At 32.7% G+C, this 72089-nt stretch overlaps 3 protein-coding genes across 4 annotated transcripts; 1 reads left to right on the top strand and 2 right to left on the bottom strand.

The window, feature by feature from the left end:
* Positions 1-12381: 12381 nt before the first annotated feature.
* Positions 12382-48632, bottom strand: LOC130450816 (paired box protein Pax-1). 2 transcript variants are annotated; one of them, XM_056789458.1, is made up of 3 exons: positions 48394-48632; positions 15330-15580; positions 12382-15218 (listed from the first exon to the last, which is right to left on the bottom strand). In XM_056789458.1, exons 1-3 carry the CDS (start codon positions 48401-48403, stop codon positions 14619-14621), a joined length of 861 nt encoding a protein of 286 aa, XP_056645436.1. In that variant the 5' UTR covers positions 48404-48632; the 3' UTR covers positions 12382-14618. The 2 variants fall into 2 exon arrangements, with proteins under 2 accessions (XP_056645436.1, XP_056645434.1); XM_056789456.1 differs by lacking the exon at positions 48394-48632 and adding an exon at positions 47997-48036.
* A 9191-nt stretch (positions 48633-57823) lies between these two features.
* Positions 57824-67649, bottom strand: LOC130451288 (AP-2 complex subunit sigma). Its single transcript, XM_056790219.1, has 3 exons — positions 67520-67649; positions 67232-67381; positions 57824-67121 (listed from the first exon to the last, which is right to left on the bottom strand). The coding sequence occupies exons 1-3, from the start codon at positions 67520-67522 to the stop codon at positions 66846-66848; spliced, it is 429 nt and encodes a 142-aa protein (XP_056646197.1). The 5' UTR covers positions 67523-67649; the 3' UTR covers positions 57824-66845.
* A 292-nt stretch (positions 67650-67941) lies between these two features.
* On the top strand, positions 67942-70960 carry LOC130450725 (translin-associated protein X). The gene is made up of 4 exons (XM_056789308.1): positions 67942-68390; positions 68441-68657; positions 68710-69116; positions 70631-70960. Exons 1-4 carry the CDS (start codon positions 68375-68377, stop codon positions 70813-70815), a joined length of 825 nt encoding a protein of 274 aa, XP_056645286.1. The 5' UTR covers positions 67942-68374; the 3' UTR covers positions 70816-70960.
* Positions 70961-72089: the final 1129 nt, after the last annotated feature.

Here is a 72089-nt window from a genome sequence, read left to right as displayed (position 1 = left end):
ATTTCTAAAGTTGCTGGATCGACTTTTAGCTCATGGAAATCTAAAAATTCATTCATTAACGGGAATGAATCAAATTTATTTGCTTGGACCTTTTGATGCCATCTATCAATTTTTTAAATTGTAGAATTAACTTTTTCTTGAACGAAGAATCTATGTACATCTTCTCCTTGTAATGTCAAATTAAGAATGTTCAGTGAGCTAAAAATGTCAGCCAGATATGCCAGTGTTATCAGCCAAGTTTCATAATTGAGGCAATCACAGAGAAAATGTTTGGCCTTTTCTTTGCCATCGTGATCCAAATGAACTAAAAACAATCTAACTTCGTCTCGAAGCTCAAACAATCTGGATAGAACCTTTCCCCTCGACAACCAAAGCACTTCACAATGTAGAAGCAACTGTTTATGATCGCTTCCCATTTCATCATACATTACAGTTACAACCTCGAGTTTTTAGATTGTGCTTTGATTAAGTTCACAATTTTTACGGCGTCTTCAAGTGTGCTTTTGAGGTCTGGCTTCATTCCCTTGACCGCTAATGCCTCCCTATGAATGCTACAATGGGTCCATTCAACTAACGGAGCTACTTCCTTGACTTTAGCTACTAGTCCTGTATATTTTCCTGACATAGCACGAGCTCCATCGGTTGTAAGCCCGACACATTTGAACCAAAATTTATTCCATTCCATATTCGTGGATAAGACTATTCAATGAGTCAAAAATGTCTGTTGCACTGGTCTTTAGTGACTGGCAAAATAAGATTTCTTCTTCAATTGCTCCATTGAAATTAAAACTTACAAAACATAATAAATTAGAATTGTCAGCAATATTTGTACTTTCGTCCAATTGTAAAGAATAAAAATCACTTTCTTTCAAAGCAGATATTAAACTCTGCTTTACATTGATAGACATTGTACGTTTCACTGTAGTGTTTAATAGGGATATTTTACCTATCTGTTGACCTGCTTTTTCGTCAAGCAGAAGTGAGGAAATTATTTTTGCCCCAGGCAAAATAAGGTTTTCACCTGCTGTGTGAGGAGCGCCATTTTTTGCTATTAGCAATGACAGCTGGATAAGGCCATGGTAATTTTTTTATTACCTTGCCCCAACGACACATTCTCCATATTCGACCGAGTCGAAAATAGTTCTGTTTTCTTCTTTTGAAAATATATCATAGGTTTATTTGAGCATTCGGGATGTTTTGTTGAAATGTGCCTTTGAAGTTTTGAGGGCTTCAGACTTTCATTTGCCAAGGTTTCAAAACAAATTACACATTGAGGTAGAGGTTCTTCATCGGTACCAATGAACGTAAATCCATATTGGAGGTATTCAGAACAATATTTTCGAAAAATCTTTTTCACTTTTTTAACATTTGATGATGTTTGAGGCACTATAACGTCTTTACTAGCAGAAGGACGATTAACCTCACCTTCGTTAGTAGATTCCTGTTTTCTCTTAACATACGACCCAGATTTCAGCCAATTCTCCATCGTCGTAAATAGTCATAACACTACTTCACTACTTTTAAACCAAAACAAAGTTAGACAAATAAATTATCAAGCCACTGCCGAGTGTTCTTACTTGAGCAAATGCAGTTGCCAGACTGCGTGAGTGAACAGAAGAAATAACCGAGACGAGTGACAGAGCGAGGCCTGTGGTGGGAGAAAACCGGCCCGACGAAAATTTGTCGATTGCTGTTTTAATTCTTCAAAAAATTTCATATATTCACTCTCTTCACTTCTTCTTGCATATAAATCATTTATCCAATATTTAAAGTTCTCACTGTTCTCACATAACATAAATGTAGTGGCGTCCATTTTGGCAACTCCTACCGCTAACACGCATCTAAGATTACCGCTGTATTCGAAAACTCATGCGACTAAATTCCATCCGAGCACACACGAGTAAAAAAACGCACCAGCCCGCTTCCAATGTAACCACGGCCTTAACATTTAGTTTGAGATTGCTTCACAGTAGTTTAAAGTTTCGGATTTATAAGTTTTATTTTTCAGATCATTCGATAACATCATCGAATTTAATACTGCTTCGATTCTACTCTCCCATCGCGTTACAGATTGCTTTAATGTTAATTTTAATTTAGTTTTTACCATATCCCAACGCACAAAAAACGAGGAAAGGCTTTTAATAGATCCACATCAAAACGTTAAAAGATGAGCTCAATACTTTGAAGGAGTATTAAATGGACAAGACAAATGAACCTAAACAGGAAAAATATATGAGAGAGAAAGTAGAAAATGAGGATTTCGTAGAGGAACCAATTATAAAGATATCTTAGAAAATTTTAAAAACCATAAAAGAGAATGGGATTCCAGTAGATATTATCAATTATGGCGGAAAGATATACATAAAAAAAATGCAGATTCATCAGGAAAAATTGGAATGGAGAACAATTACCTCAAAGATGGAATAATTAAATAATATTTAAGAATGGAGAAAAAAGTAGATGTGGAAATTGAAGAGAAACATCACTTCTGAAAGTTTTGGCCAAAGTTGTGAGAAACAAACAAAGATACTGGGAGAATACCAAGAGGTAGAGGAACAACGGATCAAATAGTCAATAAGACGAATAAACGTAACGTAAACGTCACGCTTGTCCATAATAGATCAATGCACTGTGCTCATTATATTAGTTATTAAATCTCTGGAGAAATTATATTCGTTGTTTTCGCCATCTACACAGAGATGGCAATTACTGAAAGAGAAAACTGGAAAAAATTTAGAACGTTTATCGGATACTCGCTGGAATGCTCATTAGGAGTTAGTAAAATTTGTAAAAGAAAACATAGAGACAATTGTGAGTAGTTTGGAACATTTTCAAGAACCAACAACAGCAAATCTAGATACAAGATCAGGAGCAAGCCGGCTGTTTGTGATTTTACCTTTTTAACCTATATACAATTCTGGTTTTCTATACTGGAGGAAGTAAATTTAGTTCAATAATATTTGCAGTCTCCAAAATGACTCTTTATACAGGAATAACCAAACTAAACGCCTTGAATGAGTATTTAGTGACCGAACGAACCACGATTTTAGACAATGCTGCAACTTTTGACATAAAAAAATCAACATCGAGAAACGAGGAAGAAGGAAAATAAAAAGAACGATGCCGAATGAATCAGCTCATGATAATGGATTATCAATTCAAGAAGAAATACGTTGGCCAATGTATGAATGCATAGACCGATTTATTGTCGTCACGATACGGGGCCATGAAACAAAACAATAATATTTTCCAAATTATTGAAACAAAGTTTATGTTAGAAGCTTCAAATGACGCTCTGGCTGTAGTAGTTGACAATCTGATACAAATTTATGGTGAATTTGACAGGGAGCAAGATTTCCAAGAAATAAAAATGTAAAAGCCACCGATTCGAGTATCGACGTTGCTGCCAAATGGAGAGCCCAAGAAATCCTTACATTTATAATAAAATGGAACTTCAGTGAATCGTTATCCTGTATATCGCTTATACTTCAATACTTTTTGACCATTTGCATCTCGGTTACATCATGCGAGAGGAGTTTTTCGAAACTTAAACTGATTGAAAATTATCTTCGATCTAAAATTGGTCAAGAACGATTAGTTAATCTAGCCACAATTCAATATAATAAAGTGATAACAGTGGAGTTCATACACCTTATTTTCTTCTAATGAAACTTGATCATAATTTTCTAACTTTATCAGCAAAAATGTGTAGAAACATCCTGTTAACAAATATCTACTATTTCTTTTATATTTAATTGTATTCAGCATTTCTAGTTTTCTCATAAAACCTGAGAATATTTTTAATGTTATCAGCAGACATATGTAGATATACTGTTAATATAATAACTATCATTTTGTTACACTTTACTATATTCAGCATTTTTCCATTATTTAATGTTTGTTAATTCGTGTATACAGTTAGTCTTCATTCTATCACCTATTGTTGTAGTCTCGAGTTAATAAAGTTTTTTTAAAAAAGTAAATCTTTACTTTTAAAACAAACTGGCGCTGCCCGAACAGGATACTGTCTGTAGAAATACACCCCTTCAGTGCGGTAAAAGTCTACATTTTCTTTCAAGAAATTAAGACGGTATTCGAACTCAAAAAAAACTCCGATGAATTAAGTGACAGTGTGGTGAAGAAGCTGACTCCAACCCGATTATTCATTCAGCGAAGAAGATGGTTGTTCTGACAAGAAACGGCTCAAGTTCCTTCAGAGAATTCGAGACAAGGAAGAAGCTCGCAGATGATCCTCCAGTGTATCTTCCTGTAAGTCTTGTCTTTTATTTTCTAATTTATTGGCTAAAAATTATTTCCGAATTTCATAATATTCATACCATAATATAAGATTGATTCCAATTCTAAATATATACTTTAGTGTCAAATAATTTACATGTCAAAAGGTCGTGATCGATCCAGATTTCCATTGTCTATAAAACGAAATCAAACACTGATACCAAAATGTCAATTACAATCACTCAAATCGAATTAACTATGGCAAACAATATTGTCCCAACATATAATGGTGGTTCTAAATATTTAGCTTATTTCCTGAGACAGTCTAAAAAATACATAGATTTTTTAAAAACCCACAATAATAATTTATTCAACTCTCTTTTGTTGGAGCAAGTGAAATCTAAACTTTCAGGTCCAGCTAGAGACATAATTATTAATAGATCTTTTGATAATTGGCCCGATTTAAAATCAGATCTTTTCATTTGTTTTGGCGATCCTAGGTCCGAAGAAATATTAGCACACGATTTGAATACATCTATCCAATCACATTCCCAATCATTCTCCGAATTTCACGACGAGATCTCTCAAAAATTACAAGCCCTTAAAGAGCACCTAGCTATAAATTCTGATAGTCAGGAAGTTAGAGTATCCAAAGAAATTATGTATGCTAACAAAGCCCTTATGGTATTCAAAGCAGGTCTCTTAAATCCATACAGAGATCATCTACTTCATATATCAATTTCATTTCTTGAGCAAGCCCTGCAAAAGATCAGATAACGAAAGATCTCAAATCGAATTCGCCCACTTCCTCAGATCACAGAAAAACCAAAGAAATCGTCCACCATAAAAAAATACTTCTTATAATCAATCACCTAGACCACAACCATCATTCCATAATTCGTTTCAAAAGCCACAAATAACTCAAAACTCTGATAACAGACAATCTAATAGATATAATAACAATCAAAGATCGAATTATCAAAATAACTATCAAAGGCCAACTAATCAATCATATAACAGACGAACGCACCCCCCTAATAACCAAAATTTTATTCGCCAATCTCAACCTTCTACAAGTGATTACAAACCAACCTCGATGAGTATATCTACTGCAAATACCTTTAGACCCCAACATAATTCGTTTAGACAAACAGGACCTCCGAACATTATTTCCGAAGAATTATTCAATCTAGAAAACAATGACCAAAATTTTGAAAAATTTATCATCCGATAACAACTAAAACGAACAATTCGATGAAAACGAAAATTTTTAATTAGCAGCTTCAGAATTGACATAAATAATATTAATTCAGCTCCTAAACTTCCATTTATATATCTTCCACATTTAGACTTGAAAATACTGATTGATCCTGGTGCAAGCAATTCTATTATAAATCCAGAACCGGCTTATAAATTATTTTCTGATACCCTCTTTTGAAAGAATTCGGCATTAAATTCACATTCCATATATTTATATTACCTTGGTATGATAGATTCGATGCGTTAATAGGTACTGAAGACTTATTAGATAGATAAATTAAAAGCACTCATTAATTATGAAAATCATTCACTACAAATAAAATACCCTTCTATTTGGAGATTAATCCAAACCTATTCACCCCTTACTCTGAATCTTTAGATAAAAGAATTTTGAATAATCCTGTAAACATAGATAATGGACCGATAGTACTTCCAGAATTAAAATTAAACAACTTGATAATACCTGAATGTATAGCTCTAGACCAAAATGGTTATTGCAAAATACCTGTAGAACAAGATATCTCATTAAATAATATTTCCATGAACCTCTTCAAGTTCAACCTCTATCAAAATTTGATGAAACAAAGCCTAAACCATCTTATAATAATATTAAAATTTCTAAACTTCTTCGAACAGATCATCTGAATCCCGAAGAAAAAGATGCACTAATGTCTCTATGCAAAAAATTTAAAAACATATTTTATAACGAAAACTCAGACTTAACTTTCACTCATGCAGTTAAACATCATATTAGAACCGTCGACGACGTACCAATTTACCAAAAATCATATAGATACCCCTATCATTTAAAACAAGAAATTCAAAAACTCTTAGGCAATAAGATAATAAAACCAAGTTTATCCCCGTACAGTTTCCCTACATTTCTCGTCCCCAAACGAATGGATGCCAGTGGAAAGAAGAAATTTAGATTAGTGTTCGATTATCGAAAACTAAATGAAAAAACTATCGAAGACAAATACCCCCTTCCTCGTATCGATGAAATTATCTATAGTCTTGGTCGAAGCACTTATTTTCCACATTAGATTTAGCACAAGGTTTCCACCAAATCGAGATACACCCAGATTCGGCAGAAAAAACTGCATTTACAGTAGATAATGGCCATTACGAATATACTCGTATGCCATTCGGTCTAAAAAACGCTCCCGCCACTTTCCAACGTGTCATGGATACTATTCTTCCCCCCTTTCTCTATGAGTCTTGTTTCGTATACATGGCCAATATAGTAATTTTCTCTAAATCCCTTCAAGACCATATCATTCATATAAAACAAATATTTACCGAACTAGAAAAATATAATTTGAAGGTGCAAATAGACAAATCCGAATTCCTCAGAAAAGAAGTTGCCTGTTTAGTCCACGTCGTAACTCCTGATGGTATCAAACCTAACCCAACTAAAATCGAATCCATACAAAACTTCCCCGTGCCCAAAACCGAAAAACAAATAAAATCATTTCTTGGCATGCTCTCGTATTACCGTAAATTCAATCAAAATTTTGCAAAAATAACATATCCAATAAACAAGTACCTTGAAAAAGGAACTAAATTAGATCTAAATGACCCAGAAGTGCCTTCCAAAAATGTAAACAACTTCTTTGTAACACCCCCGTTTTAGCATACCCCGACTTCACAAAATCATTTACCTTGACGACAGACGCTTCAAATATCGCTATAGGAAGTGTACTTTCTTAAGATTCTAATCCAATTGCATTTTACACTCAATTACACTCAATTCAGCAGAAAGAAATTATGGCACCATCGAGAAAGAACTCTTAGCTATAATCGATAGTTGTAAACACTTTTGACCATACTTGTACTCCAAAAAATTCGTTATTGACACTGACCATAAGCCACTCATCTGGCTACATTCTTTTAAAGAACCCAATCAACGACTAATAAGATGGAAGTTGAAATTAGAAGAATTCAATTTCGAAATCAAATACAAGAAAGGTAAAGAAAATTACGTTGCCGACGCATTGTCTAGAATTGAAGTCAACGCTATCCATAAAAAACCTCTTAAACGCAATCCCAAAATAAATATAATAAGTGATATCATTATAATCCCCGCAAATCCAAAAACATACACCAAGGACTCCGAGCTAAATGTTGATATCGATGCTATTTCAATGCTTGCAAGAGCAAATTCCGACACAAATCTAGCTCTTAGCGGCGCTAACGAAATTTTAAGTAAAATATCTGAAGATAACAAAAGTACTGCTTCAGACGAAATTGTACATTCTGCTCCCAATTTTTGGTTTCCCAATCTCAGAGAAATCTTTAAATTCAGTCCATTTTCAAATAATCCTAAAATACAGAGATAAAAATGGTATCGATTATTCCAAACTATTTGGTAAGAACCGGTATATTCTTAGTTTTATAAAAGGATCTGATGATAATGTCTTAAGCCAAATGTTTTTAGAAATAATTGATCCAAAAAAGACATATTATATATATATATATATATATATATATATATATATATATATATATATATATATATATATATATACTGTTCTGACGATTCGCTATGATCTAAAATCTTAGAACAAAATGTGAAAATAATTGAAACAAATAACTTTCTCAAAGATTTAACTTGTTAAGATGAACAAATTCGATTAATTTCAGATTATCATTCAGAAACTCATAACGGTATTACTGAAACTATAAAGCACATACAATCCTTGTATTATTTCCCAAAAATTCAAGAATTAGTAACGAACCATATTAATCATTGCGAATTATGTCTCACCTTAAAAGACGATAGGAACCCTCAAAAAATACCATTTCCCGCCCTCGAATTTCTAAAAAACCTTCGAAAACCTTCACATAAACGTCGTATTCTGTATAGAAAATCAACAATTTTTAACAATACTCGATTTATTCTCCAGTTACCTCCAAGCATACGAAATTAATGATTAAATATTACTGATTTAGTTACAACTGCTATTCTTATATATAACCAATCCATTCACTCAGTAACAAATTTTACCCCATTTTCACTCCTATATGGACCATATGAAAATCTAAATCTATACAAAACAAATCATAAACAAATCTACCAAGATTACAACAAATATCGAAAAATAGAAATTATTCCATTTTTTAATGACCTTTATAAAAAACAACTTACAAAAAGAACAGAACAACTGGATAAAATTAATATAGAAAGAAAAGATGATATCCCCAAAACAGACATTGTTTATCTAGATATGGAGCCACGAAATAAAAGTAAACCAAAATATAAAAAAATGTTAGTAGATACAAATAGATCAAATGATAAAGTAGTTTCTCAAAAATCTAAAAAGATCAGCAAACACATGATTAAAAATACAAAATCTTTCCAGGTTAACCATGAAGATAGTCAGCCAGGCACTTCAAGTCAAAACAATTGAACCCCCAAGTTACATTTTAGATAATTTAGGATTAGGAAAATATAAGGTCAACTATCATAAGATTTATTTTAGTATAATTATCGAAGAAATCAAAAATTCTTTGGCAAAAATCTATCAAAGAGATGTTGAATTGCTTTCAGAAGATATAAACAAACTTAGAATGTATGCGCGACCCACTAATATAATCAAAAGAATAGAATAGAAATTCAAAAACCTACTAATAAACTAATTAAACGAAAATAAACTAATGACCGAAATTTCGAAGTTACATACGTTTGCAGGACCCAACGTTGGCAAACAAATTTAAGTAAAACTCAAATTTTTGCAGAAAACATACTCAAAGAATCGAATACTTTAAATAATAGACTTAACAACGAAATTGTTATCCATATTCAGTTAGAACAAATTAGGAACCTAAGAAACTATATTCAAATTTTACTTAGAACAATAACGTTCAGTAACCAAGAAACCCTAAATGTAGACTTAATTAAACAACAAGAATTAAAAGAAATCATTACGCTGCAATTTCGCCGAAGTAAAAAACGACTTTTCACTTCTCACATAATTACCTAATGGAAATACAATCATTTCTCGAAGAAAATAACAAGTTTAAGTGAAGACTGCAAACACAATTTTAAATCATTGAAACGTCATACTGAGAAACAGCAATTGTATTTATTGGCCTCAAAGAACCCACAGAAATTCATAACAAAATTAATATTAACAATTTACATTTGGAAGATCTAACCAAATTGCAACCACAATTTCATGAACCAAACTTGTTACCTATAGAAGTCCATCAAAGCCATCTAGGAATAACAGCAACAATAATTTTTATTTTAGTAGCCACACTATTTTTGTACTTGTATAAAAGAATTTTTAGAAAAAAACAAGAACGATACCAGGGTGAACCAAAGGAATTACCCCAATCCCTATTGAAGCCGAAGCCACGAGGACATACTTTCAACGAAGAGGGGTGGAGTCATATAGAGACAATTACATAATTCAATATAATAAAGTGATAATAGTGCAGTTCATACACCTTATTTTCTTATAATGAAACTTGACCATAATTTTCTAACTTTATCAGCAAAAATGTGTAGAAACATCCTGTTAACAAATATCTACTATTTTTTTTATATTCAATTGTATTCAACATTTCTAGTTTTCTCATAAAACCTGAGAATATTTTTAATGTTATCAGCAGACATTCAGCAGTTACTATATTCAGCATTTTTCCATTTATTTAATGTTTGTTAATTCATTGATACAGTTAGTCTTCATTCTATCACTTATTGTTGTAGTCATCGAGTTAATAAAGTTTTTTTTAAAAAAGTAAATCTTTACTTTTAAAATATAACTCGCTACAAAAAATACAAAAAACTATGTTTGATTTATTTTATCTAATTTTTTTTGTCGATCGATTCGTATTTTATTTTCTTAACCCATATCCATTCCATATTGTAGGTAAGTATATATCGATGGTTAAATTGCAAAATCTCGTAAGTAAATTTTTATCATTTATGGGTTTTTGATGTGAAAATTTCTTAAATAAATTATTCCTTTAAACTGCAAAATCTCGTAAGTTCATGAACAATTTTTAATACTTGTAGTGGCATCTTTCAAAAGCTTTTTAATATGAACAGCTTACAAGCATAACTTTTGTTGTACATCTCGTAGAACATCGTCATGATTCCTTAATTGTCAAATTTTATATGGGACTTTATCAGAATAAAACTACAGTACTTTTATTATAAACTTTATTGATTATTCAATTGTACTTAGATACAATGATATTTTTCATTTGTTTTGAAAATTATAAACAAGGTGACCAAATGAAAATAAACATAATTGTCAATTAGTTTGATGACACTAGGGGCACATTTATTACGCTGATTATTATTACAGAGATACGTAGTGGTAGAATTATATAGATCAGCCTCATACTGGGAAAAAATTCATTTTGGCAGTTGCCATATCCGCGTCACCAAATATCAAAAGTCTCAAAAATTCCTTCTTTTTCTCTCGTTTTATATGGCTAGTCAAGATAGTTTACGTATGACTAAAAGAAATAAATATCTTTTTTAGAAAAATATTTTATGTAAAAAACAAGTACACGATATAATGAATATTTATATATATATATATATATATATATATATATATATATATATATATATATATATATGGTGTATACTCATATTTTTACCTGGTTTTATCCAAGCATCTGAACGAAAAAACCTTAACCTTATCAATCTGAATCGGAATCATAAAATGAACCGTTTCAACCAATATTTACAATGAGTGGCTGGATCATTTCATCAGTAATTTTGTTTAACTTTCTTTAAGTTTTGAATTAATAAATAGGTTTTATTACTTTCTCTTATATAAAAATAGTCAATTTTTAAAGCCATTTCTATTTTAAAGGCCTGGAAAGTTATTAATTTTTTTGAAATTTTTGGTCCAACTTTGAGGCCCTATACGCCTCTGCTCTGTGTCGGTTATTATGCGAAACACCCTGTATAATAGACATGGAAAACATTAAAGCCAAAGGAAACGAGATATTTGCAAGTAACCGTTTGACTTTGAATATTTTGAGGACCCGAGATTTTATGGGGTACCTTTCAACTTTCGGATTCGATGCTTTCGAATCCTTATGTAGTTTTAAGAAATATTTTAAAAAAGCATTTTGAAGTTTTTATATGTCTTCCACGGTGGGGTTCGAGTAGTGCACGTGCATCGAGCGCACAGGCACATTAAGAAAACATTTCGTGCATCTAGCGCACACCACCTGTGTTGAATACGAAAGTTCGTTCGACGAGCGCACAAGAAAATTTGATCTGCCGAAGTGAGTCCTAGAGATGGGCAAACATTCGTACTTTTGAATAATTATTATCATTGAGACCAAACGAAAAACCATCAGCAACATCTAAGATTTTCCAAAATGAGCAAATGTTCAATTTCATATAAAATATTGAACAAAAATTGATAGAAAAAATCATTTTTTCTAAAAATGAGTGCATTTTTGGCTTAGGTTCGAAATAACTAAAAATTTCGTATTTTGAATTCTCCACAAAAAAGCCTTTTAATTTAAAAATAGTTAGATAGGGTTAAGTTAGGTTAAGTTAGGAGACTAGAGTATTAACTCTTTGTTAGTTTCTTATAATTTTTTGTTCTTTTATTTACGGTAATAAACATTTCAAACTAAATACAGGGATTAAAGATGCCGTCTTTATATATGCAAATGTGCGCTCTCCTATATAATCTGTGCGCTCGATGCACTCTCCTATATCATCTATGCGCTTGAACCACGGTACGCTCGATGCACGCATCCGTCTTCCACGAAAAGATTTTATATATAAAAATATTAACAGGTCCAAGCACTTGTGAAATATATCCTGTTAATTTTTCTACTTAATTCCAGTCTAGCCATCTTGTATGTAGCTAATAACTGTTAACATACAAATTTCAACAATTTCATATATTCAGTTTTTTACTTTCCAATCACCTCTACAAATCAACACACTCTACTTTGCTTAAAACTAATTAACCTTATTGTTTTGTACAAATAATTAAATAATAATTTAAAGCTTTTAAAGCAAACATTCAAATGAACAATAAATAAAATAGTTACCAACAGTTTTAAACTTTTTTGTTTAGTCCCTCAGACGCAGAATTGTTTCAAAAATGGGTAAATGGATTTCGAAAACCTGACGCGATGCACAACAAAATACACTGTGAGTAAAACTATAAATCGCTATACTTTTTATTTCTTTTATAAGACCATATATTAATAACACGTCAAATGTCACCTGTCAACTGACAAATATCTGAGGCTTCGAACTTTATAAAATAGCTTAACGATTGGAAATTTTTTGGACTAGTAGTCGACAGTACTTTTGGCATAAACAGTGTTGTCACAAGTTTGTTCTAATTAGAAGCGGAGCTGGTAACAAAAACGAGTAATTGAACAACTGAAGTTGCAAACGAAAATCAGTCGTCACTTCTTCTCCAAAGTATAAATCTCATTATTGAATATGTTAGACAATAGTACCAAAACAAAAGTTGCTATACCTACGTACCTAGAACTTTACATCACCAATACTCGAAGGTTTGTAAACAGGATCCTTGCAACCACAAAACATACCTAATTAGTTTTATCTTTGCATCAGTGGATTCCTCGATGGAAATTTCTTGGCGAGTGAGTTTTATTGAAAAATAGTCGGAACTAATGCGTTTCTAGTCACCACTGGGCGTACAAGAAAAGTTGACATTTCGAATTTTGCATTTTTGTATCACAAAACAGCCATCGAATTCTTGAGGAGGTATACATAAGTTATTTAGAAGCCTGTGGGTTTATAATGAAAAATGTTTATAACGAAAGTTTGAAACACTTTGGTGGAATTGCGAGATTACAGATGAGAGCGAAACAAAAAAAGTACAGCACGAAATGAAAGAAACTGAAGATGCAGAAATATACAAAAGGAGAATACACTTTTACAAGAAGGTCACGGTGAAAAAAATCTGGAAAACCCGCTAGTTCTTGCAAGATTTTCCCGAAAACATTTATTTAGTGTTTCCTTCACTAAGGTTCCTAACGAATTTTCACAATGAAAAACAACAATAATACATGTTTGGAAAGTTCAGATTTTGACATAATCACCATTCAGATCAATGCATTTTTGCATGTGGTCCACCGTATTCTTTATGCATGAGTCAGCTGTGAAATGCATCCCTCCCAAGAGTTTGTTTAATTCGGGGAAGAAACGGTAAACACTGGGGGATAAGTCTGGGGTGTGAGGGATAGTATTCCATTCGAATCTTTACATCCATCTATGAATTCTCTGCACAATTTGCGCACATGCTGCACACTCTACACTTTTCTCCATATACCTCACATGATTGGTTAGGAATGAATGTCCACCGGAGGAATGTTTTTTGCACACAAAAAACGAATTAATTGATGTGAGAATTAAATGGAAGCTACCAAAATGATAATGAAAATAGACGCTAGTTTCACCAAATCCTGCTTAACAGCGTTCTTAGTGTCCGCAGCTCCTTGGAAACCTTATTTGATGGACCACCCTCGTATTTCTTCGATATATTTTATATTTTTAGCAAATAATAAATAAAAATATATCTTTTTCTAGCTCGCTTTATGCCATGACAACATATTTACTGGTCTAGCGATCAGCCCCTGATGAATGTATAATTGCACGTTTATTTTCAACGATTGAAAATCACAGTTCACTGATTAAGCAGCTGAATAGAATGTAAACTTAATTAGGTGATAATTATACTTTTCTCATTATATTCTGTTGTGCTCAACAATTTCTCGCTGTTATCACCTCGTAGACAAGTCTTAACACTAGAAAGATCACTGTTCTTAGAAAAGAAATAAATATAATTGCACATAAAGTCCAACGCATATATAAGTTATAAATAATTGAATAAGAAAATATGATTATTGAATTGTTTTTTGAAATAAAGCTTGCTATTGCTGGGGATATTATTTGCAGTGTTCTAGATCCTTCTGTGCTGCATAAATACTTGTGATATTAGCTGTAGTTCATAAAATACGTAATACTGGTAGTCCACTTATCGTCCTTGCGATTTAGAAAAACCACTAAATTCTCTCGCTTTGTTTATTACACTCACTATCAGATTCATTTTAAAGTAGATCGTTTTAGAGCGAAACTCTGTATCTTAGATTCACATCTGCGATCCTGTTAGAGGAAGAGGTCCCATGCCGCTATTTATACCATTCACCATATGCATAGCAGCGGTATTTCCTGATTGAAAGTACATGTAATAATTATAGTTCTGGGAAAAATGATCGACGCCTGTTGGGGAAGCCCCAGATTGTAAAACATCAGGTAACGGTGGAGCGGGAGGATTGCCGTGAGAGCCTCTGTATCCAGCTGCTTGAACGCCTGCTAATAAATCAGGCAAAGGTGGGGCTTGTGTGTTTCCATGAGATCTTCTATAACTGGCTGCTTGAACTCCAGCTAGAATATCAGTAACTGAATGAGAACTTGGCCAACAATGAGAAGTACCATGCCTCTGGGAGGGTGGTGGAGATAGCTTTTGCTGCGGATATGTGTACGTTGGGTATATTGTGCTGTATGAGGGATGAGTATATGGTTGGGAGTGTACTAAACTTCCAATTTTATTTCTAAGTATCCTGCTGATTGAACTAACAGAAGGTACGTTATATTTGTCGCAAACGCCGTCTGAAAGGAGTCGGTCTCTGATTTCCCACGCGAATATTCCAGGGTCTTTTTGTTTCAATTTTTTTATGTATGCTACAACCTGCAACAGAAGTAAATAACATGTCAAATTTCAAAAGATGATCATGAAGTAATTTAACAAATACCGTACCAAATGTCAAGGATTGTATTATTTTTTCTTTTTTGCTCTTACCTTTGGTGTGGTTACCCGAGGTTTCGATCCACCTATCGCTCCGGGTAAAATAGAACCAGTTTCATGATACCTTGCTAAAATTTTCGAAACGCACCCGTGGGATACCCTAAGCTGCCTGGAAATGTCGCAAGGTCTTATTCCAACTTGAGACAATTCCACTATGCGCAGCCTCACTGCATTTGGAAGAGGTCTTCCATTCACAAAAACCCCACCTAGTTGATTAACCTCTCCGTACTGTTGAACTTGATTTTCTAAAACAATATATGGCAATGAAAATTTAGCAAACATGTTTTTTAGTTAATTAAATCAATCAATTAATCACAAAACTTACGGGTGACTAACAAACGTAATAAAGTCATTATTATAAATAATGTAGAATACAATAAGCTAATAGTATTAGTATTCGTCGACTATGACAAGGCGTTTGACTCAATAAACCATCATGAATTGTTTAAAGCTATTGGAAACTACCGTATAGACCACCACTACATTGCATACATATAAACAGAGCATTTCTAAATTCATGCGACAAAATTCAGGAGTTTTCTATAACTTATAAATTCTTTTCGGCTCTCCCCTTTCCGTTCACCCTTTAAAGGTGGTAACTAGAATTGAGTTTTTATAATTTTTTCTAAAATTCCAGTAATGCTAGAAACTTGAAATTTTGTCATATTTGTGCATTGGCAAAGGACTAACTAAGGGTATTTTTTCAATATTCCTGTTACATTATATGGGGGTGGAATTAGCAGCATCCCCTTTATTTCATATCAAAACTTTTTTTCGGATGAAGTTTTATGAAATAAAATTATAACTTGAAATCCTTGTTTTGTTCAGAAATATTAAAACCAATAGCTGCAAAGAAAAAAAATCACACCATCATATATAATTTTTTTAATAAATTGAGTAGAAAACAATGAAGATGTAAAATGTAATATGATTCACCCCCGTATGCAACAGGAATATTGAAAAAATACCCGTAGTTAGTCATTTGCGGTTGCACGATAATGACAGAATTTCAAGTTTCTAGCATTACTGGAATTTTAGAAAAAGATTATAAAAACTCAATTTTAGTCACCACTATTTAATGGTTATATCTCGGAAAGGGGTGGGCTGAAGAAATCTTGTTATAGGAGAGACCTACCTTAATAGCAGGCAATAGAAAAGGTCAAATTATATGCAAAAACAGATCGATCCGGGATCGAAAAGGGCGTCCGAAAATATGGCACAACTTAAAATACACGTTAGAAAGACCGAACTAGACAGTAAGGCAGTAAGGACATAAACGTGGTTGAAAGCTAAACCATTTGCATTTTGCCGACGATCTTGTACTGATCTCAGCTGCCTAGACAAGGTTAATAAAATGATCTCACTATCTCCAACTTTCCAAGAAGTATGCTTAAATATAACTATTGCCAAGACCAAATTTATGACAAATTTAGTCCCCAATCGTAACCTAATGTTAGAAAGAAACCAAATGGAATACGTAACATCCTACAAATATCTGGACATGAGATCCGAATGGAAAGAGATAATCAAACCTGCGAACTAAACAGAAAGATTTGAACTGCATTTGGCAAGCTGAGACATGTATTCAAGTCAGATATACCGACATGTATCAAACGAATCTTGTTCTCCTAATATTGACTAATGGCTCGGAAATACTAATATTGACACAAAAAACTGTAAATAAAATAGCTCAAAGAGTCATGGAGATATCCATGTTAGGAGTGACATTACGAGATAAAATACTAAACAAAGAACTGTATAGGAGAACAAGGTTACGAATGCAATTGGAAGAGTCGTACATTCAAAATGGAACTGGTCTGGCTATGTCGCAAAATTGACAGGTAATAGATGGACGGAGAGATAACTATAATGGCGTCCCAGGGATGAAGAATACAGAAATAGGGGATGACCACCGACACAATGGATGGATGATTAGAAAAGGATATCTTTCAACGGGATCCAATATGCCCAAGACAAAGCAAAATGGTCTAGGTTAAAAGGTTAAAATAGGCTTATGTTCAGCAGTGAACGAGACAGGCTGCTAAATGTAATTCAGTGGCATTTTTATTATGTGTTTGGTGTACAATGTGTTTCGAAAGTAATATTACTGAGTAATATTCCGATGTCTGTTACACAATGTTGTCTATAAGAAATAAATCAAGAAATCTGGCTCACCCCTTCATTATGAACCTTTTTAAAATCCGTATAAGTAAATTCGAACAGCAACACTAACTGTGATGGCAGTGAACCACAATGTCGAAATAAATTATTATCAACTTTCTTATCGTTATCAAGATACTGGTAACTTTAATCGATGACTCGATTCCGGGCGAAAAAGGTGCACATTCGAGAGATATGACCGATCCATTTTCAGCTCATGACTGAGTAACCGGGTGTACAAGTTCAACAAGAGCTCAGAGAAACGCGAGGAGAGGCTGTGAGTGGCGGGACAATGATGAAAAGACTTAAGGCAGCTAACCTTGTGTCAAAAAGGCCAGCTACTAGCCCCAACCTGCCGAGCAGCCCGTCTACGATTTACCAGAGAACACGTTAATTGGACTGACGACCTATGGGACTCCATTCTCTTCTCAGACGAAAGCAGAGTGTGCCTACATGTTAGCGATAAAAGAGGACGAGTTTATAGAAGAGAAAACTTCAGAAACGTTCGGGCTAGAAATCCTGCACCAGCCACAAAATCAGATCTTAAAACTCAGCTCACTGGAGAAAGGGTTAGCATCGAACAAGATCGATTGAAGAATCTTATTCGATCCATGAAAAAGCGATTGGAAACTGTTATTAGAGCCGAGGGAGGAAACACTAAATATTGATAGGTTAATCAAACAAATTATTATGTTGACGAATTGAAGCATGTATTTTCTTTACTGTTGACTAACGGATTTGAGATGCTAAAATCAGATAGAGAATAGATTTTGTACTAGAAACTTTTGATCGCAAACATCGACTTGTTTGCTCACGAGTGTATTTTCAATGGATTTATTCATTTATTGGAGGAAAGCTATTTGTGCAAATGGAATGGAAATGGAAATTTTAGCGAGTTACGTTGTGCAGTTTTGATTTATCGTAGGCACCCCGCATAAGGAAAAGTAGCCGTACAAAAGCTCTAACTATTAAAGGAGTACAATTAGGTAACAAACAGAAGAAACAGAAGGAAAATTCTCATCTGCATAGACATTAAACGAATGCCCTATTAGTATTTTTTATTGTTTACCTGGTCCGGTCTGTAGGCAGCTGCTAGTTGGCCGGAGGCGGAACAGTAGACACCTCCGGCGTTCAAATCCATTTAGTGAACAAATTTACTTTGTCAATATTGTCTTTTTTAACAGATTATTGGTTTAGGGCAAAAACGCGTATGTTCAGAGGCAGAAGAGGTTTATCAGTGAAACGTTTTCAGAGAAACAACATTATTAAATTTAGCTTACGAAATATTTATTAAGAATGATGCTTAAATATACTACAAGGGTATGTTGGAATTTAATCAAGATTTGACTGTTCAATCGAACGAGTAGTAAGAGCGGTTTGTGTTTTATTTTAATCCTTTTTAGCGATTCTAAAAATACTTTTCTATTAATCTCCAAAAGTACTCAGTCGATGGTTTATTTTACTTTATTTTTTCGGTAATTTGTTAAACGAAGGAACTCCTCGGTAGCCTTAATATTCGAGTCGGTCTGTCGCTTCGTTCCAGAACACTAACTAGTAAAAGTGATTATGTTCATTTCGGTACTCAGCTGTGCTCAGCGATGTCGTTTGCACGTATTAAAACCAAAGTCCTTTTATTTTTGTAGACCAGATATTTATGAGCCGCTCTTGGAATTTATTAATAGTAAACATTTATTTCATCTGCATTTACAAATAATGTAATTTATCGCTTGTGATGTCATAATTTGCAACTGGAAAATAATGTTCTACTTAAAATTAGAATTTAATTTAGTTTTAATGTTTTATTTAGGGGGTTATGGGTAATCAGTTTAGTAGGATACGTGTTATTAAAGGTTTTATGATAAATGAATCGATTACACACGATTTTTTGTTGGCTAGTACGAGGGGATACAAGGTACAAGAAAAGTACTAGTCTCATTAGAAAAATGATTTCATTTGCGCTGAAAGTATGAAAGTAATCACCACCTATATTCATACACTTTTGTAACCACTTGAAAACAATAAAAAAATTGATGCTTCATACACCTCATCCTACATCGTGAAGCATCGACTACGTAAATTTTTCGTTAGAAATCACGTAAGTTCGAATCAGGAAAATAGAGTGTATTGAGGGAAGGAACAAGCACTTGAAGGGTAGATAAAAACCTGAAGTATTACTAACTCATTATTAGTCTTAATCGAGTGTTTGTAAAGATAACGTATTTTTTCATGCAACGTCTCATAGGTAAGTTATTCAAAAATTGCTCATTTATTCATTTGTTCAAATTCAAAACCATGAAAGTTACTTCTTGTTCGAAGTTATGATATTTTCAATTATTTAATGCAATTCATGGTTAATAACGTGTGCTATACTTACTAAAACTCCTATAATAACAATTAGTATAATGCCGATCATTAAATTTTATCTTTACAAAAAGAAATAAGAGACGCCCCACTGAGAAATGGATCGTAAACAACTTGTCAAGGTCCTCATTATAATATTCAATTTTGAGAATCAGTGATTTATTTAAAAGTATAGATAAACAACAACTTTGCACAAAAAATTGATCCCTTGGAATTCCTAAATAAAATAGGTTACTAAATCAAATAATACTGAGAAAATATTGAACGTATATAGGGTATTATATATAATTCGAAATAGTTTTTCTGTAATTATCAGGTAGGTACTTTTAGTAGGGTTTCCGATTCACAGTCAGTATTTAGTTGTGAGCTGTGCAAGTGTGTGATGTATTGAAGGTCAATTTATTTTTAAATGAAAAGATTTGTGAATAATAAACCGTGGCTTGAAGATCAATCATGCATAAAGAGAAGGCAAACACTTGAAAAGAGAAGGCAACATCTATCAAAAGATGCTCAAAAAGTGAATTTAACCGTTTTTAACCGCATAATTCTCAAACTACACTCCATAAAATTGCAAAGCAATGAGACGAAAAAACCTCCACTCCAAAATGCGATCACATCAAACATAATACAAAATCTTCAAAATATTATTGAAGAATTGAAAAGGAAACATATCCTTAAGGTATGTTCGGTACGAACCCTAGAAAATTTTTTTACATGATCTTAGAAACGGTAAATAAAAGACAAACAGTAAAGTGGAATGATGTTATGAAGGAAGACAAATCTATTACTTGGATGAAACATGGTTTGTCAGCCGGGATATGATGGAGTGATCATTAAGTTAGAAGGATTTAAAGGATAGCTTTTCAGATTACCACGAGGATATTGAAGGTACCCTCTTCGAGTTATGGTTCAAAGAAAAATTTATATGCAATTTTATTGAAACGACAATTATGGATTCGTTATATAAATAACGAATGAGATCTAATATTGCTACATTCTCAGAAGAGTTAACAGTGTTTTTTTTTTGGTAGAAGGAAACTTTCCTATAAGGGGCCATCCATAAAGTACGTCACACGTTAATGGGGAGGGAGGGTATCACCGAAGTGTGACATCGTGTGACAAGGGGGTCAATAGTTTTGTGACGTCACATGTTAACATATAAAATACTAAAACGCAAAGTTTGGATGTGAATTGAAAATTTGAAAAATTTTATGAAACGTTGGACATAATGTTGATTTTATTAGATTATTATTTAATAAAAATAAGTAAAAAATGAAAATAGCTGTTTTCTCTCGATTATTTTTAAATACATACATAAATTTAAAAAATGTGTGACGTCACATCAGGAGGGGGGGGGGGGGTTATAAAAATGTGACAACCTGTGATAAGGACGGGGGGAGGGGTTCAGAAGTCCTAAAATTCGTGTGACGTACTTTATGGATGGCCCCTAAGTACACATTCCTATCAATATTGTGCTCCCGATACACAAACTTCTCAACAACTTGAGTGATTTAAAAAATTGATCGATTCCCTTAAAGGTTTTGGAGCTTTTTTTTGGGAATTGCATATATTTCAATACTTTACTCTACCAAAAAAAGTGAACTCTGTTTACAGCATTAAATTATAATGGGTTAACAAATTCATCTGAATAGATTCGAACCCATCTGCAGCTCATTACCGTTGAAGGCAACATACGGCCTAATTTGTAAAATAATCAAAGAAAAAAAGAGAAAAATAGCCAAATTTCAAAGAACTACACTTTGCATTTCCGACGTGGGTTAGGCCAGTTATAACGGCTTTCTCAAATTACATAAAGCTGAAAGCCGACTTTGGTTAGTAAAACTAACTTTCAAGTTTTATATTACACCATTTATTTTGAGGAAACAGTCAGGTTATTAATTTTTTTCACCGCATACTCTTTAGTTTGTAAAATATTATTCTGTAAAAAATAATAAACTTTTTTGGAAATCATTTGTGTACGACTGTAGAATAGCCACTACAACTTTGTTATGCATACTTTAAATTGCTCTTTGTATCTAAATTTGTATCTAAATATTTCCGATATTTCAAGACGCGCTCAAAACCTCAATATGCTATTGAAAAACTACACAAAACTTGATTTTGAGGTAGATAAGGGTTTGAGTTAGAGGTGATTTCTGAGAATAAAAAGGTTAATAAGTGAAAATTTATGGATGATATATATACATAATATCAAATTTTTTTGTATCTTTCCGAAATATTTAACTTCCAGCAAGTTTTTTCGAACAGACCAAATTTTTTTCAAAATTTTCGTGTAAAAAGCCTCTTTGTGAAAAATTTCGACATATTCAAGAAGTTTTTTTCCATTTTCAGACCAAAATATAAAATTTTGTTTCAAAACTTCAGATTTTACATTCCAAAGAATTTTTAAATAGAGTTTTCCGGAATATCCGGATAATATTAATCAATTTTCCCCTTATAATATTTTTTTAGGAAACTTTCATTAACATCAGAGTCAAAAAAATTTTTGATTCACAAACTTAAGTGTCAATATCGGAAATTTTATTTCAAAAGTTCAGATTTGACGTTATATAACTTGCTTCGTATAATCACGAAAAAGCTGTTGTTACGAGCATGTTAAACCTTTTTTCAAAATTTTGCCGTTTATAATTATAAAATGCTTTTTTTTTTTAAATTTATTTACATCCGTGGGGTCAATTTATAGGCACTGTCTTTTACGTACTTAATTTATTTGCACAATAGACTTAACTAACTTTCAATAATTAACTGATCGCTAAAAATTTTTTTATTTCGTTCTGTTCACTATGACTATTTATTATAAACTAACTAATCTGCACGAAATGAACTCGTTTATATATCCGAACGAAGTTCTCAAAAATTCTAGAAAATAAAGAAACGAAACAAATCAATTGATTCAAAAGAAACGATGCAAACAAATTACCTGCTATGATAAAACCTCATATGAAAAACAAATATCAAACGAATTTCGGGCATATCGAACGTAATCAAACGAGTCGCGCCTTAGCCTAATTTAGAATTCCACTAGAATCGGACAGGACCGGCTTCAGGGCCCATATCGCGGACTTGTTCGTAACATTATGTAGGAATATGTATTTCCGTCCAGAGTTTCTGAAAATTATATTAATTTTCAAAACAAATCAGTTTTCATGGATTTTTCTCAATTTTTCCGCTATAATATTTTTTAAAATGATCAACTGAAGCTTTTGTTTAGTGAAATTCCATCAGAGTCAGAGACAAAAAAAATTTCTATTAAAAAACCATACAAGAAGTTTTGTACCAAAAGTTGAAAAGTAATGCTTGATAATCACAATAAAGTTATTGTATTTTTTCTTTGATAGTACTAACGTTCCTCTTTAGATTTTCTTCATTGCAAAGTATTTATTCTACAGCTGCAAATATTATGATTTTCTATAGTATTATTTTCACCGAATGATTTACTACAAGTTTCACCCTGTATACTTCCTACAAATACAAATTTGAAGGAATTAAACATAAACAATCAATTAGATATAGGTTTTGTTCATTGGTAAATTATAAAAATTGTCGATATTTCATACGAGGAGGGTTCTAGAAGTACCTGGCCCAACAAAGGGAACACAAAAATTTTGGAAAAAAATATATTATTTTTCAACATAATCTCTTTCTACCGATGTTCAATAAGTTCGATAGTTCATGGGGCTAAATCTGGCGACTAGGTAGCATGAGGTAGCGATTCAAACTTTAATTCATGAATTTTGGTCATTTCTATAACGAATATGTGAGCTGGTGCATTTTCTTGATGAAACACCACTTTCTTCTTAGCCAGTTGTGGCAATTTTTGCTTGATTTCTTCGCTCAAACGTTGCAATAAGTTCGCATAATATTCGCCGTTGATAGTTTTTCCTTTTTCAAGATAGTCAATGAAAATTATCCCTTGCGTATTCCAAAAAAACGAAGCAATGACCTTGGCCTGCAGGTGGAACGGTCTTTGCCTTCTTTGGAGCCAGTTCTCCCTTTCAATTCCATCGTTTTGATTGTTCTTTTGTTTCGGGTGTGAAGTAATGAATCCACGTTTCATCCATGGTTATAAAACGCCGCTAAAATTCTGCTTTATTTCTGTGAAACAAAAACACTCGATGGAAACCTCTTGACGACACTATTTTTGTTCCATTTTGAACAAACGCGGCACTCATCTTGCGCACAGCTTTCTCATGTCCAAATTTTCAGTTAATTTGCAATGTATCGCACTTTTTCAAATGCATACTATGACTGCTAGCTCGCGCACTTTCAGTCGACTATCATCCAGTACTGATTTGTGGATTTTCTTCAATAATTCTGAAGTCGTCACCTCATTTGGTCCACTCCTTCGATGCTGGTCTTCCTATTTCGTACGGTCTCGTCTAAACTTTGCTACCCAATATTTTACTGTTAATAACGAAGAAACAGTCTCGCCCAAAGTAAAATCAAGTTCTGCTTTTATATTGGTTAAACAACGAAGCGTGTCCAAACTTGAAACATATGCTGTATAGAATGTGTACTATTACAGTGGTATTTTACTAGCGACTACCGCCATCTCTAGGTCAGGCCAGACATTTCTGGAACAATCCTCGTAATTGTGTTGTAGCACCAGCTGCTGCATCAGTAATTTTGTCATGTACATTTTAAACCTCGCTTTCACTGCTGCTTTCCACTATTTATTGTATCAATCACAAGCAAACACCATTCATACTTGAAAAAAACAATGATTAAGATGTCTAATTGAATTGAAAGTTCGTGATTTAGTAATGATGAACTGCATTTACCTAATACCTACCTTAATTTCCATAATAATACTTGTTACCACGTACATACAATGATAGGTCAGGTCAGGTACTTCTGGGTGCATCTTCGATAGTCTTAGAAATATTAAGGGTAATATACGAGCATGTCAAAAATTGTTCGTTTTTTGTCAAAAAACTGGAAAATGTGTCCATATAGTTAAGATATGTGCAAAATTATGTAGGATTATGTATTTTCGTTCAGATTTTCAAAAAATTATACCTATCAGTTTTCAAATTCAATTCAAATTGAAGTAAGTATTTTGAAAAATTCATATTTTTCTCCTATAATAATTTTTGTAATTGCTACTGCTACCGACATCTTTTTCGAGATCGAGGTGTCAAGGTCAAAGAAAAACGTTCAGAATTTTCAGAATCAAAAACAATTTTTTCCCATTTTCAAACCAAAGGGGTCGCTAGCTCACAAAAACCTACTGTATTTGACATAAATTTTTGCACTACGATTTTTCATAATAGATTTCACTCCAATTTTCACCCTGTATATGTCCTATAAATATGAAATTTCAAAAATCAAGTGTGTAGGCAGTTAATTAATGCATCTTTTGTTTATGGAAAGTCGTTGGAAGATGTTTCGTATCTCTCCTCAATTACTCAATATATTTCGGAAAATAAACGGTTGATTTTTTTAAATTCCATTATGATTTATGTTGAAGTTACAACAAGTCTAAAGATGACTTTCTCTACCATATTACACCATATTGAAGTTATCTGTTAGAAAGTACAATACTAATCATATCATTGATATCTAAACAAACAACTTGACAATCGGAAATTAAAAAAAGTGTATTAACCATGACTAAATATGTTATTTATTACATTTGTTTCGGCATTGTTTTATCGATACTTTCTCATAGCATAAAGGTGCAGAATAAAACGATCGTAAATCGTAATATATACGAGGCGAAACTGAAGCACGTTCGAAAATACATAAAAGTACAATAAACTAATATGGGAACAGTTCCGAAAAGCAGTAAACTTTTTAGAGGGTTCTTAAACTGATTATTTCAGAGATTCGGTTACAAATGATTACCTTATTTTGTGTTGGTAAGGTGAGACTTGATCATGAAATTTTAATGAAATTTTAAACAAAGGAATATTTGAGATTTCCTTTCCAGATGGTGAATTTTGGGTAAAAGCATAAAATACATTGTGTCGAAGATGGGACTACGATGATTTCTGTCATCAATTTTAGCCTCTTTCTCAAACAACTGCTGATATTTCAAACAGAACAAACCGACAAAACTAATTCATTTGATCTGTATTTTTAATTATGTCTTTAACATAGAATTTCAATAGAAGCTTTGATACTCTAGAGCTTCCCTGCGCTTCTCAAGCACTCATGTAAATGTTCTGGAACAAACTTAAACTACAATCTTCAGAGCATGAACTGCAGTCGAATTCGCTATCTCACAAGAATACGGCTTCTTCAAAATACACATTTTTTATGTACAAACCCAATCGGCAAAAAGGTTTTGCGCACGACCAAAGATTTTTTGAACCACTCTGATTGAAATGAAGGTACCGAATTTTAGTTCCAGCAATTACGTCCTGAATAAACGATCACTAGTAGATAAAAAATCTCCAAATCTACATCTGGTCAAAATGAGTACAATGTTTACACTACGACTACACTCACAATTAAACGCGTTTCGATAACCAAGTTATCATCTTCGGAGACTGAAGGTAAACTTAAACCTATTAACTCAACTTTCCTATTTATACTAAATTTTCCCACCAATGAGCCTTTTCCCGCGAAAATAATTCCAACAGAAAACCTCCTTGGTGGAAATCTTCATATTTATTCTTTAACTACTAAACTATAGAGTGGGCTGTAAGGAATATGATGCCTTTTGTCCCCACTTAAACTGTTCCCTGGGAATCAATCACAAAGTTGTTTTAGCTGTTCGATTGAAAACAAATTTTGTACCCAATCCAGTTTTGAGTTTACTTGTTATTATTACTTACTTCGTAGTTAATTCCTTATAATTTTTGGAAATATATTAGAGAACAATTCATTGCAAATTTTGCATCGAAGTACCATGTATAACGTTCGCACTAATTTAATGACATTCGGTACATAACTTGAAACTACTGTCTATTTTTCAAAACAGCCGTTAGATGGCCTAAATGCTCAAGAGTTTTCTTTAAATCATCAGGGGTTGGATTTAGGAACCGGTGCGATATTGACAACCCTACCTTATCGAAGTAGACAAATGAGAAAAAAAGCAATGAATTTGTTCCATTAAAAATTTAGTTTTTTCCGCCAAAAAAAAATTTTGAGTGTTGCTATAAAGAATGGCATAAAAGTGTCTAAAGACGTTAAAAATTTTCAGCTAAACATTGATGAAATTTGATTGTAACGAGTGTATTCTATTTTGGAATCAATTGGAGTTTCTGAGAATGAATGAAAGTTAAAGCTGAGTAAATGTTTCAGCAGACCGTAAAAACTCCTATAACACCAGTTGACACTGTAAAATCGTTAGTTTTGGTTGTCACATTAACAATTTTAACGAGTTACTGTAAGCATTGTATATTCTTTATACAATGCTGTAAGTATCTAAAAACTTCACATCTGTATCTTCTTGAAAAGTCGTATTAAACCGCTGAATTTAAAGAGAGTTAATTTTAATTAGAATACAAGGAGATTTCCTGATTTTCTTTTTCACTAAATTGACGACACCAATCCCGTTGAATTTGTTAATCTTGAAAATTGCGTTAAAAATAATTACGAAAGTGACGATATACGAGGTCTCGCTATTAAATAACGAGACTGGTTACGAAAAAGGGTTTTTTTATAAAAATTATTCTACATTCGAATGCTCCCCTTCAATATACTCCTTTCCCCTTGCCACAAAACCCTTCCATACGTTTTTTCCATTGATCAAAGCAGTGCTGAAAGTCTTCTTTGGTAAGTGCCTTTAGGAGCTTTGCCGTTTTTTGCTTTACCACTTCCATCGACTCAAATTGGGTCCCTTTCAAAGCAGATCCTTTTCTAACCTTTCTAATCTTTCAAGGAAATCTGATTAGACCCGTTGATGTCAGGAGATTTTTCGACACAGAGTTTAGTTATGTGTAATTCCTGGTGTAAAATTTTTCTAACCTTTTCTTTAAGTCTTTATCAAAATATTTTGATAAAGACTTGGAAAAATTATCAAAAAAAACTAATTTTGAAACAGAAGTATATATGTAATATGTATATAGTATTTATCAAAACCTCCTATTATACCTATATGCAACAGTCATCCGGGTACTATCATTACTCACGTGCCCTACTGAAGCATTCATTCGGTTGTCAACTGAAGGCACGCGGTCAAAATGTTGGTTAATTTAAGTAGAAGGGCATTTTTCAGAAAACCATATGTGTGAATCTTTTCCTGCCCTTGTCATGAATGTAACTTATGTCTTCGAAATAAGGGTCGTAACCTTATGTAAAGCTCGCAAATTGTTTTAGATAATATTTCGGGAATTTTAGGGGGAACATAGTTAATTTATTTAACAAGGAAGGGGATTCAGTAAATACTATGGTTGATCAGAAAATAGGATAAAACCGCTTATTTAACAATAAGTGCAAAAATAAGCTTACAAAATGTTTTATCTATGGTGATATTATAGTAACTTTGAGGATTGTTATGCGTGAGCGATTTGAAAGTGTAAATGAATCATCTGAGGACAAGGAAGTGTCATGAACTGAACATGAACTATTGATATCTCATAGGTTCAGGAAAAGCGCTTTAATAGATAGTTTGTAAATGAAATATGTGAGTGCCAAATTTGTCGAAAATCGAAGGTCTTCGAATTTGTACGGGATCGCGTACATACAAATCCAGATTTTAGTGCGAAAATTGCTACTGGTTGGATTTACTGTCCTCATCATCATCATCAAGCCTTTCAATCCCTTGTGGATTATGGATATCGCTTTTGGCGCTTTAAATCCTTTTTTGAGGTGGATTACTCCTCGTTTTCTAATTTTTATTTTCTTTATAGTTTGTCGTTAGGGATTTACTGTCACTGAGACAAAAATTCCAATTGCTCAATGGAAAAACAGTGACTTCCTCGTGGTCATGGTGGATGTTTTCTAATGGAGCAATCTGCGAAAATAAAATCCTTAAAACTGTCCATTAGGTTCTTTCTTTATAATATATCAATTTTATGGTATTTAACCTTACATGCTATGCTAAAAGGAAAACGTTTCGAATATGATACTGCGATGTAATCTTCAATTCACGGGGCTTTTGAGCAGTCCACACTTTTCTCAAATGTTCTGTACAGCTTATGGCTCTAAAAGACCAATAAAAGACGGAAAACATGTATTAGCTCAGGTACATTCATGAAAATTTTAGTTCTAAATTAGTAAATAAAAGTAGACTATAGACTCATTTTTTTTTCAAGAGTTTATACAAAGCGTTTTAGAATCATTCTTCAGATAAATTGATTTAAAATGTTTAATGTTTGAAATGAATAATCTAAATGATCGTAAAAAATGAGAGAAAAGTATACAGTAGCATTCAACGAATGATTAGAAACATAAATCCAGAAGAAAAAAATAACAACAAAATAATAAAAATCGATATCTGGTTACTGGAATGGAAATTAATGAAAATATTGAAAACCACTTGAAACAGTAAATGACGAAAAACATATATTTATCTGTGCAGTTATTATAATCGAAAATATTTATATGTTTTGCCTTTTCTTTTTCTCAATATTATAGTGGGCTGTTAACAAGTTGCTATACTTCTGTCGTTCAAACATAAAAAGTAATTAATTAGGGACGTATGCGTATGTATGAACAAGTGCTCGTTGTCTCATAATTAAAATTTATAATAAAATCGTTGGGCGTCGATTTGCGCCTCTTTAAGCATTTAACTGGGCATCACTTTAAAAGATCTAGATATGTAATTTACTGGCAATGAATGCAAACAAGTCTCCGACATTGTCATTTAGGCGTGCAATAAAAATGGCCGGCAACAGTCATTATTATTGCTGGATCTTTACCAGCAAATGATTCGGACCATGGCAAGCAGCTGGGACCTCTCCACGCATGCTGGACGTCAAATTACCCAAACGTCCATTTTAATCGAAACTACTTGGAAATTTCAACGTTTATATTATGTCTGCTTCTTACTTGGATTTATTTACTTTGGCTATTACTTGAGTACATTATATACGACAGACTACAATGTATTCCATTTTCTGCACCAATTAATTATTCAATTAATTCATAATATAAATACACTACGAGTTTTAATAATAGATTGCCTCAATTTTTCTCTAAAATAACTTTTTATTTTTAAGGGTAAAAACTATTACATTTTTTCATTATTTTTTCTAGACTAGTACGTTTATTGATATCATCATGATAACTCTTAAGCTAACCTCACTTTGTATGGATGGAATTAATTACCATATAAATTTTGTATAATGTTCTTTAAGATTCAAAAGTCAACGGAATGAGAATAATTATGTTAAAAATTTGAAGGTTATAATAATATTATATTTAATTAATATATTTAAATTATTACTCGACAAACTTGTAAAATGAAATCTTGGAAAGTATATTATGAAAATAGGACGATTCGAATAATAAATACATTAAAGATCTGAATGAAAAATAGGGATAAAGATATTTGTTTTAAAATGAGACGATATAGATAATTTTAATAGCATGAATACCATTAGTATGCTGGTATATAGCTAATTGTTAATGCGAACTTTTGGTTGTTTAATACTTTACCTACACCTGGCAAATTAACATTAACATTTTTCAATTAAACGCATAAGAAAAGTTACGATGTGGCCACACATGATTTGAATTAAGTGAGCCTTGAATAATATCAGTGATATGGGCTTTATCTTTGACATTAGATGATGACCTTTCGACTTAGGTTCACTTGAAAAGATATCATGCGTAATATATTGTGCTTAAAATGTGTAAAAGTATTTCGAATGAAGCATAACATCATTGATAATTTTAGATTTATGTTTGTCGATATTTTTGTTTAATATGAAAAATAATGTATGCTCATACGTATTAGTTTCATTCAAGTAATGAAGCTTCAAGAAATATAAAAACATAACACTTTTACGGGTGAAACTATAGTTTTCTGATGAATTTACTAGTAATTACGAGGGCTGGCCCCTTTGTTCTGCCCCCAGTTTTCACTATCAGGTAATATTTTTATGTAGACGTCCATTGGAATTTTTTCAACATTCTTGAAATGAGGAAAATTGTGTCCTTTTAAGTCAGTTTGCATTTGAAAAAGACAGTTCCTAAAGACGGTTTGTTTTTGAAAAAGAAAGTATAAAGGAAAATTTCAGTGTGTTTTGGGAAAGAATATCTATAGGCAAATGTTTTTTTTTTCATGAAAAAGACAAATGTCGGATTTTTCTAGAAGACTGTAAAGACAAATGTTTTATTTATAAAAAAAAGTGTATGTATGAAAATGTCAGTTTATTGTGCAAAAAGACAGTCTATAAAGAAAAAGATCAGTTTTTTTTAAATAGACAGTTCCTAGAGCCAAATGTCGGTTTGTTTTTGAAAGAGAAAGTTTACGAAGGAAAATATCAATTTATTTAAATAAGACAGTTTCTAAAGGCAAATGTCCTTTTTTTATGCAAAAAACTAGCCCTGAACAAAAATTTAGGTTTTTTTGAAAACAGTTTGTAAAGACGAATGTCGTTTTGCTTATGAAAAAAAGTCTATGAAGGAAAATATCAGTTCAATATTGTTGCGGAAAAAGACAGCCTCTAATAGGGAAATGTCCTTTGTTTTATGAAAACAGTCTCTAAAGACAAATGCCATTTTTAAAAAAAAAGACAGTTTGTGACGACAGTTGTCAGTCTGTTCTTCAAAAGAACAGTTCCCAAAGACAAATGTCGGTTTGTTTTAGAAAAGACAGTCTCTAAAAGGGAAATGTTCTTTTTTTTTATGAAAAAGGGAGTCTCTAAAGACAAATGTCGTTTTTTTGAAAAAGACAATTTGTGACGAGTTGTTGATTTGTACTTGAAAAAGACAGTTCCCAAGAAAAATATCGCTTTGTTTTAAAAAACAGCCAATAAAGAAAAATGTCAGTTTTTTTAAAAAAAGACAGTTTCCAAAGACAAATGTTTTGGAATAGAAAGCCCTAGAAACAAATGACATTTTTTATTGGAAAAGAAAGTGCCTAAAGACAAATGTCGGTTTGTTTTAGAAAAAGAAAGTCTATAAAGAAAAATGCCATTTTGTATTGGAAAAGACAGGCTCTAAAAGGGAAATGTCTTTTTTTTATGAAAAAGGCAGTCTCTAAAGACAAATGTCGTTTTTTTTTAAAAACACAGTTTGTGACGACAGTTGTCGATTTGTACTTGAAAAAAACAGTTCCCAAAGACAAATATCGGTTTCTTTTAGAAAAGATAGTCTCTAAAAACAAATGTCGGATTTTTTTAAAAAAAGAAAATTTGTGACGACAAATATCGGTTTGATTTTCACAAAATCAAAAATGTCAGTTTTTAAAAAAGGCAGTTCCCAAAGACAAATGTCCGTTTGTTTTGGAAAAGGCAGCCTCTAGAAACAAATGCCGTTTTTTTGGAAAAGACAGTTCGCAAAGACAGATATTCGTTTGCTTTGGAATATATAGCCTCTAGAAACAAATGCCGTTTTTTTTAAAAAGATAGTATCGGTGTTTTTGGAAAAGACAAATGTCGGTTTATTCTTCAAAACGACAGTTCTTGAAGATAAACGTAAAGTAAGTCCCAAATAGAAATGTTCGTCTTTGGAAAAGTCAATTTTTGGCTCGTTTTCTAAAAAGACAGTAACTGAAGACAAATAAAGGTTTGTTTTCATAAAAAACGTATCCATAGATATGTAATTGTAATTTTTCTTTTCAGATCGAAACTTTCTAAATTATTTTTCATAAAAAAACTCACTATTCATTCGAATAGATCTAAAATTAAGACGATTCATTTATACAATAAATATAAAAAGATCTAATTAATTATAATTAGATATACAATAATAATCAACGATTTTCTAAATGTACCTAGAGCTATTAACGTTGCTTGTTGACCCGACAAGAGATAAATTTGTATGAAACCCTATTAGAAACTCGATTCTTTTAATATTTACTCAAGCTACCGGTATCTTTGAACACGATGTGGACAACCTTTTAAGCAGCTTTTTCCTAATAACGTTACTCAAACACTTCCGATAACATTCAGCAAACAATCGAAAAATGTCTGTGTGTGTATATATTTGAGTACTCAAAATGTACCAGAGACAATTAGTTTATGGTGTGTCCTCTCTTTACCCTTTTTTCGAATTTGTTTTACTTAACTGAAATTCTTTGTCAAATTGTCCGACTCAAGTTTTTCTTAGAAGAGCTGAGGACGTTCGTAGACGTTCTTAAAATATAAAATACTCATGTCACACTTATTAGACTGAATTAGAGGTAAAAGAATTTGGAAAAACAACGCAGACATATAATAAACACAAAATACATTAATATGAAACAAGTATAATGTAAAAAAATCAAAAGTGTACAATCATAAAAAATATACACACAGCTTTTTCGTAATTATATAAATAACTTTGAGAAAACATCAAATTTCTACTTTTGAACCAATTTTTCCAAAATAGAGGTAGTAATAGTGAAGATGACACATCACAACGAACAGAGAAAAGCTTTATTTTTAACCTATTTGCAGATGAAAAACCTCAATTAGAAAATAACCTGGAAGATGATGTGCCTGGGCTGATAATTACAACAGAAGTGATTACTAGAGAAATAAATAGCTCAAGAGATAAGGAAACGGTTGGGCCAGATCTAGTGCCAGTTGGACTGCTCAAAGTATTAGACAACGACGGTATCAAGAGGCTTCAAATGATTTTTAACCAAATTTACAACACAGAAAACTTCCCAACCAATTGGCTCACACCTCTTCTCATCCCGCTGCCACAAAAGAACTACACAACAAGATGCAACGACAACAGATTAATTAGCTTTATAACTGCGAAAGCGCTATTGTATTTAGAAGGTGTCTCGGTACGAGAGAGGCACTATTTGCAACCCAAGTACTGGTTCCAAACTGCCATGACCAGAGGAAACACCATAAACTCGTTCAAATATTGAGGCGACTCAACATAGACAACAAAGATATACGCTGTATTAAAATCTTGTATTTTAACACCAATCAGCTGCAGTTAGAATTGTCAACGAACTTTCAAGGGCCCAGAAAATCCTTAGAAGTGTTAGACAGAGATGTGTCTTCTCACCACTCTTTTTTAATCTTTATTCGAAAAACATCTTCCAAGAAGCCCTCGAGGGTCAACAATTAGGTATCAAAATGGCACATGCATCAACAATATATATGCCGATGACACAGTCATGATAGAAGATAACATGAATGACCTCCGAAGTCTTGGAATACACAGCCGGCTTTTCGGAATCAATATCAACATAATCATGAAATTCAAATACCTACGTGCCTAAGAATTCTGACCGCAACCTCAGAATAAGATTTACAAAATGTTACGTATAATTGTACGATTTAGAACGCTGGACAATGAAAGTTAACACCATGAACAGATTGGAGGCATTTGAGATATTGATCTACCGAAGAATTTTGAGAGTTCCATGGGCAGCTAGAAAAACCAACGAAGAAATTCTGAGGGGAAGAGGGAGAGGACGTGAATTGCTGGGCACGATAAAACGTAGGAAAACAGCATACCTGGGAAATGTGATACGGAGCGAGAGGTATCATTTGCTTCAACTCTTGATAGAAGAAGAGTCAGAAGGAAGATGGACATTGGGTAGAAAGAGGATGTCATGGCTCCACAAAAATTGGACAGGGATAAGAACCACAGGTGAATTAATTCATACCAGAGATTAGAATGGTCATAAGTGATTGCAAGCATCCATTAATGGATAGCATAAGAAGAATAAGTGAATATAATGGTGTGAAATAAGAAATTGGAGGCTACTAGTAGAATATTATTAAAAAATTGTGAGGGGTAAATAAATAGAATTTGATATTTATTGAATCGAGGAGCTCGTTTTAAAATTTGGAACAAATAAAAATGGCTTCGTTCTGTGTGATGATAGTGTTTGTTAAACGCAAGGAGGTTATCAGATGACATAAATTTCAACCAGACTTTTTGGTATCGATATTGAAAGTTTAACCATCTCAGTGACAAATGGCTGGCAGATCCTAGCAATAGTTGGTGTAACAACGAATTCTTAAAAGTTATTATTTAGTCCTACTATTGACAATTGTGTTAACTATAAAGTACACCGAGATGGAGTTTGCTTATTTTTTTGGTCCATTCCATATCATTTATTCTTGCTATGACTATAATATTCGCTATGCTGCATGTTTAATTTAAAGACAAGACAAATTTAATTTATTCAAGTGAATAACCTGATATATTTTAGAATGAAATTTATCTTAAAAAGTCTATTATTTAATTTTTTTCTGGTTTAAAATATACTTTGGCACAATATTCACCTTGCTGATTGCTTTCGGTCGGTTATCTCATGTAGAATGACAATTTTAATTTAAACACAACATCTGATAATCGTAAATCAAAGCGACGACTTCAAACATGCCGACGTCTTTATATGAATTTTCTAAACCACAAAGCCTAAAATTGTGAGTAGCAAATTATCCATGGTTCCCGCCTCGAAACAAAATCCCCATTCAACAATCTGTAGCGAAAGCACAGTCAAATATAAAAAAAAAGTATTTTCGATTTTGTGATTTATTTTCAATTTATTTTAGTTTTTTCTTGATGTGACTGCCTTTAACTTAGAAATTGTTAATTTATAGTGTAGTTATATTTACTTTTAGTTATTCAAGAATCAAAATAGAACACTTGTGGTTCTCTAGGGTTGTGAAATTTGTCATGAATCCAGACGTAGTGCAGTCCATGAGTTCTTGATATTATATAGTAAATAGAGTGGCAACACGTTTTACACACGTTTTTCAACTTGCTGCTTTGATTCTTTTCACAACCACTTAAGTTTTTTCGCAAAATGTCTCAAATTGAGTTTCACGCTGGTATAAAAGTTTTGACTAAAGAAGTATTAACACCGACGCAAATCAAAAACAGAATGGAGTCTGTTTACGGTGACTTATGTCCATCATTTTGAATAATTAAAAATTGGTCGGCAACTTTTTGAGTCGGTAGAGCCAAAAATTACAATACAAAAAAAATTTTTGTTGCCAATAATAAATAGTACTCGCATAAATGAAGATTTTGGTAAAAAATCTAATCTAGAAAAAATATCTATTTATTCATATATCCCTGATGCTAATGCTAACTTGCACAGTTTCTTCTTTATGCCCGTAGTTTTAACAGAGCTTCGCAGTACAATTGATGACATCAAAAATAAATACTCTTTTGGAATTGATGGTTCTAATGACTTAATGACATCAAAAGTGTTTTCGAGTCTGCCCCGATTGATTTTACCACTTTAATTAACGTTCCATTTCAAAATGATATTTTTCCAATTCTTGTTACATTCTTATGCGTCGTCTAAAAAATGTTGTGTACGCCGCGGCTGAAATAATACTTTGTTGGACTCGTCTGTTGCTCGTACTTTTAGTCCTTGGCATACAAATAACTATTACCACTTTAATTAACGTTTCATTTCAAAATGGCACTTTTCCCAATTGCCTTAAAATGGCTATAATTATACCTCTGCACAAAGGAGGAGATAAAAATCAAGCATCGAATTATCGCCCAATTGCACTCTTTCCCACGTTATCTTAGATCTTAGAAAGATTGGTCAACAAAAGACTTTTATCATTTCTGCTTAAATCTAAAATACTACCCATCAATCAATTTGAGTTTTTGAGTAACAAATGCACAAATGATGCTATATTCTCCCTCCTAAATGATGTCTACTCTAGCCTAAACATCGTCTATCTAGACATCAGTGGTAAAATATGTCTATTTGCAGACGACACTAGTTTCTCTTGGAGCAGTTCTTATCTCACGGCACTTCATAGGACCATATCTAGCGACCTAATCACCTTTAAATCATGGTGCGATTCTAATCTTCTCTCTCTCTAAAACCAAAGTTTATCATATAAAAATACATTGCAGCCTTTTTTACTAAATAACACCGTTATCTGTAAAATTCTTAGCACTTGTTGTGAACAATTATTTAAAAAAATTAAGTTCCTCCTGTTTTGCGCAGAGATCAGTTTCCACAGAACTGAACTCATCAACCTCTCTAACAGTATATTATGCCCTTATTGAGTTGCATCTCCGATATGCCCTTTCCTTCTGGAGTACGTGTGGTGCGACTCAATTTGAGCGAATCTTCAAGCTACAAAAGAGAGCTGTTAGTTATTTATTCGACAGGGCTCGCTGCAGGGATTTCTTTAAAAGATTAAAATTTCTGCACGGTTATCCAATTTCAGAAAGGTCGTTGCACGGCTATCCATTTAGAAACGACCTTTATCTACACACTCCACGTTCAGAATTAGTTGAGGGCTCAATATTGTACAATACAAAAAAGTGCACAATCACTTGCCAATTGAAATCAAATCGATATAATCTTTTCCCGCATTCTGCAATAATTTGAGGACATATTTACTTCTACTCTGTAAACGACTTCTATTCTAATGATAATATTTAATTCCGGACATGCTACATACTAGTTTAATTTTTGATATGGACTTATACTAATTATAACCTATTACTATTACCTATAATTTTGTTACTCATTGTTGTTTTCTTTGTATCTCTATTTATTTATTTTTAAGTTTGTTTCTTAGTTTTTACAAGCTTTTGTCTACAAATTGTAACAATTTTTTGACATTAAAGCATTTCTCTCTCCCGCTCTCCATTAATATGGAATTATTAGATAATTACCTATTATTTATGTGAAAAAATTAAATCAATTGAACGTTTACTCACAACCCTAACCTGTACTTCGCTAACGTACATTTGAGCTAACAAATTCAATAGGATAGGATTTCGGATAAATTTGGCTCATAATTTGTTTTAAATTTCAAACATAACTTTAAATTTTCATTTGTTAGTTGGCATCTTACTTTATTTTTAATTATATTCATACAAGAGAATGCTTGCTAGCACGAATATACCGTTACTAAGATAGTCAGTACTCCAAATGCCAACTTCTTCACCTCACTGAAGCAATTTGGAAGACTATTCCTTGCGTCGAATATAAGAACCTCAACTTTCTTTCAGAGTTGTCCACTTTTGTTGCGTTACGTACATACATTCCCGGTTATCTAATTCTTCTAATTTGCTTTTCAATCCTGTAAATTTTCCTCTCCACAAAGCGTTACTCTTTAAATCGATCAATTGAGCTTCTAGACATCCAGTTCCAATTCCAAATTGTGGTTTTGTTGGTTTTGAATTACTCATATCTGTCAGCAAATTGATAGAAAGTATTTTATAAGAGTGCTGAAATAATTCATGTCAACAATTGCACTGGTTTCGTCGAGATATTGCTTTGAAAATTGAAGTAATTCACCGTTTTGAATATCTTCTGCAAACAAATTCATTTTTTTTTCAAAACAAACCAGTTCTTCTACCAAAACATAGGCTGCGTTTCCCTTTCCTTGCAATTTCAGTTTTATTCCATCAATTTTGCTGTGATGGCCACCATAAAGATTAAATTTTTGCAACCATTTGTCGCTCTTTCAGTTAGGAATGTATTTATTTCATTCAAACATAAAGCAAAACGTTTCAACACCTTACCTTTGGAAAGCTCTCGCACTTTATTATGAAGACTGGAATACTGAGTCTCCATTTCGTTTAACAATTCTTTAAGCTGGCGATGGTAGAGTGCTTTTGACAAGATTCTGTCAACAATTTTGATTGCCAAATTCATAACCTTTACTATTTCTTCTTGGTGTATTATGCAGTAAAACTTAAAAAAGTTATTTGGCTCTGGAGAATCGTTGTTGCCCCTTTATTTTTTCTTATCATCTCTCCAGCTCCATCAGTTGCTATTGGAACGATTTTATTTGAATTGATCCCATTGTCTTTAAAATATTTTTGCACGGCATTCGCTATATCTTCCCTTCTAGTTTGTCCCAAGACTGGTAGCAATCCTAGAAATTATTCTTTTGGACTTTGGAAATACATACTTATGACAAAAAGAGCAACTTGTGTCGTATCGTATGGCTCATCGATAGCAAGTGATAAAGCTGAAGAAAGTTGAATACCTTCCAATTGCAAATATGTTACATTAGAAGACATTTTATCTAGTCTATCTTTTACTGATTTAGTGGATAATCGCAAATATTTAATCTTTTTCAAGATTTCTGGTTTGTTTTTGGAATCACGAAACAGTTCTTCAGATTCACGTAAGCAATTCTTAACATAGGTATTCACCATATCTGAATTGTTTTCCTTTTTTCCCCTTTTTTTGCAATTTCCCATAATACCGCGAAGCTTGTTCGATTAACACTATTGCTATATTGCGCCCAATTACTTAGCATGGAACTTGATTGCTGTTTTGTTTTTCGAGCACGTCGACAGGTTTTTTGCGTTCTTCGCCGGCTGGATATTTATTAACATAGTAAGACAGTGCCAAAGCCACGTCGAGTGAAACGTTGTGAGTGATCATTAGAGCTTAGCCACGAAGACCAAGGAAGCGTTATCTGATCAATTGAAACAGTTGATGAAACTATAGTCATTTACTATGACCCGATATCCAAAAGAGATTCCATGGAGTGGCATCGGAAAGGAAATCAGGTGCCATAAAACGTAAAGGTCATGAAAAGCACCAAAAAGTGGTGGCTATAATATATGGAGACTGCGAGGGTATCCTTTCGATTGACTTTAAGGAAGAAAATACAACGGATTTATTACTAAAACAGTTAAATAAAAAAATTGTCAACAAAAGGTGAGGCAAAATCAACCGCGCTTGCTTCATGACAGTTTTCTTGTCCACATTACTTCGCTTTCCAATGCTACTATACAAGAATCTGTCTTCACAGAGATTGGACACCCACCATATAGCCATGATCTGACCCGGTGCAACTATTTTTGTTCGCAAAACTGAAGGCCGAATTAAGGGGTGAAATATTTGACAGTAATGATGAAATTAAACAGGCGGTGTACGTACATTTTGACTCTAAAGAAGCTTCATATATATTTTTATAGATAATGAAAGTAGAGACGTTATGAAAAGTATTTGGGAATAAAGGGAGAATATAATCAGTTCTTTATCTATGACTTTTCTTTGTAAATTAGTCTAAGAATTCATGGACCGCACTACGTATAATTTAAAAACGTTGGCAAGTGTATGAAATATGTGAAGACCTTTCAGAACAGATGTTGAAAATGTCTATAATTGGAAATAACTCAAAGAACTAACTTAAACCTTAAAAAAAATGATAAGCGCGTGATCAGTTGACACGTGCGCGTTATGTACTACTTTGATAATTGTTGTGTGACTTCAATAAATAAAAATACACCCATATGTTCTTGGAGAAAAAAAATTATAGTCTTATTTTCACGCTAAAATTCCAGAAGACAACATAATAGAATAATAGTCAATTTTTCAACAATTATTCAGTTTTGAGTTTGTGCGCCAAATGTCTCGAATTGTCAACTCGTTGGTAGGTACATATTGGTGTGCCAAAGACGAAAAAAAAGCCATAAATTAAATACATGATGCTGCAGATCAAAGGTGGCTGGGAACGTTTATTTTGCTCTAGACTGGTTGTTCGTTGTCCCGACGCTGTCAACACATGTTAGATCATGCATCAAGCAAAACTGGCTGATCTTAAAGGCAATGGCTTGCATAGCGGGATATCGAAAGGATCGATGTATATTAATACTATTACATAAAGAAAAGATAAAAGTACGAGTTAAACTAATTTTTTATTAGGATATTTGATATTTTACAGAGTTTAGATTGAGGTCAATTGAGGTCAATTGCTCAATGTTATCCACGATTGTTATTCACAACGCATTTGTTTTTAGCATCCAAACTAGATCTAGTTCTTTCTTTCTTCTAGGTTCAGATCAGTACCTCTATAGTAACGACATCTGAAAGCCATAGTAACCACTCTACTCTCACTACAATCAGTATCTGTCAAAATGAAATCTGTATCTAATACAAGTAGTAGCTAAGAAATGATAGTAGAGAAAGCAAAGCAAGAAGCTTATGTAGTTCAGCGAATAGCAGATTTACAAAAGGAAGGTTTATGGTCTGAAAAAGGCTACCAAAAGAGCAAGAAATGCCGAGAACAAAAGCACATTGGGATTTTTTACTTGAAGAAATGGTCTGGTTGGCAGCCGATTTTGCGCAGGAACGTAAATGGAAGAAAGCCGCTGCAACGAAATGTGCCAGAATGGTACAGAAATATTTCCGAGATAAAGCACTCACTGCTCAAAAAGCATAAAAGCACATGAGCAAAATCTTCGAAGGATTGCACCATTTTGTTCGGAAGAAAAAAAATTTCTTGAACAATGTAGAGAAACTAGTAGAATGCAAAAAAATACAATTCTCGAAGAGAAACGGAAAAAGGCTCTAGATCAACAGCAGAGTTTTATAGTGGATCAAACTGAGAAATATTTCCAATTACTTGCAGAGGGTATGAATAAATCAGTATATTAGGTACTGAATTTGTTCCCGATCTACAGAGTGATGAAGATGATGAAGAAACAATAGCTCTGGAAGAAGCTTTAGGCAACGAAGGTCATAAAGACGATTTCTTCTTAGCGCGTTACAAAAAGAATGTCTGATGACTTGTTAGAAGACGATTTTTTAAAAAATTACCTTTTAAACTGAGACAAAATACGATTCGACATACGATACGACAAAAGCGATTCAGAGGAATTCGACGACGATGTCGATTCTAAAAAGGTATCATCAAAAACAGATTTAGACGAAAAGAACCGTCTGAAGAATCAGATTCTTCCAATGTTATTCACGATATATATTCACAACGCATTATTTTTAGAATACAAACTAGCTCTAGTTCTTTCTTTATTCTAGTTCTTCTCGGAACGTTATTATTTCTAGCCCTACTCAGCTTTCAGTTTCTTAACGATTTATTAAGTATTTGTAACCCATTTTGTAGATTCAAGAATAGATTGCGATTGTATTAGATTAAAATTTATTATGTTTACAAATGCACTGCAGCTTAAAAAGATCTGTTTATACTCAATGTTAGAGCTCCAGCTCAACATAGAGTCCCAGAAGTATAGTGAATCAATCATATTGTTTGAGGTACCATCAAAATTATCTATGAGATATATTTATCGACATTGACGTTAGTTGAAGAATCTTACTTTTTCAATTTGATCATTATCAATTATTATATTTTTGTATAAATAATTTTGTAAAAATTGATCTCTAGTATTTCGAAGCGATTAGAAAAACACCCCGTTTAAAGATATTTTCGACGCCGACGATGATTCGTTCGTTAGTCTGTTTTAGAAACCGAATAGATTTGTAAAGAAAATTTATGGTCGAGTAAAACCTTTAATTTTTGATAATTAGTTTACATCGTTATGTGTCGCATTAAGCTAAAACATTTATAAATCGTTCTTGGACATTTTTTTTAGCTTAACATATATTTTTAGTTCAGTAGAAGGAAAATATTTCTAATTTAGGATCATGGAAGATCAAGTCGATGTTCATTTTAAGGGAAACATGTCGATTCTTTTTGGTTTGACTTAATAATTAATGGAAGGAAATAAAAAAGGGTTCAAAAAAACATTGTTAATATTTTAGATATAGGAGATAAGAACAAAGTAATCATTTATATTTCTCTTACAATTGCGATATATTTAACCCTCCTTTACAGGGGTGGGGCTTCTCAATCCACACCAAAATGAAACTACGATGTAGAATTTATCATTAACAAAGCAGAAATCTCTTGTATCTTCCATACTCATAATAAAGTATGTTTGTGTAAAATTTGTTGAAAATATCTTAATAAATGTGTTAGTTATATCTGCGTTTGTCCGCATATGCCTCATCTGTTGGTACAGAGCTTCCAAACTGTCAGGGAAACTCTATAATTTCCATAAATATGGATACTTCGCCTGAATAATCTGTATCTACTTCTGCCAAAAAGTTTCTCCGATTGTGGGCTGTTTATTCCCCTTTAGGGAATGTGATAGGACGTTGATGTTCAGATGGATGAATGTTATGTACTGCTATCGTATTTTTGCTCCTTGTTTCGCGCCAAGATTCTTGGATGAGTCTTCAAATTATTTTAAATCTAAACAAGGATTTCAGAAGAATAGTTGAAGGTTCTTTTTACTTGGAGATCGTTTCCAGTGATTCCAGTGTGCGATGGAAGCCAGATGAGAGAAACTTTTATATCATGAATGTCTTGTACTATTTTGTGGTCAGAGATTATGGTTTTAATTGACTGTATGGACGAAACAGAGTCAGTAGGGGAGCGGGGGGCTAGTTGTAACAATTTGTCGCTTCTTGGTTATGAAAGCTTACTTGTTTCGTATTCATGAAATCTAGCAGTACTATTCCAATTAACAACTATTCAACTATCGATCTCAAATAAACTTTTGATCAAACCTGTAATGTTTTTGGTAGAAACGGATTTGAAAAAAAACTGACGAGTTTTACAACTTACCCCGTGATTGGGGCTAGTTGTAACAGGCTTGGGGCAAATTGTAACATTAGGAATTGAAAACCAGTTTCATATTTTATAAAGATTTGCTTGGCATATTTAGCATTAGAAACTTTACAAACGCTAAAACAGGCAAATTTTTAATCTAAAAGAAAATAATCAAAAATAAACAAATATGTAACATGTTGTTTATTTACTTAAACTATTGAGGCATTTTAGGCTTAGAATCATTTATAATCTTAACTGCTTCAATAATCAGACTTTTGATTTATTTAGCATTATAACAAACTTAGACTTTTAAGTTTTATTTTTAATCTAATAGGACAATAATCAAATATTGTCAAAAACATGGTCTTCCTTAAACTATAAAGGTACTTTAGGCTCACAGCCAGTAACAAAATATCAATTTCTTAAATAATCAGGATTAGAAGGACTGGAGGACACTTTAGCAACATATGACAGAATAAAAGAGATTGTCGTCTTAAGGATTGTGTTAGGTCATTGGCTTCAACATTGACTAGTTGCAGGTCTAGAACGGAAGGCACTAAGACTTCAATAATTCAGTCTTAGATTTGGAAGCGGACATATAGAGAAAACAACCATAGCCAAGCTTGGAACGTTTCGTCCATCTAATTTTTTGTAAGGTTAGGTTAGGTAGGTTTTATTATGATCACCTCATTTATCTCTTTTTTATCTTTGATTACTAGTGCTATTTATTTTGATACGGTATGTGGTTTGTAGAAGTCCGTTGAACAATTTATTAGTTAAATTTGTTTTGCTCAGCGTGACCCTATGAGGCAAGAAAAACAGCTATAATAACCTCAACTCCCTATAGAAATGAGCTGGAAAATTTAAGAAATCTAGGGAAAACATCCAATTCTAATGATCCTCGTCTCAAAAAGAATTTTAAAAATAAAAGGCCAAACACTCAATAAAAAAAAAAAACAAAAGAACAGTGACGAAGATGCTATTTGCTTATACATATTGTATGTAAGCTCTGTGGGTGTTGGAGGATAAAAATCCGGAGGAGATACACATTTGTTTATTTTGTGAGCCTTCCTCATCATGACCAAATTTCTTTACCCCATCTTACCCCATAGTATGGGGCAAGATGGTTTTCCATAATGTATCTATTAATCATTATCAAAATTATCAAAAACTGTACCAAATCATAATTAGATTAATGACATAACGTGCTATAAATTAATGAGACAAATAAACATATTGATTATGCTGTATTTTTGTTATTTTCCTTAGCTACCCCATCATACCCCTCGTTCCCATATTAGATTTTTATTATTTAATAATTGATAAAATGATTAAGATGTAAATATGTGTTACTGTAATTATTTTAAGCAGTTTATTTTATGAAGTTTCTTGATAACAGCTTTATTCAACGCCCATACTGTTTGGAATGAGAAAATTAATGAAAATTTAAACGATTTAATTTGTTGGAAATTGAGTGTAAAAATAAAAATTAATCTTTCATAAATTACAAATTTATATTACATTTTATTTGTCTATTTTCGAAGAACGCATCAACACTATGGAAATTTAATGAGAATTATTCTGAACGTCCCTGTCCACGTATTATGCAACGAAAATTTCGTAAATTTAGAATAAGTAGTCAAAGATTTTTTTGGGAGATGAAAATTGACGACTAAAACTTGAATGTTGAGAAAACACGCAGAAACTACAAGAGAAGACGATGTATCCTATACTGTACCCCCTCTTAAAATCTTCTAGTATCTAGAAAACCCCATATTTATGGTCTACCCACAAAAAAAGTACGGTGGGGTGCGAGGAGTGGAGTGCAGAGGCACATTTAGAAAATTTCGTGCATCTAGCGCACACTACCTGTGTCGAATCCAAAAGATCGCTCGACGAGCGCACAATAAAATTTGATCTGCCGAAGAGAGTCCTAGAGATTGGCAAACATTCGACGAGCACAACTTTTGAATAATTATTATCATTGAGAGTAAACGAAAAACCATCAGCAACATCTAAGATTTTCCAAAATGAGCAAATGTTCAATTTCATATGAAATATTGAACAAAAATTGATGGAAAAACTTATTTTTTTCTTAGAATGAGTGTATTAGGTTTGAAATAATGACAAAATTTCGTATTTTGAATTTTCCACAAAAAAGCCTTTTAAATTAAGAATGGTTAGGTTAGGTTAGGTTAGGTTAAGTTAGGTTAGGTTAAGTTAAGTTAACTTAGGTTAGGTTAGGTTAGGTTCTGAGAAAGTATTTGTTACTCTGTTGTTCTCTTTTATAATTTTTTCTCTATTATTTACGGTAAAAAACATTTAAAGCTAAATACAGGGATTGAAGATGACGTCTTTATACCTGCAAATGTGCGCTCGATACACGCATTCAAAAAGTACAGAAACTTCTTAAACGGACTTGTACAAATACCACGAGGAAATTAATACTTAAAATACTTTGAGAAAGCAAAAAATTGACCCGAAGACATAACATAACCAAAAAGTAGAGATTTTCAACAATTATTTTTCAGAAACTGGAATGAAAATGAAGAAAAACTAGAAGCTCCAAACGGGCCAGTTCTAAAATAGAAGCAATATATACAATCATTCTTTCTTCTGACCTGCTACACTTGCAGAAGTACAACTGTTAATAATTAATTTTTAAGGTAGGTATGGCAACACTGATGTGAATATGTGAAATCTGACATTGACATCATGGTAATCAAAGTAATCAGAACGTGTTGTCATCCGAGTTCTATTTAACAATCGCTCAAAAAAGCTCGCATCGATTGGTGAAATGCAACGAATCAGTTTGTTGAAGTAGTTTGCCGCCTATTTTTTCGGATATGTCACCATCGTTCCATTAGAACAACATATTTAGAACTGACTGTTATATGATATAACAGTCAGTTCTAAATGGTACTCCAGCATTTGTTTGCAAGAAGTGTTCGAAAAAATCGCAGATGACGAATTTTTCTTCACCAAGACAATGCTAAGTTTTTAAACAGTCAAAACATCGAATTGGCACCAAATGATTTCTTTTTATTCCCGCAGTTCAAAAATAAATTGCGAGGTCAACGTTTTTCTACACCTGAAGTAGCGGTTGATACTTTCAAATCAAATGTTTGGGAGGTACCTCAATCGGAATGGAAAAAAGCTTCGACAATTGGTTCAAACGTATGCAAAAGTGTATTGATCTTAAAGGAGAATATTTAGAAAAACATTGAAGCCATACTTATCCAATCATAATGTTTTTATATGTCTATCTCAAAATTTAAGCAGCAACCTTCGTAATAAGTAGAAATAATAGTGGGTTATTATGAAACCAATGGCAATTTAGAAATTGTCAGAGAATAAACGTTTGAGCAGAAACTGTAATCAATCATGAAGGCTCACGTTGGATGATTTATATGATTCAATAAAAGGTCTTCCTCGACAACAATGCAAAGAATCGCTTCGCGCAACTGTTGGTAATGAAGCATCATCAGAGAAGACTGTTTTGGTTTGCTTTGTACAATTTCATCATGATTATACATCCATCACTGATAAATGTCGAAAGGTCGGCCAAAATCGATTGTCATTCCAAAAAACATCGATTCTGTGCACAACAAGGTTAGAGATCAATTTTACATGAACATTTAGGTGAGATCGATTCCGTATAAAGCAAACCCAACAATATTTGAGGAATAAAAACATCTAATTAATGTCTCATTGTCTGTATTTATCCGACTTTTGACTTTTTGCTATTATCCACTGTCAATCAAAAGATGTGCGAACACCTCCAGAAGCTGTTGAACCATGTATCTACTTTATCAGCTTCAGAGTGGAAAAATGTTTCATGAATTGGTTTGAGCGTTTGCAAAAATACTTATAATAGACCTTAATGGGTGAATATTCGAACTTGTCCATTTCTGTTTCAAAATTTATAAAAAATTGTAAAGGAATCAGCACATAATGGGGAGAAATCTGTTACTTCTTAGACCTTGTTATATGTTTGTCTTGATGATTTGTCTTTACTTTAGGTTTCTTTCTGCTAAACATTTGATTTGCGATCCAATGAAAACTCAATATTCGTTGCAATAAATATTCAGATTACTAAAAAGAATCATAAACATATTAAAATGATTAGTTCTTAATTTAACACTTTCTACAAACGAAATGATGTTTGAATAAAGGGCCGATTTCAGAGTATAGGGTATAGAAGAGACTGAAATTGGTCTTTGGATCGTTACAATGGATTTGAGGATGCTATTTTTACCTCTAGACGAAGATTCATGTTTTGTATTTAATTTAAGATCTAATTATTAACGAATGATTAACTACTAATTAACTATTTAGTCAATAATCATAAATGAGAGAACAGACAACATCAAGATTTTGTTGTCTGTTTGTAGAAGTACGTCAGAACCAACAACCATTACTTGTTAATCAAAAATATATATATATTCAACCATTCTCCATTCAAATGAAGTATTATTTCTTGCCACTTCATTTTCAAATTGGGCCCAAATTACATCTATTGGGTTTAATTCATAATGGTAAGTTGGCAATAATCATGCACGTTATGATATCAGCTATTTCATCTAGATATTTCCCTACTGCCTTTTTAGATTCAACTAAAATTAATATTATCTCTTTTGACATAGGTACTGAATTGAATTCTATATTTTTCAAAATAACACTGATGATCATGACTGAATGAATGACATAAAATGTTTGTCATAAATTGGGTACCTACTTAAAACTACAGTTTGGGAATACAGATGTGGCTGCGTCATTTATTTGGATAATAAACTGAAAAATAAACTAGGTTAACATGAATTATTGTATGAGCTGCTCTTAATGCTGGCGCAATTGAGCTGGATTTATTGATTGGGCGCATAGCTGTAAACTCATTAAAATCAGTTGAGTGAGAGATAATTGGAAGATAAGGTTATCAATTGGGAGCTAAAACTTCTGAAAAGCTTAGGCGGCAAGGACGAAAAAAGTGAGCTAGAGAAATGAGCAAAAAATAGGAAATGAATAAACGTTATATACTTATATGCTTCTCGATCTACAATCTGATTAGTATTTAGTTGCAATTACATCTTATGTTGAAAAATTTGCAACTTTATTTGGAATTTTTCAAAACTTACCAGTATCCATAATATAAATACTTCACGTAACAGTTCACAATCACAAAAATGAAGTTCTATTTCTAACAGAAATTCCCACAATATTGAAAACTCATAAAAACACTTAAATAAACATAATTACAAAGGCTAAAAAGTGTTAAAGTAACAGCTGCGCGTATAGCATTACAAAAAAACACTATTGCTCCAATTCACATATGATAAGAGACAGCTGCGCGATTGACAAATCTCAGTGACCATTTGAGTATGACTTTATGGTCCCACAACGATATTGATGTTGTGGGCAAAATGACTCCGCCTTCACGTTATAAAATGGCTGGTTAGAACCAACGGAGTGACGCCTCGATGGATAACGGGCGGGATTGAGAATTTGTTGGGGTGCATCAAGGCATGGACCATATGAGAATCGAATGCTGTGTGTAATTAGGATTTGCTCGTTGAAATTTAACGCTTTGCTCATTATTTTAATTATATTTGTAGGGCCTAATTAACAAAAAAACCGTCTGCTCGTGAAGTTTGAGTGATAAAATTATAAATTTGGTGTGCACTGTTTTTGTAGAGATGATCAATCGAGTTCAATTTATCAATTCAGGTGAATAATTATATCACCTGAGAGTGTTTAACTAGTTTAGTATATAACTTAAGAGCTAGAGAGAACTATGCTAAATGCGCATTTCATGAATATTTGGGCATATTGTTAATTTTCCACAACGTATGACGCTCGTTATGTCACACTGGTTATACAGATTAAAGTTTTTAAATTTCAATTTTTTAACAGTAGGGTAAGTACGTACAAAATGCAATATAGTTTTGGTTTTGGGTCATAACTCTTTAATGGTAAATCACAGCGCATTCATATTGCACACCAGTAATCTTAGGTTTCATATCTTTGAATTATAATAGATACTTAATAGATAAACAAACTAGAAAAAATAATAATTTTAAATTTAACAGAGATCAACGAAATCCATTTTGTCCATATGCTATGGACAAAATGGCATACGCGGCAAAATGCTTGCAAATGAACCGCTTGGTTCGTTTAGAAACGTCCGCGCAAGAAGTGTGGGCCCAATGCGAACATTTTAAACACCGCTACCAGTCTTCTCCAGGTTTTGATCGTGAATAAAGATCGTTGGAATATATGCATGGGCAGTCCTCTTCGTCATCTTGAGTGTAATTTGGCCAATTTTCTTATTCGCTGTCTTCATGGAATATGGTTTTGGTAACCTTTCGTCTTTTTTTCTCTGAAGGAGCTTTAGGCTGATTTTTTGCCTTAATTTCGTTCATATTTGAAGTGGAAGTCAAAACTAAAGAAGTTTGGTGTTTCTTTGACTTACGTTTGCCTTGGCCACTTACGTAAAGTCCTGTAAAGGCACTGCTAAAGTATGGGTTGGAGGATGTAATTCATTACCAATAGATGGGCGATTTTGATTTGCAGCAGGTAAAATAAGGTCTCGACCAGTGTTTGCTGTTGACTTGTCAGCTGGTTCAGTAGAGTCGGTTGTTTGAACTGTTATGTCAGGTGCTACGGCGCGAATTATTTGTTGCTGAGTTTTACAAGCTTGGAAATCGGTCGTTCAAGAAAATGACATTAAATCGTCTAGCTGTTGTGTGGAGGGTGCTGCTATGGGATCTGGAATAGGACCTATTTGCTTATGAAATTGCATATTGGTGGTGTCTTCCAGTGGTGGTATGTTTGTAGACTTTGCAGGTTCGTACATATAATCGGAAATATTTCAAGGTTTAGAAGCCAAATCCCGGTGCTATTTAATCAGTTACAATCATTTTTCACTGTAGCCTCCTTACCATAAGCTTCTTTGAATAAACCTATATACTTTGATATTGTGTAACAACACGTCCTGGGTGTTGTTTAATGTCTCTTTGGTTGAAATATGTCTTCAAAGACGTCCAAAAACTGGAGACGATAAGTGCAATGTACTTACTTAGAATAAAACAGTAAAACTTATTAAAATAGGAGCACCGACACCACAAAATAAACTCTTAATTCTTAAAACATGAGGACTGGCGTCAATTAAATTTTGGTTCTGGTATGTTAGTTCTAAAGCGTTCTTTTATTAAACAAAAAGGCTTGTACCAATACTAAGTTCGATATCAGCTTCTCTATTTGTAATTTATTGTCCGCAGCAATAATGTAAGTTAGAAACTTCTCACAGAAAGTTCTATAAAGAATCTTACAGAACAACTATATAATAGTGTCAAAGGAGATGGTACGGGGTCATTCATGGGAACCGGATGTTTTTAAAATACCATAAAAAATTGAATATTTACTTTAAAAAAGTTTTATTGGTACAGAAACACTTGTTAAATCATAGCATTTGTTGTGATGCCCATTTTGGGCAATACATTGTATTATAATTGGCCTCAATTATTTGCAGCATGTCTACATCAATCTGGGTGACGTGTCGACGAAGTGCGATCTTTAAGTCCTACAAAGTACGCGGTTTATTGTTGTACACAAGCGATTTCAGAAGCCTCCACAGAAAAAAATCACAATTACTCTAGTCGGGAGATCGAGGGGGCCAAGGAATATCGCCGAATCTGTAAACGATCCGTCCCGGGAACAAATCACGGAGAACAGCCATTGTTGCCCTCTCTGTGTGTGCTATGGCCCATCCTGCTGGAATATCACATTTTGAAAATCGATTTCTCGGTTTCGTAGCTTGGGGATGAACAACGTATTCAATATTCCCATGTAACGATCAGCTGTTACAGTTACGGCAGCGACATTTTCTTGGTCCAATAAGTCTAACCTCTCCAACTGCACACCAGACAGTCACCTTTGGGCTATGAAGTGGTCTCTCGTGTAGCTGATGTGGGTTTCTTTCTGCCCAATACCGGTAATTTTGTTTGTTGACGAAGCCATTCGGATGAAAGTGGGCTTCGTCACTCATTACCAATATCAAATTTTCATTTTATTCAAAAATGGTAAGCATTTTGTCTTCCCCCGGGACACGGATTATCCCGGATTTGGGAGTTGAATAGTAAAAATGTAATAGGAGAATTGCTTTGCTACTAAATCGAAATGCCCATCGGGATATTTCGGCTAGTCAATTAGGGATATGTGTGGCGACCACGCCACGTGACTTTACATTTAAACCTGATCCAAAAAATTTTAATTCTTAATATCCAAATATCATACAATAAAATTAATCTTTCCCGATATACCTGACTGGTATAAAACCCAATACCGGCTATCTGCTCATTCCATACTTACACGAACCCAGGCGAGGCATTTGGAATCGAGAAGAAATTCATTCTGTATCGAGACAGCAAAGTGATCGGATCTCGACGCCGAGATCTCAGCGATGCTACGTCGTTTCCAGAGATTTAGCACGCGCGACGTAGTTCAATCTTTTGTTTTATATAGTTTGGTTGATGTATTATAGTCACTGGTGAGATGTAAAAAAATACGTTTTCTACGTGTAGAAAATTACGTTTACGCGGGCAATTTTCTACATTATTCGACTTTTCTACGTTGGGCGCAGGCGTAGTTCGAAAATGCGGCGATCCGGCGCAATAATAAGATAACCAAGACTCTAAAAAAAACGTCCATTGTCCAAACGAGCCATAGCAACTACATTTTTAGTATTTGTCACGTTATTTTTCCATCCGTCAATCAACAATACACCTTGGAGGAGATCACCATTTTTTATCTGCTTTTTGTACTCATTAAAACAGTTGTTTAAAATAGGCCCAGCTACAATTTTTCTACAAGGCACATTGTAATGCGGATAATCAAAGCTTACACAAAATACTATAACTCCAGCTATAATAAAGGATATGTTGCAACCAAAAAAAAATTCCTAAGAGTGAGTCAATTTCTTGTTGAAATTGATAGGAACATTCGCAAATGTGAAAATAAATCAGTGCGTTAATGCATGATCAAATTTTTATTATGGGTAAATTTTAGATGAATATTTTACCCATGGCTCAAATGTATTTACAATTAACATAAATGTATTCAAAAATCGTATTTTCCATACAATATTTTTTTGTTCTCATTTTGCGTTATAATGACTCTTCTAGTTTTATGATATATCTATTTGAAAGGTTATGTTTTTCTCTACTGCACTCTGGAATATGGTGTAGAAAAGTTATTTTTTTACCCTCTTTTGGCATTTTCTACATTTCACACATACAATAAGTAATAAATATAAAATGCTTTGGTTTTCCCACCAGTGATTATAGTAAGTTCAAGTTGGCGAAGTTCAGTTATTGGAATTTCCTGGGTCAAGTATTGGTCAGTCAGGTGTGGAGGGATTATTCTGTTATTGAGAAAGTTTATAGGGGAAAATGTACATCTGCAATATTTTTAAACGAAATTTCACATGGCGTGGTCGTGACATATTCAACTATTTTCTCAATAGAGGTTGATGTTTGCAATTTTGTTCCATCGTTAATTTAATTACTTTACCACTTCATCAGTGATCGTTAATCGATCAATTTGGAATTTTGGTTTTGCGGTAGAAGTATTTTTGTTTCTGAGAAGTGCAAAATGGCGATGGATAATTCGAGTCTGATTACTTCCTGGATCAGAAGCTGTTTCAGGTTTGATTACATCAGTGGAAAAATATTTTGTGATATGTGTAGTAAAATAGTGAGTTTTTAAAGATTGTTTTCTTCTTTCCTTTTCCTTTACATAGATCGTCGATCATGACTTAGGGGAGACCGGGGTTGGAAGGAAGTCGCATTTTTTTATTTTGCATATATTTTTCCAACTATCTTGTTTAGACATGACATTTTTATATTTATGGATAGTATAATTATTCTAGTTTTAAAGGACTAAAAGATTTTTACTCTAATATTACATGACGTGAAAATATATTTTTTTTTCGTGGAGAAGAGAAATGTGACTTCTTTACCTGGATCAGGGATGGTTGTCACAGTATTTGGGGTAAGTAGTCACATAATTAAAGGGCAGTTCACAAAAATAAACACTAATCATAATTAAGTAATCATTTTTTATTAGAAAATAGAATCTTGTACATTGTATTAGTAACTTAGTGAGATCACAGGATCTGTGAATTAGTCAGAATATTCAGAATCACAATTTTGGTATATGTAATTGGGTAGTCCAGGTGTGTAAGCTTCGTGAGCCCAAAGTTTGGCACTGGATCCAAACTTCCCTAGACTTGCTAGCAGAGTAAGGTGACAAGCAGACTAAGCAATAATCTTCCTCCTCTTTGTCGTCTTCTTCATCGTCAACAAATTTCTTCTTTTTATTTCCTTTAGTTATCTTTTTCTTTGTTTTTTTCTCACTTAAAACACGTTTAGATACTTTTTTTTCTTTGCATCTTGTTCCTTTTTTTTCTTTTCTAAGTAAGTCTTTTCCGGTGTATCAGTTAGGATTCATGATTTTTCTTTTTTTTGTCTGCTTGCTGTAACTCACGTGGAGGTGCTTTTGGTAGGGGTTTCAAGGCTTGCGATGATATAATTGGAGACGTTCATTGGTCCCAAAGTTATGATCTTCAGCTTCAGGCGTTGAAGCACGATTAAGTGCAGAGTTATTATTTTGTTGAACGGCATCTTTAGGTATAATTTCATCGTCAGGAACCGTTACTAGTGGTCTATCAGTGACGGATGATGGCATAAAATCGTGGTCTTGAAATATGTCACTGTTAAATGGACAAATCCCGCGGGCTTTATACCCTGTGACAAAATTAGATGGTGAAACTGCCAATGGGAAAGCCTGAGCAATGATTCCAGGGATATCGTAAATTGTCATGCTCTGTCCTGGATGATTTATTATCCATTGATCCATTGTGTTATTAATATATTTCTTTAGGGGCCTATAAACCGACTTATTCAAGGGTTGAAGCTCATCGCCTTCAAACCCTTACAGTGCGGTGGAAAAGATAACATAACTATGTCATTTTCTTTTGCAAAATTTAGTCCTTCGATGGATAAATAAGAGCTGTGGTTGTCTAAAAGCAAAAGGCATGGATTTTCCTTAGTTGACTTTACGTGGTTATGAAAATGTTTCAGAAAAGCAACAAATAACTCTTCCTGATAGATTGCTACCACCTTTGCAACCAATTGGTCCGTCTCGTATGAAATAGTTTTTAAGATGAACCTGAGGAAAAACAAAGAATGGTAGAACTGAATTGCCAACTGCCGAAACAGCAGCAGCTTAGGTGACTAATGGGCCTCTTTCAGCCGAGGTAACGGCACCAACTTTCTTAAATCTTTTTCTAGCAACAACTTTGGCCGGTTTTTGCACCGTAGTTTCCCAGTTTCGTCCATGTTCCATATGTCTTGTGGTTGAATATTGGACCGTTTAATTACCGATTCTAGATTATCAAAAAAGCTTTTGACATTATGTGGGTTAAAGCTCGTGGATCAAGCCAAGCTAGTAGCTTTCAGGAGTTCTTATTGACAAAGCTGTGTGTCTCTTCAAAAAGCACGTGAACCAATCTTAGCCAGCCAACTTGTTCGATTCTCAAGACTTGGGGACTTTTAAGTGGTTAGACATAGCAAGCTAGAATGCTAATTTACGAACCTCCTTCGGAGACAACCCGAAGTAGACACTTGAAGCCAGAATTAAGTATTTTTCCAGTGCTTCCTCTTGTTCATCACTAAAAATTTGTCGATTCTTTGGTAGCCTATTTTTGTGGATGGTCTTGAAATGGCTGTGTTGCTGATCTCTTCAGAAGTTAGCTTTTTACAATATCTAGTTAAAGTGCGGTAATTAATTTCAAAATCCTTCGCAGTCTATTTAATAAACCTAACCTAACCTAAGCAATACCAATTATATAAAATACCAATAGAAACAAAAACGTATACCAGGGGCTGGTTGTCACATGTGACGACCATCCGAAAAGTTCCTGTGACAACTAGCCCCAGCACACGTTTTAGAAAAGTAACTTCCAAAAAAAATACTGCTCAAAAGGTATGAAAAAAATATATCACGGTATCACAGAAGACATATTTCTTATCATAAAACACATTTAATGTTCATTATTATAGAAAGTTCATGTATACTTACGAGACTCGATCCGGAAACACAAAAATTTACTTTTGATGTGCGAAAAAAATAAACGTGCATGTCACCGTCACAACATATCGGTGGACACTGACGAGAGGTAGGGAGGGAAGTGTTGGTATTCCGCTCCTACAACGCAATTCAATGTACTCATTTACTCGTTCGTTTCTCTGTTATGGCCGCTGAGACAACCAACCCGTGAGACAACCATACCCGGCCTCCCCTAATTTAACAAGAATTTATTAATTTGTTCGAGGCGATGATTTGTGCACAAATACTGCTGAAAAACTACAGCATTTTGTTTTTTTGGAAAAATATTTTGAAAAAAGTGTTTCCGATGAAACTACATTAAGAAAAAACTATGTGGCTCACGTTATAGTGATACCCTAAAAGAAGTCAAGAAGATGGTAGAAGATCAATACATTTATTTTATTCTTGAGGACAATATATTGTAAATTTATTGATAGGATCTATGCGGAAAGACAAAGCTCCATCAAGCTAGCAGTCAAATATTCGGAAAAATAAAAAAAAATATTTTTGAAACGAGAGAATTAGGAGCATTTGATAGGTATTTTTAGTTTTTTCAGAGGACACTTTGGGCCGTGAATAAAAAATATTTTATAATCTGAATTTGCAACCACGATTTTAATTAATATCTTTTCATCGAATCAACGAGAAAATTCGGAATTTAGATTTTAAGAACGAGCAGTGAAAATCCTTTCGATTCATATATTTTTTTTAATTTTTCCGAATATTGGCCTGATAGCTTAATGGAGCTCAAAGACAAGCCTAGTGAAACTTATTTAATAGCATGCCGACAGTTGCAGAAAACTGGCCATTTTAGTATTTCAAAATCTGTTAGTGAATGTTTTGCACTTAATGTTGTTTTTACAGACAAAATTTTTATTATGGGGTCAGATACATTCCTCTTACATGATTAAAGCTAGGTTAAAATTGAAAATAAATTTAGTTCACGTGACTTATAGCTCGTAGATCAACAGAGTCGCCTAACATATTAGATGTGAATCTTCTAATTTTTCAGCAATGAATACGATGGTTCATGTTGCGGAGTTAATAATGGCAATTTCACTTTTTTACTAAGGCAGCACAATCCGGACGATTCTCCGGAAAACTTGCCATAATATTTACAAACAACGTCTTCAACTCAGTAATGCTGTAATTGCATCTATTCGAATCAGTACTTCAAAAATTTTTTCTTGTGCATCGAAAATTATCTAGTTGTGGTTTGCTCGACGATTTCGCATTGTCAATCGAGCCGTTTCGCGAATTGACTCGCTTCACTCTTGTGATTGAGAAGCACGAAGTCGAGCCGTTCTAACGCGGCGCTCTTCAATTGTTCTTCTTCAGTCCTTTTATTCGGAATATTCCGAATCCTAGTTGCATTGCGGCTTTGTCTTGGTCACGGCATTGTTAATGATGATCTAATAGAAACTCTAAACGAATACATCAACCAGTTAACTTCAAAACTGTCAAATTTCCGATTATACTTAGCCATAGATACCATTACGTTAAGCTGTCAGTTACGTTTGGTTATTCCGTGTCAGCTACGTTTCGTTATACCATTTTTAACAAATGAACGGCTAGACTGATGTTTTCACTGATACACTTTTCGTCTTTCTGCTTGTTGCATTTTGTTGTACCACTTTTTTTGTCACGTCCCACGAAAATGGGATAAAAAGTATCCGATGTCCTTTTCCTGGTTGTAAGCTACCTCCTCACCAATTTTCAGCCAAATTGGTTTGGCTGTTCTTAAGTTACAAAAAGTGTAACTAATACGACTTTTTTTCAAAAATATATCTGATGGAAACGATATAATAATTATGCTATGTCTTTTTCCTGGTTTTAACCTAACCTAATATAACAAATTTTCACCCAAATCGCTTCGGTTGCTCTTCAGTTACAATACTAATGCGATTTTTTTAGGCCATTCTCAACTATAGATATAGATGGACAACATTCGGCACAAAAACGTGTGTGCAAGACTCAAACTTAACCCCATCTATTGGAAGCTTTATGTACTATACCCTTCTATTACTAGATACTGCCATTTTCCGCTAGGCTTAATCACTTACAAGTGCAAGAGTTCATCTACCCCATGTTGCTTCACTTTCCCCTAATTATTTATATTCACTGACCTGATCCGAGCTCTCGGAATTACTTTCTCTTGGCCATCGGTATTTTATGTTAAATCTACCTCCCTTTCACCCATATTTAAATATTCGAAATGTTTTACAGGTACAGGGACGGCTACAACATCCACAGTCTATATGAGAAGAAATCTCCAGAAATACTTACTCTTGCATTGCCTCTAAAGTTCACAGAAAAAATTTTTTTATGAGACATCATATTTTTTCTAGAAATACTAGACGTCAGTAACAAAAGGAGTAAATGTGATAAAAACACGTTTCATTTAAACAAACCTACATTTATTTGATACTTATAATGCAACAAAATAATTTGAGACATAATTCCACCTCAGTATCTTAAATCAAAATGTTGAAAATCATTATTTAAAAATTTTTGGCAATTTAAAGAAAACTATGACCAAGAAACTGAGGTTCGTACAATTAATATTTATGGAATGTCATACATTGCTCATAATTTTAGTGTTTAAAGATTTAAAGGTAATTAGAAATTGAACGTTTCACTCCACCAAAACAGAATATTTATCGCGGGAAACTGATATTTCCAATTGGAGGTTAGTTTTATGTTGGTAGATAGATTCATAACAATGACTAAACTAACCGAAGTTTTAATCTCTAAGAATAGTCCGCTATAACTGGTTGAATCGATGTGAACAATAATTTTGAAAATGTTCCTAAATTTATTCAGAATCAAATCTCTCAGGTTCGTTCCAACCCATCAAAAAACGTCCTTGGTTCGATGACGATTCTGCGCAATAGAAATTACGTTTCCAATCGGGCAGCTACCGTTATACGAATGATTCTGTTTTGTGTTGCAACCCAGGTATCGTTTGTGAACCGTTTTTGGGACGGTGTTACAGGCAACAGAATATACAAGCGTGCATGATTGGTTGCATATATATCCTTCGTCAAAACTATTTGATATTGACATAATAAGTTAGGTTAATGTTTATAAAAAGAAATCTTGACAGTGTGAGATGAAAATATTAGTTGTTGAATGATGATGAATTTATATAATTTGTTAATTAATATCGATAAAGAGAAAAAATTGATATAATGACGATGTATAACCAACTTAAGAATATGAAGGAACCCACAAGACCCGTGCAGAGCCTGAGATTACGCAGAATATATCATTTAAGCGCTTCCAATAACCGTTCCAAACTAGCAGGTTGGAACAAACCTATTATTTCCCAAATGTATTTTAGGCAACAGAATATGCAAGTGTGCATGATTAGTTGTGGATATATCCTTCGTCAAACCGATTTGACATTGACATAATAAGTTAGGTTAATGTTTATAAAAAGAAGTCTTGAGGGCGTGAAGTGAAAATATTAGTTTTAGTGATTTGTTAAATGATAATAAATTTATATAATTTGTTAATTAATATCGATAAAGAGAGAAAAATTTATTCAATGACGATGTATAACCAGCTTGAGAACATGTAGGAACCCACAAGAACCGTGCATGGGAGGAGATGGCGCAGAATATATTATTTAAACACTTACAATAATTGTTCCAAACTAGCAGGTTTGAACCAACCTATTATTTCCCACGTGTATTTTAGGCAATATAATATACAAGTGTGCATGATTGGTTGCAGATATAATTTTCTTTAAAACTATTTGACTTTGACATAGGTTAGGTTAACGTTTATAAAAAGAAAACGCGAAAGTGTAGTGGAAATAGGAGTTTTAGACATAGTGAGTTGTAAAATGATGAATTTATATAATTTTTTAATTAATATCGATAAAAATAGAAAAATTAATAGAATGACTATGTATAATCAACTTGAATATGAAGGAACCCAGGATAACGTATCAGTAGTTATTTAATTTTTGAAAAATATATGAGAATTGAATATTTTCCAAAAATAAAAGATGAAAATCCATGTTTAGATTTGTATAGAAACACGACGATTTGACTACGGTAATTTTTATATTAAACATAAACTTTTATTAAGAAATTTAAATTGTGAGTTTTTTTATATATTTTAAATTGTTTTCCAACTTTGAGACATACTGAAATAAATTAGTATAAATGAAACATTGTTTAACCTCCTAAAGCTAACATGCCGTCTCAGAGACCGAGAGTTTACAATTTGTGGATTGCATCTGTCAAACGTGTCAGTGGTTTTGACACGTGTTCGGTCCTACAGACTGACGTTAGCTTCAGTGAAAATATAGTAAGTCAAAAATTTATTTTGAAATATGTTTACTAATTCAATTACGTATCCTATTATTTATTTAGAATTGTTTGAAGAAAATGGCTTCAGAGTGTTATGAAGACGATCAGAAAAGACTCCAGCATCTTTGGGATTAAGCTGAATCAGATGGAATTGAAAAAACTGATGATAGTGACAGCAGAAAACATCGTGAGCCTTGCTTCATATCAAAAGATTTCACCAGATGGAAGATAGATTTAGGAAAATGTCCAAACATCACAACTCCTGCTGACAACATTATAACTCAGATGCCGGGAGTAAAAGGAGAAGCTAAACAAAAGGCAGTAGTAGCTAAAATATGGTCTTTATTTATCTCAGATGATATGATATAAAATATGGTAGCACACACAAATATGGAGACCGAAAGGAAGCAATACTCAGAAATGAACAGATCAGAAAGACCAACGGATAGAGATGAAATAAAAGCTCTCCTTGGATTGCTTTATGTTGCTAGTAAAATGAAAAGCAATCATCACAGCATTCTCGATTTCTTGGTGGCATGGGATTCGAAATATTCAGGCTGAAAAAGTCATTAGAAAGATTCAAATTCTTGCTTCAAAACTTTTCGACTGAGTATACGTATTTATTATGAACGGCTACCATTTAGGTTATTTGTGCTATTTTATAGCTCGAAAAAATGTCATCAGCAATGTACAAAAGGGGCAAAACGTCGGTATTTAAATTATTCGAAAAAAAAAAAAGATTTGATTGACTGCCCTGATTACGGAAGGAATTCGCTTTATTATTGCGGTTTATGGAGTTCCAAAAAATTTATTTGCATAGATAAATACTAATACTTAACTTTGGTAAAAAATACGCATCCAAACAAGTTCAAACATGGCTAGGCAATCAAATGAACCCAGAAGACTGGGGTTGGAAATTAATAGATAATACTCTGGAACCGATTAAAACTTTACTCCCAACTGGTCCAGAAAAATCCTTAACACTATTTTTTGGAATTGCAAAAAAGGATGTAGTGCCAAATGTGGCTATAAAATAGTCGGGTTGCTGTGTTCTCCAGGGTGTACTAATTGCCAAGGTCAGTCTTGATCAAATGTCCAGTTGAGTACCATACTGGAAGATTCCTGTGACTCAGTCACATTTGAACAATTTATGAACATCTAGAAGAGGAAGAAGAGGAAATCGAAGAAGACATGACTGTTGAAGTATACTTTCAAGAATATCTGATTAAAATATCTAAAGAAATCGAAACAATAGTTAACCCAATAATCAATAAGGTAATATCTAAATATTGACGGGTATTGTTCCCTTAAATTGACAGTTAGTTGAGTAGGGCTACGGGAGAAACCACAGTAAAAAAACGCGTCGAGTACCTACCCTAGTCAATTTTTGTAGAGAATTTTAAAATCGAAAACTTTGGTTTGAGGTTTTTATTTGAAAAAACCTTAGAAAAATCCAAAACACCACAAATATTGACCTTTGATCCCGAATAACTTTTATGGCACACATGAGATCAATAGGGATTCTTAAAATTTCATTTGTAATAATAAACCCCAACTCTCCATCAATATTTGGCTTTCCGGGAATTTTTGTTATTTGCATAAGACAAAATAGTTTTAAACGAGACATGAAATAAGACCATATTAGAGGGTAGCGAAATTTAAATAAAAAATAACTTTGTTACTCATTCGATTCAAACAGTTACTTAAATTCTGTAATTATAATCAAAAAGCCTAGACTTCATTCGGTTTTAAAAATATTTCTCGTAATTTTTTATAAACAAGTGTAATAATTATTACAACTATTCGTGAAATCACATTTATTCAGTGCAGGAGGTTTAAATAAAAAAATTTACAATAAAGATATATGGAGATTTAAAAAACAAGTATTTAAAAACATTCTTCCCATTTACTAACTTTAAATCTTTGAACTGTATTACATTTATTTGGAATTCGAGTAAAGGGGGTATCTAATACTATACATTTAAAGTCATTTGAGTATTATTAGCTTAAATCAAAATATATAAACTCAAGATTTAAAATAGCCAGTTGCACACAAGATTCATAAAAAAATAAAATGTTAACTTTCTAGAAAGTAAAACTGATAACGTACTGTACAATATACATTTATTAACAACGTGTCTTGTGTGTTACAGACTTTAAAGTTATTATATAAATAAAAACGTTTTAATCCACACATTGTTTTTAAATCCAAGTAGATAATTTTTTCATACTCGAAGTAAAAAACTATTCATAAAAAACTGAAACATTTAGACAATTATAATTCTTGGAGAATAATATTAAACGAGAGAAACTAGTACAAAATAGTTTTAGAAAAAAAATTTGGAGCAGAAATTAAAAAAAAATACTTAGAGGCGAAGTGGCATGTAGAGTAAGGTTTTAAAGAGTGGTATAGTTCTTCCAATATCAATTGCAGAAGACAATTATGCGAGGAACAATCAATATTTCATAAATACGCCCAAATTGAGAAATTAAAAATAATGTTTACTACCCGTATCAAATTCGGTAAACATCTAACAAACCATCAGTCCACATGGTCTCATAATCTCCACTGTTTACCAATGAAACATCGAATCGTAAACATAAATTCATTTCTATTGGCCGAAGCAGTCGGAAGGCGTATGTATGCAATTTCTTCGAAATATTCCTGCGGTGAGATTCATTTAATTCATTAATTTCTTTAAATAAATAGAGATATGGCGTTCTTTAGACCATGCGCGAATGAAGACAATGAAATTGCACAGAGTAGTGAGAATTAAGGTATGAATTTAATAATAAAGATTTGATGTACAAACACAGCAAGTTATTTTAAATAAATTCGAATATTTTAATAATGAAAATATTCAGCAATCTGATAAGGTAGCATGTTCTTTGCATTTAACTCCTCTATAGCTGCACATGTCTCGAAATGAAAGAAATTTTGGACATGGCATCGCAAGTCTATCGATCTAATTAAGTAAACAAACCTTGAACTAATTATTTTAAATGATAAACCAATCCTACTAAAATATGACCAAAGAAAAACGAGCTATGTTCAAATGGGCTTCAGAATGTTAATTATCAATACAAGTAAATTTGTACAAATCAAACCTGGATTTAAAAACAATGTGAATCAAGCTTATTATTTCAGGAGGAATCAGCGCATGAATATCGAAAACTATTCCACCTCAATTTTTTTATGCGATCCTCTTCGAATTGCCCTACTGGCCATGAAGAAGCCATATTGTTTAAACGATTGCAATGCATTGTTATGTTTCAAATCAAGAATTTTTTTTTATATTCTCTATTTAAATAAAAATAAAAAAGGTCCTATGACTTTTTGCGATAAAGTTAATATTTTTAGATGTTCGAAAAAACTCAAATTTGGGTACTTTTGTCCCATGAAAAATATATTGAAAAAAAAAATCAATAATAATACTAGTAGGAACTCATCAATATTACATTTTAATTACAGATTCTACTACACGTTCCACAATTTTTATTAATAAAATTAATATAGATGTTAATATAACACAAGTCATTGCAAGCACACTGTTTATTTCATCTTTCATGTTGCTAAACATGCTGCTGCTAGTTTTATTGTTTTTATTGTTCTATTGTTTGTAGTAACTTGGTATGATGCTGCAGCTCCAATTTTTAGGTGTCCAATTGTAGACAATTTAATTATTATTGACATTGCTGTTATTAACAATTTTGATAAAGTTAATAGTTTTTAAGATAAATCATTCAAGACACAGAGGGCATGAGTCAGAGAGAGACGGCGATACTTAAAGAGACATACACTTGTGAGGGCGTGAAATTAAAATTAAAAAAAACAGATATAAACAATGAAATTTTTTAAATCTCTATTAAGAATGTTATTAACTTTTGAATACAAAATTAGAAAAAAAATTGTTTTCAATTTATTTTTTTTATATATTTTTCATGGGCTAAAACTACCTAAATTTGAGATTTTTTTAACTCTTAAAAATTCGTATCTCTAAAATTATTGACCTTATCGCGAAAAGTCATAGAACCTTTTTTTATTTGTTTTTCAATAAAGGATATAAAAAAATTTGTTCTGTTGAAAAATAACAATACCTTGCAATTGTTTGAACAATATGGTATGGGGTTGCTGTATGGCAACAAAAATTTTTATTATTAGAGTAATTTGAAGAGGATCGTATAAAAAAATTGAGGTACTCATGCGCCGATTCCTCCTGGGCTATATGTTGTGCATTAAAACAACAAAAAATATAAAAAAAATCTATATATATCTTATCTAAAGATTGGTATTTAATGTGTATATTCCTAGATATGATATTATGATAATGGTGATATCTACCAAGTTTGTTTTTGTATATTTTAACCAGTTAATCATAATTATTATTGTTTTATTATTACAATAAATAAATAAGATAATAATTATATATATTTGTAATCTATAGATTTCAAAATTTAATTTTTTACTGGTCAGTAGCTTATTTTAGTAAAAACTGATCATAGATCAAAACATAGGTTGTGTTCAATCCCAAATAGAATGATGAAAAAGATTCCAAACTGGATTCACCAAAAAGTTTTGACATTAGATAATATTATTAACCAAAAAAAACTTCCCACCAGATTTAGAAGTGAGATGACGTAAGAAGACATTTACAAAAAGAGCAGACAAAGAAAATATACTTCTCACTACTGTATTTCGGTCGAGCAAGCAAAAAACATAGTAAATATTGTAACGAAAGAAGGAGGAGGAAGTTTAATTTACAGTAAAAACTCCTTATACCTGTTTCCTTCAATAGCAGATTAAAAAAATACGACCCCTATATTTGCGGATCTAATAAGTACATACTTAATACAAGGGCTGTTTTTTTTAACCTCCGACAGGCTATAAATGAATGAAAAGTTCATATAAAACAATAATTTTATTACCAAAAGGTTGGTACCTACGGTTACTTTTGCCACCATTGAATTTAAGTAGAGTACAAAACAGACCTTGAAACTTCTGGAAATTACTTAGAAAAAGCAGTAATGGTGACTCTGCGGTTTTTCTTTAACCATTCGGTCAACTTGTTGAATCAGGTCATCTAAAACGACAGATTTACGTCCTTGGCCCCCTTCATGCACATCTTTAAATTTTCGACACCATTCTCCGATGGATTTCTGCAGCACTATGGCCTTCAGCCTGTAGAAAACGAATCACATTGGCGGATAATAGCGGACATGTTTACGTGGCTGTAGCACAACGCCGACTGACGCCTGAATGTCCAATAGATATCCATCCCAATACCTTTGTAAATGCTCTTAAATAGACTAATGAAAAAGTAGAATAGATCTTATTACAACTTTGACTAAATTATGTTGTTAAATGTTGTAAATCCAGTTTTTGTCACAATTACTTGGGAGATTCGACTTTAACATGAAGACAATTATATAATTTTAAATTAAAGGAACAATCTGCAGATTTGATGAAAAAAAATAAGAGTTTCATGGAAAAAATAATGTTTTGATAAAACGCAATTTTTTTGAACTTTTAAACCACTTAACAGTATTTACAAGTTAATTAGATAATATTGTACCATTAGTTGCCGTTTCTAATAATTTTGAAAATTTATTATATTAATTTTCACTGTATGAATTTTTGTTATAAAAAATATTTAAAATATAGGTTGTTATAATGAAGCTTAAGTTACATTTACCATGCAAATTTTATTACTTGAAAATTCAGTGGAAATATGAATATTGAAAAGTTAGACAATTTTACAATATACGGTTTGAAAGTTTTTAAGCATATTCACTTCCAAAAAAAAATTTTTTTTTCTGTGCTCAAGCAAAATATTAATCTACATTTAGAAAAAAAAATCTCACCAAGTTTGAGCCCTTTATATCAATTCCAAGTACTTACAATTTAAATATAAAGTTTAAAATGGATTTTTTTTCAAAGTTCAAATACTTATTCACTTTTAACAATAATGCTAATCAGTTTAATGGATCTTGTGGGGAATTTTATGTCCTTTGAAATCGTTTTGTGTAACTCTGTTTACTAATAAGAGTCGTTAAAGCATAGTTTTTGAAATAAAATTATTTCTCCTATTGGTGGTGTGAAAAGTGAGTATTAGAAATTTGAAAAAAAAATGCATTTTGAATGATAAAACTTTATATTTAAATCCTAAGTATTTAAAATTGATATTAATAGCTCAAACTTGGTGAGAATTTTTTTTCTATATGTAGATTGTTATTTTTTTTGGAAATGAATCACCCTAATATACTTGAATAGTATAACTTACTAAAAGTTAGCAGTGAATAGTATTAGTGGCGTAGCTAGTCTTGGTGCTTCCACACTTTACCACAAATAACTAATCAATTTGTTGCTTAAGAAAGAATACCACAAATTCAACAGTTTATTTGGGACATCTTCTTCTAAGTGAGACCATTGAAATAATGGATGATCACAATTTCAGGAAAAAAAAAGGAATCAGCCACAACTATATTAATCGATGTCACACCTCTAATGGAAATAGCAGTTTGAAACTTTATCTAACCATCTAATCTAGTGTCAGATTTAGGGAGAGTCTAGCCGGGGCTGAAGCCCCAGGCCATGAGCACATAGGGGCCCCTCAAAATTACTAATTTGATCATTTATTTTAGAAGCAATACTGGATCTACAGCAAAATTGTTTGGAAATTTAAATAAAGTGAATCAATTAGTATAATTAATTCAAACACTAATTTTTTACTCTATATAATAATCTTTGATTTCCTTAAGTAAGCCCCAGGTCGATTTTAGCCCCAGGTGCAACTACTTCTTAATCCAACGCTGTTCCAGCCCTAACCGAATTAATATCCTGATTACACTAATAGAAGAATGGAGCAATAAAATACTGGATATATCACAATAAAAAAATAATGTTTTTATATGCAATAGAAGATCCCTTTTTAGGGTGTTCATTTTTTGATCTACCAATTTTTTTCCCTTTTGATTACATCAACCAGAATTTTTTACAAGAATATAGAAAGAATATCCAATTGAAGTATGGTGTAACTTTCAATTCAATAGTTTTTTAACCAGAAACAATCCCAAAACCATAACATCACCAATAAAAACAGTTATTCTAGAGAATTTAACATTAATAGCTGTTTTAAAACTTTTGTTTGTGAAGTTTCCCTTATTTCTCCTGCTAAAAACATTTCATCAACCACAGTATATACTTTGTAGAAGTTAAATACTAGGTCTAATTCACATACGTTGTGGAAATATTCATTCAGGACTTCTACGAAGTTGTGTATTGCTTCTAGATAGCTTAAATTATTGTCGTTTACATCCACACATATGCAGAAATAAAGTCCTGCATAACGTCTGTACACAATCTTGAAGTTACGAAACTAAAATAAGAACATATTATAAACAAGATTCTACAAGAAAATAGAGTGTTGAGCCCTTATTACAGCTGCTATAACCTATGATATATTTATCTAAATAAATATCATTATACCTCTACAAAATTTGTGTGTTTGGCATCTCTAACAGTTACTACAGCATGAACTTCTTCAATTAATTTTTGCTTCTCGTCATCATCAAAATTCATGTACCATTTGGCTAATCTTGTTTTACCAGCTCTGTTTTGAATCAGTATGAACCGAATCTGTAATAAACATTACTGATTAGAATGCGTATACATATTAGGAGGCGTTTTCCTTCCGAATTTGATAACAAAAATGAATAAAATTACTTAGAACGAGGTACTATATTTGGTATAGATAATTATTTGAATATATATTACCATTATGATGATCTCCTAAAGGTGGAAGCCTCAGGAATTTGAATATTTTCACAATTTATAAAAAAAATTGCTAGTTGTTCAACTTTATACTGGACTGACAGTTCGTACTGCCGCTGTCACCAATTACAACAAATCAGGTTATAGATAAACTACAATGATCTCTTTTTCCAATGACAATATAACTACATAGAAAAAATGTATATTGATGTTAGCTTGTTAAGTGGAGCACAAACACCGAAAAAAAAGAAGATTATATTAAAAGTTCAAATGAAAAAGATTCGTTAGCTTGATTAATAGAATTGAGTAGTTCTAAATAGCCGGAAGAAACAAAAAATAACTACTATCTTGAGAATATGTATCGAATAATTAATTATAATTATTTCCTGAATAAAAATATCATATGATATACAAGTCGATTACCCATAATAAAAGAAGATGAATCTTCTGTTACGGGTTTGTCACATCTTGTCACGTACACATTTGAGGTTAGATTCAACTTTATATAAAACTGGCTAGAGATTTGTGAGATTGAAAATATAAACAAATACAGGAAAAGCTTGTATGGTATTCGAATACAGATAACGACGAAAAAGCAGACAAACTAGAAAGTATAAGAAGAAATGTTTGTATCATCGACATCAATACATACTAAGGTTATTTGGCGTCATGTTTTCCGTGTAGGCTATTTTACTGTTTTGCCAGTACCAACGAGGAAGAGCACTGTTATTTAGAACCCATTAGTGAATGGAACTGTAGGAATTTACACAGATAAATCTTAAAAAACATTTTCTAATTAATCACCTACTCTGTCAAATTTTTAGTAAAATATCATAAATAAAATAAATTTATTCTAGGATGTCGAGGACGGGAGGTACTTTATATAGAACAGTTTTTATATGTTGCTATAACGTATAGTTTCAGGTAAAAATAGAAAAAACAAGTTTGCAGTTGGTGACAAAGCTAAAGAAACTTTGGAAAAACTAACTGATGATGACCCTATATTGTTAATGTTTAGAGAATATGCTAGAAGTTTAGATGACAAACATGACAGATATGAAAGAATAGTTAAATTGAGTAGAGATATCACTATTGAATCGAAGAGAATCATTTTTCTACTTCACAGCACTAACGCAGACATGTAAATATATTGCAATATTGTTTTCTCTATAGTATCGCTCTATTTTCTTTAGAGAATCCAAACAGAAACAGGTAGTGGAAGAGGCAGAAAAACGGATAAAAGCATTAGTAGACACAACATTCAAATCCATAGCTTTAGAATTAATTGGTCTTGATAGTTATCAATATCACAGAGCATACACTGGCGGTGTGCAGGAATTTATAGAAGCCTGTGCATTTTGTAATTACATCAAAAATGAATCTGTTGAAGACTGGAATACCATGAACAGTATGTTCCACTACAAAACTGAAAATGGTGATGACATAGGTTTGTTATTCCCGCATACTGATTATATTTTAGGGCTAGCAGATTTTACTGGTGAACTTATGAGAAGATGTTTGAACACTCTTGGGGTTGGTAATGTTGGGGAATGTTTCAAATTATGCAACTTTGTGAGACACATCAACACGGGATTTTTAGGTAATTACTGATCTATTGATAATTTTACATTGATTTTTTCTTAGTGTTTGGGCTTTCATTGAACTTAGGTGTAATGTTAAGGCTATTATGTAGAATTGGGGCTCACCCTATTTTTGGTACATCAAAAAATTTATATATGTCAGGTTAGGATTTCGGTCTTCATACTTTCTTTGTAAGTTTCATAATTATTTAATTAGTCTATAAAAATTGATTTCTATTTTTTCTCCTACCAAAAAAGTGTTTAAATTTTGGTTTTCAAACTTAGATTTCATTTTTGTCTAAAGTGAGTCACAAAAATGAACAAAATGGAAAATTTAGAGTAAATGGTAAAAATTTTAATTCTGAAATTTTTAATAATTTCTCAATATTTCTATATAAAAATATAATATAAAGTGATCATATTTTTTTATTTCAAACCCGGGACGGGAACTTGTAGCGGGAGGGGGTAGTTAAGTTAAATAACTTAAATATGATTCCTTTAATTATTGTTTCATTAAAAATTCCACATAACAAATACTATTCTAAGGATATAGTGACAATCAGTATTTTTTTTAAACGAATCAAATTTTTTTATTCAGAGTTACTGAATACAAAAATTTTCATATTTTTCTGAAATATGAATCTTTTCAAGTAGGACTTTTTCGCTTTGAAGCATTGCATAAAATTCTGTACAATTTTCTTCATAATTAACTTTAGTAAGTAATATTGCTTTTAGTGTGTCTATTTCAAGTCAAGTCTTATCACTTGTCCAAAAGCTATTCATTAAAGAAAATATTCTTCCCTTAGAAGCATTTGTGCCAGATAGGCAAAAAATTAACTCTGCTAATTTTCGTAAATCTGAAAATTTAAAAAGTGAGAAATCATTTCATCCCACCTTTGGATTGATGCAGTTCAGTTATTTTTCCATTCGGTAATTTTCTCTTCCTGAACGTATTGTTTCATATAAGCATACTCGTCGTATATATCATTTTCAGATATTAAATATTGATAAATATTGAAAATAAGAATCTTTTCAAAAATTCGGGACAATCCGCGACCAAAAACCTGAATCTGGAAAAAAATTACTTCTAGAAAAATCCGAAACGCAAGATGGAAATTCGGTACTGTCCCGACGAATCCAGTCGTATGGTCACCTTATATAATATTAAATGGTTTTTACTCATTTTGTATATTGTACTTTCCAAAATAAATATATTTTTTGAAAAAAAATTCCAGCACAGTTTTTTGAGACAAATAGGAGATTTTATTGTCTTTGGATTTTTTATATTCCAAGAAAAAGTTGAAATTTTGGTCAAACTTTTGTCTTAAGTGAGTCAAAAAAATGGAAAAAAAATAAAAAAACCTACATTTTTCAATTTCATATCAATTTAGAGAAAATGACAAAAATTTCAACTCCAAAATTTTTAAAAATTGCTCAAACAATGACTCTCATTCTTATCTTAAACGCACAAAAAACTGAACAAAATGAAGATATTGAAAATGTTAATTTTTTATGACCAAAACTTAATTTTAAGGATTGATGGCACCAGGACAAAAAGAACTATCTAGGAAGGGATATGTTTTACGTCAGAGTTTGAGTAAAATGGAACTGGTATGTTATAATATACAAATAAGAGGAAGTGAAATCCCAAAACACATGCTTCTCAGTGTCATTGAATCCTCTGATGCACAAGAAAATGAAGACGAGGGTTTCTTTTAAATGGATTTAACTTTAATTTTAGTAGTTAAGCTAATATTTGTATTGAATTTCATATTAACTATTCTTTATTTATAAAATATATGAGTATTATTTATACAACAATAAATGTAAAATGAACTAGATAAAAGTTGAAATGTGTATACAGTAGGACCTTCTTAATTCGGACTCCCACTTGTTCGGTGATTGCTTTAATCAATGGGCTTCCCGGGGGAGGCGGGCTGTTGTAGATGCGTCGTCAGTTTTTTGTTTATCGCCTTTCCTGTAGTATGTATAGTGTTAATTTTGCGTGCTTGCTAACATCATGGCGCCGCCACGTAAACATTCAACATTAACATTAAAAGAGAAATTGAGGAATATAGAAATGTTAGATAAAGGTGACAGCTACTCTGTCATCGCTCAGAAGTTTGGTGTAGGCAGGTCAACTGTAGGCGACATAAAGAAAAACAAAGAAAAATCTGAAGTTTGTTAGCCTAATAGAACGTGGTCCCGGTGTACGAAAAACACTGAAGAAATCTTTGTCGGGGATGGTTAGACAAATTTAAAAAACACAACGGGATAAGACGTTTAAAAATGGCCGGTGAAAAATTGTCAAATGATGATAATATATAATTTGGTTTATACTAACGATTATTGCCAGATCATACTTTAGCCTCCGGCAATGAGCAGTCGGCTTCTAGAAGTAAAATGACTTTTGCAAATGTAGCTGGAACCTATAAACTTCAATTGCGCGTTGTTGGAAAATAAAAAAAAACCGCGGACATTTAAATCAACACGTTTTCTTGTTTGTTATCGGGTACAAAAAAATGCTCATTTGTTGCCTGTTAAATTGTCTCCTCAAGTACTGTTACTGTTGGATAATTGTCCTGGGCATCCATCAGCAGGTGAACTTGTCTCTGAAGACGGTAAAATTTGTGCAATGTTCCTGCCACTTAATACCACGGCGTCCATACAACCAATGGATCAGAACATTATACAAAATGTGAAGTTAAATTACCGCAAATCATTTTTGGTCAACTGTCTTGAAATATGTTGTGAGAACCTGAATTTGCACCCTAGATTTTTCATTCATAATAACGAACCAGTTGTGCCTTTAGCCCAGCTTTTTAATAGGTTGAGGGTCCCAATGGTCCTCGAATAAGTGAGGAAAATGCTCAAAAATGGGCTGCTGGTGGTGACGAAAGCGAGTTACAAATATATGAAGTGTTAACTGATGAGGAAATTGTGCGACCGGTAAAGGTAGCATTCAGCGGACGAAATTCTTGTACAACTGTTGT

This window comes from Diorhabda sublineata, chromosome X (assembly GCF_026230105.1).
Source record: "Diorhabda sublineata isolate icDioSubl1.1 chromosome X, icDioSubl1.1, whole genome shotgun sequence".
In the NCBI taxonomy this organism is placed as follows: domain Eukaryota; kingdom Metazoa; phylum Arthropoda; class Insecta; order Coleoptera; family Chrysomelidae; genus Diorhabda; species Diorhabda sublineata.
This window is presented reverse-complemented; position numbering and strand designations above follow the sequence as displayed.

Excerpts from the sequence above, each read along its gene's own strand:
- LOC130450816 (XM_056789456.1), bottom strand. The coding sequence starts at position 48,036 with ATGACGCAGCCACATCTGTATTCCCAAACTGTAGTTTTAA. Across the intron at positions 15,581-47,996 it reads TTCCCAAACTGTAGTTTTAA|AAAATCAAGTTCAACAGTAC; the intron begins GTAGGTACCCAA and ends ATATTGTTTTAG. Across the intron at positions 15,219-15,329 it reads CTCGGGTAACCACACCAAAG|GTTGTAGCATACATAAAAAA; the intron begins GTAAGAGCAAAA and ends CTTCTGTTGCAG.
- LOC130450725 (XM_056789308.1), top strand. Across the intron at positions 68,658-68,709 it reads CACAGCACTAACGCAGACAT|AGAATCCAAACAGAAACAGG; the intron begins GTAAATATATTG and ends TATTTTCTTTAG. Across the intron at positions 69,117-70,630 it reads CATCAACACGGGATTTTTAG|GATTGATGGCACCAGGACAA; the intron begins GTAATTACTGAT and ends CTTAATTTTAAG.
- LOC130451288 (XM_056790219.1), bottom strand. Across the intron at positions 67,122-67,231 it reads AACACACAAATTTTGTAGAG|TTTCGTAACTTCAAGATTGT; the intron begins GTATAATGATAT and ends TTCTTATTTTAG.